This window comes from Helianthus annuus, chromosome 5 (assembly GCF_002127325.2).
Source record: "Helianthus annuus cultivar XRQ/B chromosome 5, HanXRQr2.0-SUNRISE, whole genome shotgun sequence".
Classification (NCBI taxonomy): Eukaryota; Viridiplantae; Streptophyta; class Magnoliopsida; order Asterales; family Asteraceae; genus Helianthus; species Helianthus annuus.
In genome coordinates, this window is record NC_035437.2 from 167,765,830 (window position 1) to 167,836,595 (window position 70,766).

A 70,766-nucleotide genomic window follows, 5' to 3' on the forward strand; every position below is an offset into this window, starting at 1 on the left:
GGCTATACTCTGTCATTCGTTGTGAATCCGCTGAATTGTTAAGTATTGCACTTATAAATCGTTGTGAGGGTTTTTATCTCGTGATTATCGTTAAAGTGGAATTGAGTTAATACACTAATACGAGTTCTTGTGTCTAGAAATTAGAACTCATAATCAGGAAGCTGTTAAACTAGTATATTAAACTTAGCTATTAAGATAATTTAATGGGTTAGAAAACTTACTAGCTACGACAACTTAACAGGAAAGGAATCTTAAGTAAGCTAAGTAAGTGAATTAATCAGCTGGTTATGTTATTTAATTAATCGGCTAAATAAATTACTTGATTAAACCATTAGGATTAATTAATCGGTCATGTAAGATTAATTAATCAGTTAATCAATATTAATTAAGCTAAGCAAGATTAATTAAGCTAAGTAAGTTATTTAGTTAAATGGATAAGCAAACTTAATAGTTAAGAAAACTTAATAATTAAGGAAACTTAATAATTAAGGAAACTTAATAGTTAAGGAAAGTTAATGGTTAAGGAAACTTAATAGTTAAGGAAACTTAATGGTTAAGGAAACTTCCTAGCTAAGGAATAAATCTACCTATAAATAGGAAGCTTAGGATTCATTTTCCTTTGTTCATTTCTTATATTCTTCTCTCTATACGTTGGTGTTCTAACCAATAATCACCAAAGGGATGTCCTGTCCGATCGATTCAGGAACCAACTAATGGATGCCAAAGTGCTATACTTTGAGAGTTCGTTAAACGGATGCCAAAGTACTATACTTTGAGAGTTCGTTAAACGGATGCCAAAGTACTATACTTTGTGATTTCGGTAAACGGAATCCAAAGTGTTACACTTTGTGAAATTCATTAAGGTTCGAATCTCGTGACTACCGTTAAGGTTTGATTTGAGTTTTACACAAATACGTATTCCATTCTGTTAAACTATATGTTTAACTACCGAAAATACTTCCCACTACACACTCATAATCAAACAAACTATTAAATCATCAGAAGATCCAGAATAATAAAGTGCATGCTTAATTATCGGAAGAAGTAGAATCAAGAAGCTTGTTAACTCAATCTTGCATGCTTATAAAGTGAGTCATTCTCTTTTTTATCAACTGTTTTACAAAACTCCAAATTATTTTCAAAGTTATAGTTACAGTGATTAAGTCTATGTAATCACCAAGTTACAACCGGTATGTGGGGTTTTGTATACATTACTTATTTCCCGTCACACTTGGACAACGAGTTAGCTAAGGGGTGATCTGACCACAGTCACAGACACCATTTGGACAACGAGATAGCCAATGGGTAGTCGAGTGACAAGTACTGTGGGTAGTTGGTTTGATATCAGAAACATTGTAATTCCCCTTAATACTGTGAATTATAACAAATCTGTTTTATATAAAACCTGAATGAACTCACTCAGTATTTCCCGCTGACAAAACCTTTTTAAAACGCGTTTCAGGTAATTACAGTATATTGGAGTAAGAATTGGATCCGGCACCGAAGGCATCAAGAAGTGGCTTATTTTATTAATTAAATCAAATTAAGAAATATTGTTTTTATTAAAAGCTACCTTTGTAAAACATGGAATTTATTCCATCTATTTAAATAAAATCCGGTGTTTCTAAACTCTGATATTTTTCCTAACTCACGGTCCTGATGAAATTTCCGCTGCAATGTTTTTCAAAATAATCACCGGTACCACTGGACTGCTCACGACTTCCGATTCCGGCCAGGATGGGGTCGGGGGTCGTGACATCACAGTCGTAGTCATCGAGGATTTTCCTTTTCCTCATGTTTAATTCTTGTTGCTTGAATATGTATCTTAAATTCTTATGACCCATACGGATAGTAAACTTGCTTAGATAATGTTTCCTAATCTTAAGGGTAACTTGTGGCTTCTAATTTTTAAGCTTACAAGTGGTATGGCTTTCTTCGTGCTTTTGCAATTGCCTTGATGCATACACAATTACCTTTTTGTGTTGCATTACCATACATCCAAATTCTAACTTTGAAGCATTACCGTATACTTTAAAATCTTCTGTTCCTTTTTGGTAAGGCTAGGATTGGAATATTTGTTAATTTATGCTAGAGGCTTTTTTTTTTGTTTGGGTTCTTATTTAGAATTAGCTGTTTTACCTTAGTTAAGGATATATCTATCTAAGAGAATTCTTAATAAACTGCCTATAGTATCTGGCTAAACTTACAAAATTTCTAATTTCCATTTAGAGATTGTGAAATCTTCCATTTTAGTAATTTGCTGCTATCTTAGCAGGATCTAAGTGAATACCTTCATGATTCATCATGTGACCTTACGTGGTTTATTTCCTGTAATCATAAATACTTCTCCGGCGGGTGCCTGGATTTTCTATAAAGTTCTTATCATAGAGAATTCGAGCAGGGTTGGCTACTAACCAATCTATTTTTAACACAACATCAAACTCGGCTAATTTCATAGGAATTAGATTGGCGAAGAATTCTATGACCTGAGAGTTCTATATTTTCCTTTTAGCCTGTTTCGAATGTAAAGATTTGCCTAAGTTCGATTAATGATAAGTTAAGAGTTTGACAGAATGAAGTATCATAAAACTTTGGTTTGCACCAGAGTCAGATAATACTTTTTGTGTAAACGTTGTAACCTAGGACGTACCGGTTATCACATCTGGAATGAGCTCTGCTTCCTGAGCAGTCAATTGAAAGGCTCTTGCATTCCTTTTTGCTTCTTCTGCAGGTTTGGTTTTAGTGTCAGATGGTTTGTTTAGTTTTGGACAATTTGTCCTAAGATGTCCAGTTTCTCCACAGTTGTAACAAACTGAAAATTTCTTCCTCCTGCAGTCTTCTTCCTGATGCCCCGGAATTTTGCAAAAATTGCAGTATCCTTTGCATTTTCCAAAATGCTTTCTTTTGCAAAAATTGCAAAATGGACTAGTGGAAGATTGCCCATTCCATCCTTTCTTGAAATCGTTATGGTTATCCGAACGGATTACCTGGGTAATCTTTTGGGCTACTTCCTTCCTTCTATTTTCTTCTCTTGTCCGTACTAGTTCGTCAGTCAAAGTATTGGCTAAATCTACCGCATCATCAATCGTGTGAGGTTTCGCAGCCTTGACGATGTTATGAATTTCAGAAATCAATCCCCAAATATATCGAGAAATAAGTACCGGCTCTGGCGAAGCCAGGGTTGGTACTACTCGAGCATACTCGAAGAATGTTGTAGTATACTTTCGACAATCTACATCCACCATCCGGTGGGTTAGAAATTTGTTTGTCATTTGTTCCTTTTCATATTCGGGACAGAATTTTCTTTCGACAAGACTCTTAAATTCTTCCCAATTCATCGCATAGGCCACTCTTCTTCCTTTTGCTTGTAGCACTGTGTTCCACCATTCTAGCGCTCCTTCTTTGAAAAGATTTGAAGCATACATGACCTGATCATCCTGAGCACATTTACTTATGGCAATTACTGCCTCAGTTTTCTCTAACCAACGTAGTGCCGCAGTCGCTCCTTCATTGCCTGCAAACTCAGATGGTTTACAAGCAAGAAATTCCTTGTAAGTGCAACCAGGCGTTGCAACTTTCATTTTCTTAGGAAGCGGCGCTTGTTGGGGTTTATTGTCATGATTAACATGATTATTGCCTCCGTTTACGCTATTACTGAAGTTATCTTCAGAAATACGTTTGCTAAGAACGAGTTGTTGTGGTTCTATTGGATTTTTAACATCAGCAATGATTGCTGGAATAGCGTTGGCTATCCCTTGAGCTATCATTGTTGGAATAGTGTTGGCTATCCCTTGAGCAACGATATTTTCTATATCCTACCTAGTCATATATTGATCCCCTGATTGGTGTTCAGATTGATTAATCTCGTTAACTGGTTCGTTATTCGCGTTTTCCATCTGATAATTAATGTATATATATAAATATATAATCTATTAGTATCAATAATTATACCTAAAATCATCATATAAATTTCACAATATACATATAACCAGATTATCGATTTCTTGATTCCTATTTTTATATTTTATAGGAGACATCAATACACACTTTTACCTTATAGTGATTTTACAGGTTGATTTTTGCTATTACTATTATACAAGCACAGTTCTATAGATCCCCTATCCTGTGGTCAGATGATATTCTAGTAATGGTGTTCCCTCTCATCGTATTTCCAGGAGATCTGTCCCCCAATCTCTTGGATCCTATTTTCATTGTCCATTAGTTCTTCACCAAGGCGAAGTTTAGCTATATTCTCGTTACTTATTGGTGAATTTGGTAAAGCTTTTGAATTGAACTGAGGAAAAAGCTTATAGGGATGGTTTTGTAACTGTATTTCGTTTATCAACCATTCGTCTATTTGCGAGTGGATTGAAGGGTTTGGAATAGCTGGTTCTAAGTTCATTGGTAGTTGTGTTTCAAGAGAGTGATTAAAAATATTTTCATTAACAGACTTAATAGTATTATAGCTTGTCATTATAAAATCTAACTCTTCCTGAGATGGTAACTTTTCAATTTGCCTAGAACTTTCCCCAATTTCTATTTCCTTAGGCTTGGGTTTCTCGAGAGGTAAAGCATCAAATTCTATAGGTTCTTCTATGTCGGGTATATATCTATTGAAATCTTTGGAAACTTTTATTCTTACTGGATAGAGATTTAAATTCTGAAGGGCCTCAGACAAGTTACTCATGCTGTTTAGCAAAATAGACATAGTCAGAATTTATAAAATTTATAGAAAACTGTTTAAATATCAGTTCCTACTGGGTACTATTAAAATAACTGAAATTTACATCACACGAGGTTTTATTTATAAATTTTATGATTTTCTTGATAAGACTCCTACACTGTAGATAATAAAGGTACTCATACTTGAGTCAAATTATTTAAGAATTTGCATTACTTGCTATATTGACTAGCATATAAAGATCTGCTCATACTGTACACAATTAGTCAGATAACTAGACAATCACAAAATAGCAATTAATGGAAATTAAGTATTTTCTAAATACTTAATTGGCTTAAATAAGTGGCTTGAGAAGTGGCTCTGATACCACCTTATTTCTGTCACGGCCCCCGACCCGGTTTGACCCGTTTCAGGAGCCGCGGGACAGAAATCCTGCGGTATTTAAGTTTTAGGCGACAGCGGAAGTCTTTTTAAAACAGGATCTTTTAATAATTTAAACTACACGTTACATATTTTAGGGATAAAACCCTATAATTTACAATACGGTGATTTCAATGGAAATCTTTATTTTTCAAAACATGTTTCTTTATTTATTTATACTGAGCCACTTTTCTAAGCTGGTAGTGCTTCCTGGCACTTTTCTTTGCTCACAACAGATCACCTGAAACATGTTTAAAAAAGGTTTTGTCAGCGGGGAAATACTGAGTGAGTTCATTCAGGTTTTATGAAATGACCCATAGTTATAAATTACAGCATAAGAGCGATTACAATGGTTCATATCTTATTTTTATCTGGCTTCCTGTCACAATGGTGACAAGTCACAATGGTGACGATGGTCATACCACTATTAGGTCAATGAACTCTAATAGTGACGTTCCTCCCTAGTAGGTCAATGAACCTAACTGGGAGAAATAGTAATGTGCACAATACCCCACTAACCAATAAATCAAGATATCCACGACTTAGTCCCTGTAATTATAACACTTTGAAAATAATTTGGAGTATTGTAAAACAGTTGATAAAAAGAGAATGACTCACATTGCAGATTTAACGAGCAGTGTATAAGCCTACTGATTAGCCTTGATTATTCCTAATTTAACAATAATGCACACACACAAACGGGTTAGTAACTAATTCAGCAGTTACGTCAATTCATGAGATTAAACCCTCACATCGATTAACAAGTGCAATACTTAATAATTCAATCGGATTCACAACGAATAACAGAGCATAGTCCGAATTCGAACAGTACTCAAATATTCAAGTCGAAATCACGACGAATAATCAAAGTACAAGCTCAATTTGAGCAGCACTCGGACAATCGTTGGATAGTTATAATCGATCGGACGTTGAATCGTAATAGCGATCGAGTTATTACCCTGATTGCGGCAGCACTTCGTGAATCGTGTGTGTTAATTGCAGTGTTTTAGTTCTATCTCGACATACACAGTGAAATTGTGCGTCGTTTTAACTTCCCAGATCAAGTCCCAAGGTCCTCTATTTATACCCGAAAAATAGCCTCTCTTACGGACCGTATGACTATACCCTTACGGTCCGTAAGGGACACCTATTTATCATAGGTCGGCCACGGTTGGGACTAGCTATGCTGAATCAATGAAATCAACCAATCAGGACTAAACAACGTTTTATTTAGATAAACGTCCAACTAGGGTTTGCCCCCCTTGAGTTTTAGGGGCCCTGATCCTGATTCCGATTGTTCTGAAAATTCTAGAGCCAATGCAGAATTACTTGGGTGTCTTAATTAGGGTTTTCTTATTGACTAATTATCGTCCTAATTATTGATTTTACTGACAGTTGTTACACCTAGGATGACCTGAGCTTCTGTCCTCCGCGCGACGTATGGGTGAGACCCATGTAGCCGGCGCAAGGTCCAGGAAGTGAAGGCTATCATCCAAGAAGCTAAGTGTGGAATCTTGGCCTGACCTTTGCTTGGCCTCGCGTGCGACCTAGGTTTCACCTGATTAGTCGGCGCGAGGTCTAGAAAGTAGACAAATTAATGTAGTAGGAGAAGGGTCCTACGCGCGACCTGATTGGTTGGCGCGGGTTCTTGGGACCATACCCCTTCAAGTATTTTACTTTCATATGTTAGAATTCACACTTGTGTATTTCCATGATGTCTTTTAATGAAATATGACGACGTATATCGTATTTGTATACTTCATCTCAATACACTCACCATATTCTTTCATGTCTCTCTCATGATGTGGATACATATTAATTTCACGACTTCGACTTTTAGTCAATGCAACAACTCTCAAGTTATTTGCATCAAAGACCTAGTATTCTTTTTAAACAATGTACATTTGATGTTATTTTTTTTTAGAAAAACCAATTTATACGTCACACATACTGATTTATTATCTTTGAAAAAATTGCATGTGTTACCCGATATTGAACACAAAACAACAAAATACTCTCAAAAGTAAATCATAAAGTGAAAAACACTTTTAAAAAAATTAAATGGATACAAAGATGATACCGAGATATAAAATCTCAAAGTGCTATTATATTCAACACTTTTATTATCCGACCGAGATCATCGCAATGATATCCTTTGGAAATGGTCACATGAAAGGCTCATTGAAGTGCACACATGGAAGTCTCCCGTATACTTTTTCAATAAAGTGTATACATCGAAGTCGTGCACTATTTCTCTAAAGTGCACAAATGGAATTCCCATGTCCTCGTTTCATTTTTTGGAACTCTAGTCTTGAACAAACAACAACAACAACGACGACAATCGTACCCAGTAAATCCCATACATAGCAAAACTATTAGTAGGGTCTGGGGAGGGTAGGAGTAGGCAAACCTTACCTTTATTCCTAGGAATAAAGAGGCTGCTTCCAGAGAGACCCACAGTTTAAGGACAAACAAACAATACTAAAAGAACATAGGTAAGAATGTACCAAATAACACAAGAAGCGATCAAAGATTACCATTATGCGACATAGACATATGTAGAATAAAGAAAACATATATAGGCAGGAAATCACATGCATAGTTTCCTTAAAGTGTAAGATAATCTAAACCTCTAAGACCCAACTAGAGCACTACTATACTCTCCCCTTAAAGTCCTTAACCTTAATCCTACGTCTCCACGAGCTCCTATCCTGGACCATGTCCTTGGAGAGGTGCAACTCTAGTAAATCATGTCTAATTCGCTCATCCCAAGTCAATTTGGGTCTACCTCTACTCCTTCCCTCCGTGATGAGGATTTCCATTGCTCTAACTCTAGTCTGGAACAAATATGTTCAAAACAACACCAAGTTGAACGTTACTTTGGTTCAACACAACCTACTTATAGCTAGAGGGACGAACCGTTAGAATTGTCAAAACTATGCACAACTTTGTTTTAAAATCCTTCTAAAACATTTCATTTGTTTTGAAATGTTTTATTAATAATATCAATAAGGGTTTATGAAATCATAGATTAAAACCCAAAATATCATACGGTTTAATATAGTGTAGGTATAATACTCATGTACTAAAACGGTTTCTAACACGTATGTTAGAAAACAACTTGTTATAACGCGCACACTATAAAATTGAACGTTTACATAAAACGTTTTTAAGGATATAATTATATAAGAAATGATTTCAAATCGTTTCAACCGAACGCACTAGAAAATTTAAATGTTTATATAAAATATTTCCGGTCATTATGATTTATAATATAAATTGTATCTAAGCTCATATTAGTTATATACGTTTTCTAACTAACATGTTAGAAAATTAAAACCATTCCAATGCACGTGTTTAAATATATAAAATTAATGAGCAACAACACATGTGTTTCTTTTGGTTTTCAAAATTTCACAATATCACCATCTTATACATATATATATATATATATATATATATATATATATATATATAGAGAGAGAGAGAGAGAGAGAGAGAGTAGGGTTCGCACGGAAAGTGTGTTTTTCCTAGAAAGTCTAGGAAGCGATCTGGTCCATCCGATTGGTGTGTTTAAGGGTTGAGATTAAATCAATGGCAATCTTGTAATATTTGAGTTTAATTAATTGATTGTTTTAAATGAGTAGGGGCAATTTTGTCAATGGCCGTGTTTTAAATCAATTAGATAACCGCCCAGTTCCTATATTCAAGCGATTTTCTCTCTCTCTCTCTCTCTCTCTCTCCAAACCCATCTTGGAAACCCCAATCCCTACCAAAAATAACTACAATCATGGAAGAAGATAACTTTAGAAACAATGGAGAGCACCGGATCAAATTAAAACACTTCTCCATCTCCGAGTTCATCGTCACCATTCAAATATTGTTCTTATCATCTCCGTTTTCTTGACGATGTGTTTTAACAACAAGCAAATTAATACAGTTGTGTTTTAGCAGCAAGCAGATTCATACAGTTGTGGTTTAGCATCCAGATTCATACAGATGTGTTTTAACAGCAAGCAGATTCATACAGTTGTGTTTTAACAGCAAGCAGATTCATACAGATGTGTTTTAACAGCAAGCAGATTCATACAGTTGTGTTTTAGCATTCAGATTAATACAGATGTGTTTTAACAGCAAGCAGATTCATACAGTTGTGTTTTAGCATTCAGATTCATACAGATGTGTTTTAACAGCAAACAGATTCATACAGTTGTGTTTTAACAGCAAGCAGATTCATACAGATGTGTTTTAACAGCAAGCAGATTCATACAGTTGTGGTTTAGCATTCAGATTCATACAGATGTGTTTTAGCATCCAGATTCATACAGATGTGTTTTAACAGCAAGCAGATTCATACAGATGTGTTTTAACAGCAAGCACATTCATACAATTGTGTTTTAGCATTCAGATTCATACAGTTGTGTTTTAACAGCAAACAGATTCATACAGTTGTGTTTTAACAGCAAGCAGATTCATACACTTGTGTTTTATCATTCAGATTCATACAGTTGTGTTTTAACAGCAATCAGATTCATATAGTTGTGTTTTAGCATTTAGATTCATGCAGTTGTGTATTAACAGCAATCAGATTCATACCCTGTGTTTTACCATCTTTATATTGTGGGATCTATAAAAAAATTGGCTTTAGCCCTGTAAACTGTTAAAACACAGCACCGAGAACATGCTGATAAATTCCAGTAATCTTCTGAACAATGGAATATGCGATGTAATGTGACATGGAATTTTAGTTAATGAACACATTGACTTCCAGATTTGAATTCGAAAATAATAAAAATTCCGAAAATCATGGAATTTTAGTTAATGAAGATACATTCCAAAAATAAAATTAAAATGTGAAATTACATGATAGCTCTTCTACTTAAAATCCCTCAATGACACATGTCCAATTCTTATTCCTTCCTAGACTTTCTAGGAAAAATAGACTTTCCACCCAACTCCTACTCTATATATATATATAAATACATGACCATTATATCACAAAATAATGGTAGAGATAAACTTCACAACCAAAACTGTCATTTAATAGTGACTTAATTCTTGAAGAAACCAATCATTTAACTTCCAAAAGAATAAAATTATCATTTAAATATTTTCATAAAATGGACTTACTATTCAATCTATTATATATAGAACATTTTGAATGAATTTAATCTTAATCAATACAATTACCTTCCAATCTTTAACTTCAACTAACTTATGCCTCAAACTGGCGTAAAATACAGACAAACTCACTACATGACAAAAATAATTAAAAAAGACCACTACAATACAAAAACCATAAAAGACAAAAAAAGCACTATTCATAAAAGGGTTCAATATTAACCTTTTTATTATTTTATTTTTATTTCTAAACCATACTAATCATTATTCATAATATATTTATATTCTTATTAAATATTAAAATCAATGCTACCATAACGTGTTTATATTCATAAATATTAAAATTAATGCTACAAGAATTCAATTATATAAAATTTTTACATAAAACATTTATATTGTAATTATTCTTAACAATAATGTTAAAATGAAAAAAATTCTAACGCACACGTGAGAAATTTTAACGTTTCCATAAAATGTTAATGCAAATTGTCATATACACGTATATGGTTCATAGAAATAAACCACTTCTAACACATAAATTAGAAAATAAATAATTATAAATCGTATTCAAACTGAGGACTTTTATGAATTGTTTCTAGCACGCTCGTTAGAAATCAACGATTACAAAAATCATTATAAAGCTTATCAATTTGTATTAAATAAATTGATTCTATCACACTCATTAGAAATAAATGATTACAAAAATTATCATAAAAATTGGTTTATATGTAAAATAAAGCGGTCCTAACAAGCTCATTAGAACTAAATGATTTCAAAATCATTATAAGGCTTATCGATCTATACAAAATAGATTGTTTCCATTATATTTTATATAATATAATCATTTTGACACACATGTTAGGAAATGAAACGTTTACAAAAAACGTATTGTTTATAAAAATAACCCGGTCTAACGTACACGTTAGAGAATTTAACATTTCCAAGAAACGTATGGTTTACACCAATAAATCCAGTCTAATACACATGTTAGAAAAATTAACAATTACAAAATCGTTTTCAAAACAAACAGTTAAACCATTTGTTTTGTATCACGGTATGAGATTTAAGATAGTACCACAATCTCAATAAATCTTAAATCTAAACTCAAGTTGTACTACATACATATTTCTATCAAAACAAATATTTATGAGATTATATTTCTAAAATATTTTTTTAAACCATTTCGTGAACCCAAATCCTTATAAATAAGGTTTTAAGATTGTAACAACAATCTCACGAACTCTATTTTAAGTTTGTAGGAGATGGGTCACGATTTTATTAAAATTATATTTACAAATCAGTAAGGATACTCTCTTTATATATTTGGGAAATTGTAGTACATGAACCATGTGGAGATCCAAATGAAAAATAAACATAAATATAGTTTATGTAAATAACGTGATTCAAACGTTGTCTTCGATAAGAACTTGTGTCGTGTCTTCTTGTACGATTTTCGCTTCGTCAACTTGAACCGCGTCTTTTTATGCGATCCTTTTCAGCTGCAAGAATGAACAAATTAATGTTGACGGTTGTGGCCGAGGAGTCGTGTTCAACATGGGTCCCTTGAAATAGATTTATCGTCTCATTTAGACAACATGCGTCTCTCACAGTACAACAGCCGAAACAGTCTGTATTACCAGAGATGACTCACGTACTCAAGGTTACACCAGATAAAATTGTAAAGTTAGAATTTGTGGAACGGATAAGAATGAGAATATGATGAAATTGAGCAAAGATTACTCCTCTTTATAATTCCCCAATATAAGAGCCTTCAAATATTCATTCTACTTTAAGAATTCATCTAGTAGTATTCTTTTTCTTGTGTTTTTCACATGTTTTTTTCTAGTGTTTTTAAAATAAGAACACATTAGTTACTATGTTTACAAGAGTTGATGGAGAGAGTCTCAACTTTTTTTAACGATAAATTTGGATCATTGATGGATCATTGGAGTATCATCGTGTCATCAGCGGAACCACCTGATCATATCCTTCTCCACTAGGCATAATGTATATACACCAATTCAGAAAGAAACCCAATAAATATGGGAAACCCCCTTGTGGAAATCGAACCCAGGAGCTATTGGCCCCAAAGCCTTATCTCACCCCTAAGATGTCACTAGGCTAAAAAGCCATGAGCGAGAGAGTCTCAATAAATTAGAGACTTAACACTCTAATAAAATCTAATTTGTTATTAACATAAAACTCTACTAAAGAGTTTCACCATGTGAAGAGTTCAATATTAATAATTTTAATAAATTAATTTCCATTTACTCCATTCTAATTTTCCAACAAAGCTTATGATGGTTCGGATTGATGATAACACATTTTGTGACAGGTTTACTCTTTGTTCTTCCACCAAGAATTATTATTCTCTAACTTATCGATTAATTGAAAGAGATAACCATATTCCAAATTGTTTCTCTAACATGGCATATATTACCAATACTTCTGCCTAATTTACATTTATAGGGATATTATTAAGAATTTCCCACTATTCTAGCTATAGTAAGTGATCTATTTAATATGTATACAAAGAACCAAGATTGAAAGTTTACAAATTCTCATCACTAGCTGAAGGGGTATGGTCCCAAAACGACCATTACCCGCATCAAACAAACCCCTACCAGTAAGCAAACCGCACCCATGCGGTCACATCCTTCGAACCCATTCGGTTCGAAGAGGAATAGCTTGACCCAAGTACGAAAGAAGATGAACATATCGATGCGGCTGGCACCGCATCATATGGCCATTTTCGTCACGACAAGGGAAGCGAGCAAATAGTCTCCACATACGATGATGCGGCCAACACCGCATCTCGCGTATTTCTTGATCACAAGTAGGAGACGCGGTAACTTCAGACGTTACCGCATGCAGCGATGCGGCTTGCACCGCACCCTGCATATCCAGCAAGTGGACTGACACGCCAGGCAAGTGGCTGACACCACGAGGCAAGTGGCGCCGGCGACAGTCCCCTGTCAGAGCTATTAAAGCAATGGGCTGATGTGGCGTAACCCCCACGGCCGGCGAGACTGACACACCTGCAACGGTGCAGCTCGTCGTCAGCCCATCCATCAATCTCCTCCTTCACTCCTCGGCTATAAATACCGACCCCAAACCAGGTTTGAGGTATCTCTACACAACTCTCTCACTACTACTATTATCTTGCTTTGCTTCCCAAGCAAACTACTGATTCTCACGCCGGAGAGTGGTAACAAGGAGCACCCCCCACTCCATCCTCCTTGTTACGAGTCACGGCTTGTTTCCTTGTGCAGGAGATCATCCACCGGTGACCCAGCCAGCGATCTCCGAGAGGAAGGGATTAACCCTTCTTGACGAGACCAGTGTGTTAACCCTGCCCGGTTAACCATTGTTTCATCATTGGCGCCCACCGCTACTCTTAGCACTTTTTAATCCATCCCTCTCCCTCTCAAGATCATGACTGATAACCAAAACACCAATGCGGATAGCCCAAATCCCCCGGTCCCAACAGGGGTCCACCCTTCGACCCCCCAACCCGGACACATTGGCACGTCCACCCAAAGGATCCCATCCTTTGCGTTCGGACACGACTTATCACAGGCCCCAACTGTGCTCCCACCAGGCGTGGACTTACACTCCTGGTACCAACAGCAGACTGACCTGCTGATAGCGGCTTACAACCGCGCTTGTACGGAAGCAAACGTACAAGCTGGGCCTACTCCAATACAACACACACCTGCCAACCGTATACTCCAATATGATGGCAGGTTACACTCACGTCCGGCTTCCAGAAGCCGACATGACGACCGTGGATCATCTTACTGTTCGGTCCATACACTCAATGAGGGTACTTCCTCATATGAGTCCCGCTCCAGAGGCCCAGTGCATACCCGCCTGGGCCCCTATGGAGAAGATAGGAGGCGGTCAGCCTCCAGGCGCGGCCCAGGCATCCAGAGCCGATTGGGCCCGCAACCTTACACGGAAGGGTACGGTCATACCGACCCTGACGATCAAACCTACCGCGGGGAGTCTCACGACACCAACAGCAGACCGGGGGGACGCAACTATGTTCCCCCAGTCACCCCCGCACTACATACCTCAGGGCGGCAAAGCGCCCTGTGCACGAACCATACAGGCCAAGGGACGCGGCCGAAAATTCAAAATTCGTCCCGCACATCGCCAACGCCGATATCACAACGACAAAATTCCCAGTCAACATTGGGAAATACAGTGGCTCGACCGACCCGGACGACCACATGAACATCTTCACAGGTGCAGGCGTCAATGGCAGGTGGGACGAACCCACCTGGTGCAATTTTTTCCTCCAGACCCTTATCGGTCTGGCCAGGGCATGGTTTGATTCTTTGCCAGTGGGATCACTGGATTCTTTCGAGGACTTGCGCGCCAAGTTCCTCGCCCACTTTAGCCAACAGCGACGCCACGAACGCGATTCGTTGGACGTCATGAACATCTGGCGAAGGGATGACGAATCGCTCGAGGCATTCGTCATCCGTTACAATAAAGAATGCCTAGAAATAGGCGACGTGGCGGACCAAATGGCGCGAAACCATTTTATCCGGGCCGTCAAAGACAGAGAGATGGTCATGACCATCTCTGGCAAGGAGGGTTTGCCTAAAAAATGGGAGGATGTCATGACCGCAGTCAAGACATACGCCCAGACACAGCGGTCGCTCGAACCACACGTCAAAAAGGCAAAGCCCCAAGCCGAAACATCCCACCAAGGGTCCAAACGTAACAACAAACGAAACCGGGATGCAGGAAATCGGGATATTACTAAACCGTATTTCCCGCAACCCAACACGTTTGACCCGCAATCCTACAACCCTGCCCGAGACACTCGGGCACCAAGAAAAGAATCTCGGGACCGCAAATGGACCGAGATCAACCAGTCGCCAAGGGAGGTCCTCCTCGCGGACCCACAATTCTTGCGACCGGCCCAACCAATGAAGTCCAAGAAAAGTCAGGACCTCACACTATACTGTGAGTACCACAAGGACTCGGGCCACACCACCAACAACTGCATCAGTCTCCGGCTGGAGATTGAGCGGGCGTTGAAAGAGGGGAAACTGCAACACCTTTTACCAGGTGGACAAAAGCCCACCAAGCATATCACCCCTCACAACGAAGGTACCTCCTCCGGAAAGAAAGCCATGTACGTGGCTTCCACCCACATGATCTACGGAGGCAAGGGTAGGCCGCGCAAAGCGGCACGAAGACCGGACAATGATTGGAAAGACGAACAAGTCGTCTTCCCAAAAGTCCGAGGCGGACCGCGTGACAGACGCGCCGTCGTCATTTCAGGCCAGCTGGCCCATTACTACACCGAGCGTCTGTTCATCGACCCGGGCAGTACATCCGATATAATCTACGAGCAATGCTTCAATCAATTTGACCAAGAGGACAAAGATCGGTTGCAAGCCGTAGATTACCCGCTGGCCGGATTCGCAGGGGAAACAGTCTTCCCCCTAGGTCAAATTACATTTCCCGTGCGTCTTACCAATGGTAAACACACGCGGACAGAGGAGGTTAACTTCATGGTTTTACCCCACACCTCCAACTATGACGTCCTCCTTGGGAGAGAATCCCAAGGAGATTTCAATATGATCACATCCGTCCCCCACTCCGCGGTTGGTTTCCCAACCGCATCGGGAGTTGCAATCATCTACGCCCGCAAGGACGTCATGATGACGGACGAAGCACGTCCGACGAAGGTCGCAAGGCCCACCCCCGTCGACCAACCGGAGAAATGGGTTCTCAACCCAACGCATCCGGAACAGAAGGTCACATTGGGTCACGCCTTATCCTCGACCACCAGAGCGCACCTGAAGGAGCTCCTCTTCAGGAACCAAGACATTTTCGCGTGGACCCCCGCAGACATGACAGGGGTCCCACGTGAAATAGCGCAGCACTTTTTGAATACCAAACCAGGTATCAAACCAGTGATCCAAGGCCAACGCCACCTTGGATCAGCTAAAAATCAGGCGATGCAAGAGCAGATCGAAGAACTGCTCTCCGCAGGTATACTGCGGGAAGTCAAGTACCAGACCTGGTTATCCAACCCTGTCATGGTAGAAAAACCATCCGGGGGCTGGCGCATGTGCGTCGATTATAAGGACCTCAACAAGGCCTGCCCCAAGGATTGTTACGCGCTTCCAGAAATCGACGAAAAGGTCGATAACCTCGCACCATTTAGGTGGAAGTGTTTCCTCGATTGCTACAAAGGGTACCACCAGGTACAAATGGCACTTGAGGATGAAGACAAAACGGCATTCCGGACCCCAACCGGAAATTACTGCTATACAAAAATGCCGTTCGGGTTGCGCAACGCGGGCTCAACCTACCAGAAACTGATGAACGACACTTTCCGCGGTCAAATAAGCAAAAGTGTCGAAATCTATATGGACGACCTGGTCGTCATGAGCATGGAGGAAGATACCATGCTCACTGATATAGAAAGAACATTCCAAACTCTGCGAGGCGTCAACATGAAGCTCAATCCAGGGAAATGCTCGTTTGGAATGGAAGAAGGCAAATTCCTTGGGTTCATCGTCACCAAAGATGGATTCAAGGTAAACCCGGAAAAAGTGCAGGCGATCGAGCGCATGCCATCGCCTGCATCGATGAAAGATATGCAACGCCTGGCCGGAAGGCTGGCAGCACTCAACAGGTTCTTGGCTAACCACGCAGCCAAGTCATACCCTTTCATCAAGACCCTGCGAAGCTGTTCAAAGAAAGAACAATTCCAGTGGACCACAGAGGCCGAAATGGCCTTCCAGGAAATGAAGGAGTGTTTGATACAACTCCCAACACTAACCGCACCATGCAAAGATGAGCCACTCATCTTATATCTATCCGCTGCAGACAACGCAGTGGGCGCGGTGTTAATAGTGGAGCGAGCGGGGGTTCAAACACCCATCTATTATATCAGCAAAATGCTCAACGACCCGGAGACGAGATACTCGATAATGGAAAAATTGGTACTAGCACTGGTACATGCTTCAAGACGGTTACGACGCTACTTCGTAAACCACATCATCACCGTGCTAACCAATTACAGGATCGGCCCGATCCTGTCCAAACCCGACATCTCTGGGAGATTAGCAAAATGGGCAATTGAGCTGGGCGCACATACAATACATTACAAACCGCGCCCTGCCATCAAAGGCCAAATCTTAGCTGATTTCGCCGCTGAAGTACCAGCGGATCGCATCCAAGAATGCGAAGAATCCCAAAATCCTGCGCCCCCACCACCCTCCTCAGAAGTATGGGCACTATTTACCGATGGTGCGTCCAACGAGGACGGCGCGGGCGCAGGTCTGCGACTCGTCAGCCCTGACGGCCAAGAACTTACATATGCCATCCGCCTCGATTTTAAGAGCACCAACAACGAGGCAGAATATGAAGCACTATTAGCCGGGCTACGTTTAGCAGTCAAAATCGGCGTGCAACATCTAACAGCGCACGTCGATTCCTTGTTAGTTGCGGGCCAGGTACGCGGCGACTACGCCGCCAAAGGGGATATCATGATCCTCTACCTCGAGCAAGCCCTGCAGCTAAAATCCAAATTCGCTTCATTCAACATTCGACACATTAATCGAAGCGAAAACAAATCTGCGGATGCACTATCAAAACTTGCATCCACCAGCTTCCAACACTTGGCAAAGGAGGTACGGATCGAGATTCTGCAAAATCCTTCGGTTCCTCTACGCCAGGTCAGTGTCATCCAATACGGAACAACGTCATGGATGACACCAATTATCGCATACCTTCAGTCAGGTGTGACTCCCGAGAGCAAAACAGAGGCACGTAAGTTGCAATACAAAGCGTGCCACTATCAAATGGGAGACGGTATCTTATACCGAAAGTCATACCTCGGACCGCTCCTCCGATGCGTTAATCCACAAGATGCCACATACCTTATCCGAGAGATACATGAGGGCATATGCGGCATACATGCCGGACCACGCATGGTCGTGGCAAAAATCATGAATGCCGGGTATTACTGGCCCGGCATGCACCTGGACGCCGTCAAAGAATTACGCAAATGCATGGACTGCCAGCGCCATGCACCAAAAACTTTGCGGCCAAAAAACAATCTGGTCCCCGTCACTACTGCATGGCCTTTTCAAAAATGGGCGATCGACGTAGTGGGACCATTCCCGGACGCACCAGGTGCAGTTAAATTTATCATAGTAGCGGTTGATTACTTCACAAAATGGGTAGAGGCGAAACCACTCGCTTCAACCACTGCTATGATAACAAGAAAGTTCATTTGGGAACACATCATCTGCCGTTTCGGTTTACCAATGTACATTGTTACCGATAACGGCACCAACTTCGCTGCCGACGAATTCCAACAATGGCTAGAAGAGCTGAACATCAAACACATATTCTCGTCAGTCGCACACCCACAAGGGAACGGCCAAGTCGAGAGTATAAATAAAGGCTTAGTCGAAGGAATCAAAGCACGATTGGGAACAGCCAGGCGTGGCTGGGTCGATGAACTCCCAAGCATCTTATGGGCTCACCGCACTAGCCCAAAAACAAGCAATGGGGAAACACCTTTCAGCCTCGTCTACGGGTCTGAAGCGGTGATACCCGCAGAAATGGGCCTCCCATCTCCTCGAATGTTGGCTATCGAAAAACTAGACAACAACAGGGAACGTAGGATCGATTTGGACCTCCTAGAAGAAAGGCGCGAGAACGCCGCCATCAACGAGGCCAAATACAAATCCAAACTGGAAAAATATTACAACGCGCGAGTCCGCGTTTGTACTTTCACTCCAGGAGACTACGTCCTACGTGACAACGAGGCATCTAACGCCGAGCGCCCAGGAAAACTTGCCCCCAAGTGGGAAGGACCCTACCTCATCAGCGAGGTCTTAGGGAAGGGCGCATACAGGTTACAAACACTAGAGGGCGAACATATCGCCAGAACATGGAACGCACAACAGCTTAGACGCTGCTATATGTAAGCTATGTTCCTACACTCTCTATGTAACCTATTGGGCCGCAGGCCATTTGCAAATAAATAAATAAGCAATTTTCTACATTATTGTTTGTTATTACTATTACAAATGCGTGTTCCACTTTGCGGTATCCCAAAAACAGATTGGCAAAATCTTCATTCATGATACCCATACAAAGTGGTAACCACACACAAATATTGTAATAGGCCAGCAAAAGACAAACAGACTTGCATGTTTTATCCGGCCGGATACACAAGTTTTTGTTAAAACACAATTCCTGAGCCCCAAAAAGGCAAACAATGGAATTGACGCGGACTCATACGACAAAGGTATGGAGTACACTCGACCCCATTCACAAATGGGTAGAGTTCCGGTAATATAAGCTTTTACAAAGCTTAAAGCAATTCTAAAACCCTGACACGGTAATTAACAGAATTGATGCATACACATACAACAAAAGTATGGAGCATACTTGACCCCGTTCATAAATGGGTAAAGTTACGCATACATATGTTCAGACATGCAAGAATTAAAAACACTTGTACAAACTGAACAAAGAAACTTTATATTCAAAAAATTCAAGTATCTACATGATGCATGCGGAATTTACATAAAGTTCCTATTCTATACAAGAGGAATACAAAAAGGAGGCACACTCGCCAACCTAAACCCTATTTTGTACCGCTGGTCCCCGCATCTTCTCCGGCACCACCAGCGGGTTCTTCCTCTTCCACATCAGGGTAGAGCATCCGTAAGCGGTCAACATAGTCCGCAACCTCCAAGCACTCGTCCAGCTCCCCTACACAGGCAAGGGGCGTGTCATAAAAGGAGGCTACGGCCGCTTTCAGACGACCCTCGGTATCTACATCCCGGAACCCGGATGCCTGATCGGTATAACCGCCTGCGGATAGTACATTGATGTGCCCAATGCAGCGGTTAAAACCAGCCTTGAAGCCCGCATCACGCGCACGTTCCTTAACCAGGTCCAAACCTGATGAGGTCTCAGGGGCATTCATGATAGCCTCGACAATCTGCAATAAAAAAATCATAAGTCTTGCAATACTAATCCACGCCAATATAAAGGCAAGGGATACTTACACGCGCAATGCCGTGAGTCCGCAACCACTCACGGTCAGCTTCCAGTTGGTTAAAAGAGGACACCAAGGCATCCTTGGCCTCAACAGCAGCGTCAGCCCGCTGCTCCGCAGCAGACACGCGGGTAGTAAGGTCCGTAACTGCGACCTCCCGGGCCTGAACCTCAACCTGTTACAAGAACAGCAAACAGTTCACTCAATGAATATTTTCAAAACAATAAAGGAAATATAAAACAGAGGCAACGAAACATACCTGAAGGCTGGAAACAACCTTATCCAAACGAATGCGCTCCGCATTCAGCTCTTCCAGAGCCTTGGAAGAACGGCTCTCTTTCTCCGCGGCCTCTTCAAGGGCCTTTGAGGCACGAGCCCCGGCCACTTTGGCCTCTTCCAGCGCCTTCAAGGCCTCATCCTTTGCCTGTAGCGCTTTAGCTGATGCGGCCTCAGCCGCAGCTTTTTCATTGCCCAAGGCAACATTTGCCGCCTTGGCATTTGCTAGCTCCTGCCGAGTATGAAACAGAAGATTGTTCTGCTTAGCCCAAGACTCGTTCCACTTCTTGCGCTCGTTGGATGAAATTTCCTCCCAACGCTTACGCTCATCAGCAAGGAGTTTAGCAAGGGAACGCACCTGTTTTAGCTGGGCAGCGGCAGCCCATTCCGAAGTCTGCTTCTGCTTCTCAAAAGCAGCTTTATCCTTCTCGAGCTGCTCCGCACCCGCGCGGGCAGCCTGGACCAGCTTTTCCGCTTCTGCCCGCATGCGAGCAGCATCTTCCTCGCGGCGGCCCAGCACCTTATAATCTTCCAAAATGGCATTAGCCACAATGGAAGTCCCTACCAACATGGTCGAGAGCTGGTTTATACGCAGCTCCCGCGGTGCGGCACTAGCCCGCTCAACTTCAAAGGGGGTCCCAAGACCGCCCAGGATCTCCCTGCAGGCCGCAGGGTCGTTAGCAATGTCATCCCCCTGCAATACAGTCCAGGGGGGTCGATGGTATAGCGTACCGCGATCCTGGGAGTAGGTGCGGTAGTAATACTCCAATTCAGACTCCCCAGGCTGAATTGGAGGCCCGTCATACCCCGCACCATCGGCCGACGAACTGGTACCCTTATCAACCGCAGACTTCTGCGGCCCAGCATCATGCTGCCGCGCTTCATCGCCAGTTTTTTGCGGTTCAGCATCAGAATGTTGCCTCCCGGTAGCAGTGAACCGCAAACTCAAATCGTCTCCCTCATTGGGAGAGATCAGGTTGTTGGACGAGTCGACAGTATCAAATATCTGGGCCGCAGCATTCTCTGCGGTACCCTCCTTCTGCACGGTTGACTCAGGTACCACCTTGACGGGAGGAGTCGATGGCACCTCCGCTCCACCCGCATCCATGGCACGCGGAGGAGACTCCGGAGCATCGAAGATAGAAAAATCTTCATCTTGACGCTCTGCAGAAAAGTGAAATAGCTATCAAAATCAGTTACACAACAGTTAACACTAGATAGCCTACACTTACCAACGACAACCGCAGGTCTCTTCTGCGCCGGAGCAGACCTTTTGGTTACTAGCCTCCGACGTTTGGTTTCAACACCACCAGCAGCTTTCTGCTCTAGATTCCTCTTTTCACCAATCACAGGGGGACCCGCAGCTGTCCCCCCCGCAGCCACTTCTTCTGCCTGCTTCTTCGCAGCACCAGAACGTGACTCCGCGGCTATACTCAAACCCTCAAGGGTATCAGACACTATCACATAATCCTTGTGTCGACGAAAAGAGGAATGAGAGATACCTGCTGCCTGCGGCACCAGATGAGGCACAGTAGTGACCTCCTTTATCTTCTTTTGGCGAAAGCGCACGCCCTTCACAGTTTGCCTCTTAGGCACACCTTTCGCTTCAGGGTCCCCCAAGGCCCCAAGATCACCTGCATGGAATCAATACGTCAATAACACAACATGATCAACACAAGTAGCAAGCTTCGATAGTATACCTTTGCCTACTGGCAACTCAACTGCCAGTGCAGCCGCAGTAGGCACCCGGAAGTTACTACGGATGATAGTGTTGTGATCCTGTTCACCATCCGCACAAACTACGGTCTCAACCGTACCCTCGAAATCCGGAGCAAACATCCTCCATGCGGGAGCATCTTCTGATAGTAGACAAAGGTCAGCAACACATGTAAGGATAAAGAACGTAACGAAACAAAAAGTACGTACCACCGCTCTTTTCCCGCACCACGGGTTTCGAGTTCTTGCCCCTCCTCAACATCATACGCAACAGCCATAGTTGCGTGTTGGTCAACTTCACAGACTCAATAGTCTGCAGTTGCGGGAACCATTGCACTGACTTCAAACTGGGCATCGCAATGGTCTCTGCTATGATCGTCTCGGTCACATTCCGAAACGTCATATCCACAGCAAGGGCAGCAGACTTGATGTAGAAGAACTTCTTCTTCCACATCGTCATCCCCTTAGGGGGAGTCATCAGCTTTGGGGTACCGTCTCGTAGACGGAAAGAAAAGAACCCCATGGACACTGTCATCTGATAAAACCGTCGGAAGTCTCCAACGGTAGGCTCTATGCCAAGAGCACGGAAGGTAAACTCAAAATTACGAATCCGAATCATCCCAAACGGACTCACTTGAGAAATGTGGACCTTGTACCACTCCAAGATTTCCACAACAAACACGGTCAACGGTAATCGGAGGTTACAATCTCCGAAGAAATCGGACCACATGGTCACATAACCGGCCGGAGCGTCGGCACCAGTATCACCCTCTGATGGGTACCGAGCCCCATATTCCGAGGGCATTTGGACCTCCAGCATAAGGCGATCAAAGCTTTTTCTGGTCCACTTTAACACCGGTAACCCACCACCGGGAACATTAACATCATCATCCTCTTCTTCCTCCTCAGCCACGATCGGCTGTTCAGGGTTTTCACCCTCCACATTGTGAGGATTCGATGGTTCAGCCATCAAAAATATCAAAGAAACGGAAGACGGTGAACAGAAACACTAGAAACCTCACCAGAAATTCAGAAAAAATCGTCGGAGAAGACAGATGACAACTTTCTCTCAAACGGCAAATTTTTTGAATTTTTGACAAAGTAAGAGGAAACCACAAACGGTTATCCCTTTATATACCCATCGCAATTAATGCGGAGGGAGAAAGCAAATCATCACGTTCAAAAAGAGCGTATCTTGCAACAACACGTGTCGAGCGCCGTTTCAGATGACGGTTATCACGCGCGCGTGGCCGCCCACGCGCCTGACAAAGAAGACGTTTACACTCCCTGCTACAGTGCATTTAATACCTCGGGCAGTGCAAATGTCCTTTCATTTCAGCACATGCAGAAACGTCTCACCAACTTCTACCAACTCACACGTGCGATCAAGCCACGTAGGCAAGAAAAAGCGACAACATTATCCAAAAAACATAAGCGGCATGCGGTTTTTTCTGGTTTACCGAACCATAACCCATACCGCATGTCGTTTTTTTATATACCCTAAAAAATAGGTAGAAATATATCTATCTATACTATAAGGGATATATTACCTTTTCCGCATCACTCACGAGCACACGTGGAATATGCGGAAGCGACACACATGAACCCATTCAGATGTGTCAGATGCTCAGAACCAGTGTTGTTCTTTGGACTGAACCGCATCTCAGGAACAGACAAAGCGCATTGCCTTCCTTTTCTTCAAGCTTCAAATCCCTCCTGTCCGGTTCACAACCACAAAGGGTGCATGAACAACTTCTTCAGGAAAACGAAGGAACGGCATCTACGCGCCCGCACATCAGCAGCCCTGACTCCTGAACCTTCAAGAGTTACATCCGTGCAACAAGCACACTTTGAACGAATACGGGACTGCAACATCGCAGACACCCATAAAGAGCTACAGACATAACCATAGCTTCCGCAGAGTGGTTGCTACGGAAACGCAAAGCTCACTCCACATCACCGAACGAGGCTACCTCGTTGTAAACTCGGTATTGGAGCGTGAAGGTAAGTGGCTCCAGAAAGAACGCAGATACGTGCTCTAAACAAGCACTTATCAAGCAGCAAGCGTCCGAACAGCGGTAACAAGTCTGCCTATGACTTTGTTCACCTGCCAACGGACCGCGGTAACAAGTCTGCCTATGACTTTGTTTACCTACCAACGGATCGCATGGAATAAACAACGGTGGGCATCCCCTTGCCTATGACCATGTTTATTTACCCATAGGTTAGATCCACATTGTTCGACCAAACACGGCCAACAATGACGCAACGAAGTAACCGCAAAGAACGTACGGTTACTTGAGAGCTATCAAGACAAAGATGAACACCCCACCAAAAAGGGATGGTCATCTCATCAGAGGATGCTGAACATAGAACTTGAGCAAAGTTCTAACACAACATCCAAAACTTTCAAACCCGACCGCAAAGGTCGGTTTCCAAGTCTTTCTTTTCTTCTTCGTGCACCATTCTGGCAAATGGTTCGAAGAAGAAACCACCTCCAAGAGGTCCAAAATATGTGCAAACCTTCGAACCACCATCAAAGAGGTTGGTTCGAAGTTTGTGCAGCATTACTATGAAGGTCCCTAACAGGCCTCCAACACAGCAACAGGTGGCAACCCACCTGATGACATGCAACGGCTGAGAATTTCGCATCAAGCGAAACCCCTTCACCGGTACGGAAGAGGCATAGCCGGATTTTTTACCAGATCACCAGGTTGATCTGGCCTAAAATTTTCTCCAGACTGCCACACTACCTTCCTACACTATAAGTCCAGTACTCCTCCCACGTGCAACTTGCACAAGGGAGCAACACTAGACTGGGGGGACTTGAAGGGGTATGGTCCCAAAACGACCATTACCCGCATCAAACAAACCCCTACCAGTAAGCAAACCGCACCCATGCGGTCACATCCTTCGAACCCATTCGGTTCGAAGAGGAATAGCTTGACCCAAGTACGAAAGAAGATGAACATATCGATGCGGCTGGCACCGCATCATATGGCCATTTTCGTCACGACAAGGGAAGCGAGCAAATAGTCTCCACATACGATGATGCGGCCAACACCGCATCTCGCGTATTTCTTGATCACAAGTAGGAGACGCGGTAACTTCAGACGTTACCGCATGCAGCGATGCGGCTTGCACCGCACCCTGCATATCCAGCAAGTGGACTGACACGCCAGGCAAGTGGCTGACACCACGAGGCAAGTGGCGCCGGCGACAGTCCCCTGTCAGAGCTATTAAAGCAATGGGCTGATGTGGCGTAACCCCCACGGCCGGCGAGACTGACACACCTGCAACGGTGCAGCTCGTCGTCAGCCCATCCATCAATCTCCTCCTTCACTCCTCGGCTATAAATACCGACCCCAAACCAGGTTTGAGGTATCTCTACACAACTCTCTCACTACTACTATTATCTTGCTTTGCTTCCCAAGCAAACTACTGATTCTCACGCCGGAGAGTGGTAACAAGGAGCACCCCCCACTCCATCCTCCTTGTTACGAGTCACGGCTTGTTTCCTTGTGCAGGAGATCATCCACCGGTGACCCAGCCAGCGATCTCCGAGAGGAAGGGATTAACCCTTCTTGACGAGACCAGTGTGTTAACCCTGCCCGGTTAACCATTGTTTCATCACTAGCTTTTTTTCTTTTCATGATCTTTCTTGCATAAATACCTTGAGAATTGATTTAAAGGTGTTTTGGAATAAATGGGGACTAAATGATGTATGAAAGCTCTGTGTTTTTAGAATACAAGAGATGAGCCAATGTGTGGACATGGATTGTTTGTATACTTTTAAAAAGTTAGGTTTTACGGTTTATCCGCGGTAGTCATCAGTCATGCATCCATCGTTCTCCTGACTATAGTAATTTTCTCTCACGAACATTTAGTCATTACCATAAGTAAATATTAGATTTTTAGCTTAGTGGGATTACTGAACCAAAAATCCTTTTATTTACTAAATCTAATGGACAATATGGCTTGTTGGTTTCTAAAACTCTTGGATACGATTAAACTACGTCTGGACGATTTGTATGCGAGTCAATCGTGTCCCAGTGGACTCATATCTCTTGTATGTTCTTGATCTGGTGGGCTCACATATTCATAGTTTTATCATCATCAAAAAATGTGAATTTTGGTGTGTATTCAGGGGAGGAGCTTAGAGGAGGCCGGACCGGGTCTCGGCCCGTGCGGTTTTTTCGCCCAGTAGTGTTAAATTTTAGGTTTTCGAGAATTTTTTTAAATGTGTATTGGTTCGGCACAGGCTGATTTTATCTCAAAAAAACATCGCCCATGCTGAGTTTTAGGTCAAGATCCGCCACTGTGTGTATTCATAGTTTTTATTCACTCCCACCATATTATATACTATCAGTTTATAACAATTCTTGGCATTATGGTTTGTACTTTATGTATTGAAGTTTGTATGATGCTTTTAAGAAACCTTATTAAATCATAATTGGCATTGTTGTTTGTACTCTATGTATTGAAGTTTGTATGATGATTTTAAGAAACCTTATTAAATCATAAATAAACAACAATTATGTTTTTTATAGAGTTGTGCCCTTAGTATAAAGAGTTTTTTTTTTTTTAATGATTTTTCACTTTGATGCCCCATATTTTTCATCTTTTTGCAAGTTTTTCGTTTTACGTTTCGTTCTATATTTTGCAAGTTAACACGCCGTAACGTACGTGTGAGGTTCAACGTTTTTTCGTCAGTTTTTTCTCGTTTGACAGGCCCGTAACAACACGTCTATTTTTCCCTGTTTGGCAAGTTCGTCGCAACGCGCGGGTCCTAGACCATCTTAGTTATTTTTTTCTATGTTTTACGTTTCAGTCTAATTTATTCACATTAACACGCCGCAACGGGCGTACGTGGTTCAAAGATTTTACTTTGCTTTTCGTTCGGTGTTATTTATTTTCTTTTTAATTTATTTTGATTTTACGAGCTTTTCTGGTGTCAGTGGTCACCGACAGTGGTATAGCATTAGTGTAACTTGGCATGTTTTTACGCCCCCGCCACAACGCGGGGATGGTTTAATACTAGTTGTTGTCAATATTCAAGGCGTTGTGTGTCACCTTAAACCAAATACAAAAAATAATAAATTATAATGATCATTTCTAGTGTATTTTATACTAGACCACTTTTTTAGAAATTACGAGTTTTGTCCTCTCTGTTGTATAACTAAACAGAGTCCTTACTTTGAAACTTGTAACACAAACTGTCCTTTATTTGGATGGTTGTTAAATGCCTTGTATTTTGCACAAGTACATTAGAACAAAATGCTCATTTTACTCACTCACACACATACAAGAACCAACCCCCTTTTTTACTAGCTAGACCTCATATCTCTTTCTCACACATATCTCACTAATCTTATAAACCACCCCTCTTTTAAAATGATTTTAAAGTTATCGAGTTATGAATTTACATCGAGATAGTTGGTAAACGGACAAAAAGCTGTGCCGCTATCCCTTTTTGAATAGCAAAACTAAGTCTTTTAAAAACTATGTCCATAGATCTTGCTGTCATAACATTACTATACATAGAGTTTGTGTAAACCTTAAGTACTAATCTTATAAACATTAATATCACTCATCACGTGAAATACTTTCAAAATTTTAAGACCAAAATTTCTAAAATATTACAAGTGTTCTAGAATTTCAAGTGTTACAATGATTGAGATTGGATTTAAATTGCATATACATGGGTTTTGTTTTCTTCAAGTGAAATGACTATCTTGTTCCCACACACACACACATATATATATATGATATTATTTATTGTTTATGTTACAAGTTCAAAAGTAAATACTATTACAGTATTACTATATTTTTAAAATAGAAGATGAAATTTTCAACTTTAATAGAATTAAAAAAAACCATGCATATGATATTACTCTTATGGAGTTATGGTTATCAACTTTATTATCATATTTTTCTTAAACTTGATCCTAGCATTCCTGCCATAATTTAACGATAAAGTCATAAAACCTTTCAATTGTGTGTTAAAGGTGCAATGATAGATGGGGGCGATGATTGAGTAGCAATGTAGTGAGGATGACACAAACCATTTCCCTGCAACTTTTGTTGAGTCAAAAACACATTTATACATTGGTTTTCTGGTTGGGGAGCAATCATTGTTTAATGACAATGATATTAAATAAATGGCAAATTGAGTAAAGGGTTAGACAGGTGGATTTAGTAAACATAAAAAAAGAATTAGGCTTTCAAGTAGGATTTAAAGTGACTCATATCGAGTAAACTAATATAGTTTTCTCTTATTTTCTTTTAGATTAGATAAGAATACGTAATGTATTATATATGATTATAAAAGTTATATATATATATAGGATTCGGTTCAAATGAAAACCACTACGAGTTGTGAAAACTTTTTTATCCGGCGCGAGTTGGTCCAATTTTTTTTTTTTTTTTTTTTTTTTTTTTTTTTTTTGCAAAACCTAGATGAAAACATTACAAACACATCTGTAAAAAAAGTAAAAATAAATTGTCGAGGTGTTAGTTTTGCCTGACGCAAGTTTTTTTACGCGCTGGCGTAAAATTTTACAGTTGATAACTACTTTTTTTTATCAGGGCGTAAAAAAATTTGGATCAGTCAAAACTAACAACTCGACAATTTTTTTTACTTTTTTTTTTACAGATGTGTTTATAATGTTTTCATTTACGTTTGTGTAAAAAAAAAATTGGCCAAACTCACGTCAGATCAAAAAGTTCTCACGGTTCTCACAACTCGTAATGATTCTCATTTTAACTCATCCCTATATATATATTATTAAAAGTCAATAAATTTGGAAGGTTATAACTAGGTAATTAAGTTGCATACAATTTAGATGGCTTTGTGTTCAAGTGACTAATCTAATCTATAAATTCGTCCTACATGTATACTATCCGATCCATTTTTGATAATTTACAACTCAAACAGACTTAGGGGTTGTTTGTTTACCTCTTAATGAGGCTCTTAATGGTTCAGACATCTTACTGGGTCAGCACTTAATGGTTCAGACTGTTTGTTTCAGGAGTAGATGTCTGAATGGTTCAGACATTTGCCTCTGAATGGTTAAGATTTATACAGAGTCTGAATGGTTAAGACCTCTAATCTGAATTGGTCAGACATTTGCCTCTGAACGGATAAACATTATACATGCTCTTAATGGTTCAGACCTCTTACTGGTTTAGCACTTAATGGTTCAGACCTCTTACTGGTTCAGCACTTAACCATTCAGATGTTGCCAAACAGCCCCTTATTTTCATATTAATAATTAATAAACGACTTGAAATTGTCACAGTTAGTTCACATGCTCATTTACTAACATTTAATTCTATAACATAATAAATTCTTATATGAAGATATAGATAGTTTTTGTACAAGATTCAAAAGGACAAACATAATGGTGTCATTCCAACTATCATCATTGGACTCAAACATGTGAGATGCCATGAATGGGCAAAGAAGGAATGATTGAAGCATTAAGCTCAATGCTTCCACTTGCTTGAAAGGAATAGAATTTTAAAATGGTATAAAAGTTTTCTTTTTGAAGTATCAAATTTGCTTGAGTAAAAGGGTATATAATAACAACTAATATCATATAATCTTTATATTTATATATTTATATTAGTGTCTTTCATGCGGGGTTCACAGTTGACGGGTTAAATGATTGTTGGCTGGTGGGTTGGACACTTTAAATCACGTCATGTTAACAGGTTAACTCGTTTATTAAACACATTGTTTTTTAATTAATTCATTTATTAACCAATATTTATATGCACTTAACTATTAGTTAAATATTTTGTTAAATAATATGGTCAAATTAAATGACATAAAGTTAAAATGGTCAAAGCATATGTGCAGATGATGCTAAGGTGCTACCATGATTGCTTAAGGTATGCAAGTGGTACCATGATGTAGGAATCCAATCATTATATGTACCATGATGTTTTATTAAACTATCTATGGACAAAACCTCAAATATTTGCTTTATTTATTATAGTTGATATTTAAAAGATTTTAAGTTTCTTATATACATAGTTGTCTACAACAAATATGGGTAAATAAGATAACTAAAAGTAAAACGCTTCTTATGACTTCAATATATTCATATTGTACTCAATCTATTCATACTCAGTAAGTGTGTCAAACAATGCTCCCGGTCTTACAAGCCAAGATTGATGATTGTGTTTAAGAAGATAGGTAGGTCGGAAACGAAAACACTGAAGCGAAAAATGTAATTTTCTCTAAGCCGGAAGGTGTATTTTTGCAAAAGCCTTTTACTTTGTCATCATTGAACATAATCTCATGACCTTGTGGTGGTGGATGTGTACTCAATATAGCCTCGGGATGGAGGGTGGTGCGAGATGAGCGATGTGGCAGAGAGAGATTGCGGCATGAAGATGATGCCAAATTTTTAGAACCAACAAAGAAGAAAATGAGAGAAGCGGAATAGAAGGCGATGTGGCACTTTGGGAAGAGCGGAAACACTGCCTCGCCTTCGGAATCACTTGCATGATGGGTGGTATGATGCTCTTTGTGGTATGACCCCATGGCTTTATTGTGTGTTGCATTCATGATTCATGGTGTAAAATAGATTGGTTTAGTAGTAAGTGATTCTAAAACAAAATAAACATGTTAACTAATAAAACCATAGAATGAATTTAACTTCTATATTATTATTGTTATTATTATTATTATAAACACAACTAGTAATAAATAAAATTGAGTTGCAACCAAAAAAAAAAAAAAGATGAATTATATTCGAAGGCTGTTGATGATAAAACTTATGCCACAAGTCGTTTTCCTTTTTAAATATTGCATCCACCTATCATAGAGTATAATTGAGTCTACCTACTTAGTGGCTTACTTAATCCATTCATTGAAGTTGTTATTAACTATCTCGTTTGACTAGGTTTACGAGTCTAAGACCATGTGTAATGGTTAACATCTCACTCTTAGGCGTTTTACGTCATGTGACAACCCAGTCAGCAATGAGACATTATGGGACGTTTTCTATAATGGGTGTAGTGGGGATGTGGGCATTATGTTAAAAGGGGTGTAAAATAGAATTTAAATAAAATAAACCATTAAAATTTGTTATTGGCCCAACAAAGAACAAGGAACCCAGTCATTGGTCAAATTATCAAACACTCCAGCAACTTCAGCGTGATTCAAAACACGCTGCCGGTGATATTTTGAACGAACACGCCCAAACACGCCGGCGGGGGCGGTGGCGTTTATCGGCGTGATTGGGGGGAGATACCGCCCAGTACGCTTGGTCTAAGTGTGATCATTAAACAAAAAAGATGATTCAAATATTAACATATTATTTTCGTTTAATTTTTTTATATAATTTTTTTTTATTTCCCTATTTTTCAATAATTTGATACTTACCAAACTTGACGCAGCTTCTGTTTTTACTTTTTAGCATATTAACTTCTCTTTATTTGTGGTGCATCTCCACTTGATTTAGCATTATTTGTGGTATGCATCTCCACTTGATTTAGCAGGTACATTTATAATTTGGGAGATACTAACTAGGCTAGATGATATAGGATGACATCACCTTCACCTCACTCAAAAAAACATTCACTAGCCTCCCTCACCCCCACTTCTCATTTTAGAAGCGTCATTAGGGGGCGCTATTGATCCATCACGAGGACAATAACGATGATCATCGAGGAAGAATGGTGGGGCCATATATAATATGATCTTGGGAACGATCATATCTTTAAAAAAATAATTCAGTCTCTTTTTCTTTTCTATATATAACACACATACACTTATTTTTTCCCCAACTCACTCATCATTCTTTACTCTAAAAAAATATTGAATTTTAAAATGGCACGACAATGGACCGAGTAAGAGGATATCGCTTTGGCCACGAGTTTGGTGAATGTTGTCGAGCCAGTAATGCTTTCAGATTGGCAACAATTTTGGAACACAGTTATGACTACATTCCATCATGTGGGTGAAAACCATCGTAATATTAATCAAATATTAGGAAGATTTTCGCTTCTACAAGCAAAGTATACAAGATTTGAGATGTGTTTTATCAATGTGTTGAACAGCGAGAAGGGTTTACTTGAGGATGAAGCGATTGCCGCAGCCCGTAGAGAGTACCAGAACATCCACAACACCTAGTTTACTAACGTTGCGGCTTGGAGAATTTTGAGAAACCGGCTTGTAGAAATTTGAGAACGATGTGTTGTCATTTTTATTTTAGTTTCGTACCTTTAATTTTAATATTTTAAATTTCAGCTGTTTATGCTTTATTGCAATCCACTATGTATTTTTAATTTGAAAAGTTGTAACTAATACATGTAATAAAACATGCGTATTACAATCCACACATGTTTAGGTAATTAAACATACGCATGTGTAAGTAATAAAACATGCGTAAGTGTAAAAATAATACAACCTACACCGTGTATAGGAATATAACCTCACATTTGTAACTAAACGGTACAAATACAAGATAAAGTAAAATGCTAAAATGGTCCTTGAGTTTAGGCTACTCTTACCACTTCAGCCCAAAAATAAAACTTCTTGTATCAAGGTCCTTAAGGTTTCATTTTTGTTGTCATTTTCATTCAATTGGCACACTGGGTTAGAATTTTTCTGTTAACTTCTCCCTTTTTTTGTCGGTTTCCCCATTTAAATGAATGGTATAATCATCATTTTATGCCATAATATATTTTAATTAAATAAGGAAAACAACAAAAAAAGAGAAGTTAATAGAAACTTCCAACCTAGTTTGCCAATCGGATGAAAATGACAACAAAAGTGAAACCTCCGGGACCCAGATACAAAAAGTTTCATTTTGGACTGAAGTGACAAAAGTGGCCTAAACTCGGAGACCATTTTGGCATTTTACTCGGATAAGATATATTGCCTAAGGATTTGCACATAAGAAGTACAAAATTTAGAAAATATGAAATATTATTTAAACACAAATCGAAAGTGATATATAAAGAAAAAGATGCTTAAATTTTAAATTTAATTTTTAATACAATTGCTCAACTATATATGGAAATTGGATATAGCCTGCAGTGTTAACCATGAAGTTGAAACAAAGAATGAATATTCACTTCAGACTTTGAAGATTTTGAAAGAATCAACCACCATGCTCAGTTTGTCTTTCATCTTGCCCCATCGTCTCTCATTCGCGCCCGTTGTCAAGGTGTAGAACTTCCCTAAAAGATAGAAACAAAAGCAGACCAGACTGCATAGTTAGAATATACAGAGGTCGCGATCTTGACCCGTTTGACTTGGGTTGTATTTTATTTCCATCATGACAAATGGGTAAACTCTTAAAACTCGGTTAAAATGGAGACCGTTTAAACACTACAGTAACTATTCATTAAATTCTAAAGGACATATGGCCCGGCCCAGTAAGACCCGACTGGGTTGAGTATGGATTATACCGTTGCCAATGGCGATTGTGCTGAGAGCGTGGCGAGTGAAGTTTGGAGCTTGAGCAACAAATTCGAAAGTGTAATAAGCTTTCCCATCCACTTCATGCTGTGAAATAGAAAGGGTGATAAATGTTTAGTTGTATAAATACGCCCGACCCCCCGAACTTTTCGGCCAGTAGTGTTATATATGTAGTTTTCATATAGAAATTTTTGGGTATATATGTTTTCGACCCCCCAGTTCTATAGAAATTTTTGGGTATATACGTTTTCGAAGCCCCCCCCCCCCCCCGGGCGTAAAAAATTTCAAGCTTCGCCACTGATCATACTTTAAGTTTTATCAAGTAAATAAAGAGAAACAAAAGAAAAGATTATACCTTTTGCGTAGAAAAAACGATAACTATGTTGGACTATGTAAAACGACTAAAACATAAATGTATGGTATATAAAAAGCTAAAGAAATTTGGGAAGTCGTCAAGTCGGTTATGAAACAATGTTGTATATGTAGATGTATTTAAGAATCTAACCTCGGCTGCAGTAAGTAGTTTCGTCTTCTGAGTTGGGGCAGAAAGAACCTTTTTAATTAACGCTTCGGCAACCTGAGAATAGTAAACATATTATTCTAGCATTTCTGAGGATAATAACTAGGGCTGCAAACGAACCAAACGTTCGGCGAACAGTTGCGGAAAGTTCGTTTGTGTTCGTTTGTTTATTAAACAAACGAACACGAACAAGAATTTTCGTTCATTTAGTTAAATGAACAAACACGAACAGAGGTCTCGTTCGTTCGTTTATGTTCGTGAACGTTCAGTAACGTGTTCGATAGTTCATTAGTGTTATTATTTTTACATTTATTTAAATACTTCAAAATTCCAACAAATTAAATATCTAATAAGTGCCCGTGTATTATATATTATGTTCATGAACGATTGTTTGTGTACGCTTGTTTCCATTTGTGTTCATGAACATTAATTTGTGCTCATTTGTGTTTGTCAACGTTCGTTTTTGTTCGTTGCCTAAAATTAACAAACGAACACGAACAAGTTCATTTCCTTAACAAACGAACACGAACATAAAATCCCGTTCGATAAGTGGTCATGAACGGTTCGTGAACACATATATTTTTTAACAAACGAACACAAACATTTTATATAAGCAAACCTCTTGTGGGGAACCAAGGTCTCGAATGTCCTCTTTGTTTGTAGGGAACACGTTAACGCTCACATTTTCTAGAGGTTCGATAACATCTTTAAAAACCTTGTCTTGTCCTTCAACAGCAACTTCCTGGCTCAAGAAAAAGAATAATTAAAAAAAAAAACAAATTATTTTTACTGTTCAAGAAAATTGCAAGATGGTCCAAGAAAAAGAATAAAATAAAAGCATAAAATATACCTGCCATCCAAAGGGATACAAAAACGAGTATCCATCTGTCTTATCTGTGACCGGTAAAAATCCCTTCACGTTTTCTGCAGCAACTGAGTCATATCAAAAGTTTACTCTTAGAAAGCCATGATTATTAATGAGTTAATCTAACAGACAGCATGGAAGTCAAATTTTATCAAGGCGATAAAGGAAATGTAAACCCTAAAAAACTAAACAGGTAAAAATTAATTATATGATATCTTTAACTTATAAATAAAGGGTTGATTTTGTTTTTGTTTAATCTCCAACTAGCTAAAAAGAATGCGGGTCAAACATGTTGAAAGTCACCCAAATTGTAATTTTAATGAATAAACCTCCTAAATAATACTAAGAAATTGCATATTTGTGATCAGCACGCTTCCGTAAAAAAATAAATTCTTGCAAAATAAGTGTTCAGGTTAATCTAACTCGTTATCCTGTGTACAAAACATGGTTTTAAAAAACGTTTGAGGCGTGCGCTTCAAGGCGCGCCTCGAGGCGAAACGACCAAAAAACATGTCTGAGGCGCGCCTCACGGTGTTTCTAATGTATATGCGCCTCAGAGGGGCTGAGGCGCTAAGAAAGTTGCGCCTCAGGTGCGCCTCAGGGGATTTTGGTAGTTGTTTTTGATGTTTTTGACTTTTTGTGTCAATTTCAAGCATTTCATGTCTTTTTTAAGTGTGTTTTTGATGATTTTGATGAATCTGATGATCAAACTAGTTGGTATTATTATGTTTAATATATATAATTTTTATATATATTTATTAATTAATACCGCCTTGGCCTTACGCCTCGTGAGGCGAAGGGAAAACGCCTCGAAACTCGTTTCCGTTCTTTTAAACCTTGGTACAAAATACTCGTTTAGACCCCGAACTTTTTGACAAATCTACCTTCTGACCCACCCGCCCATTTTGCCACAAGTAGCTTTAGGTGAAATAATCATTAATCAGCAGGGAAAAGTACATACACGCTGTTGATTTTTGGCGTGACAAAAGCAACCAAGGAGCAATTGTTACACCGGTGGCAAGCATTTGACGCCTCCCAACTTTATCTGTAAAGCAAAATCTCTGATTGTAACGTATTTCAATAAAAAAGAAAGTAATAAACGTATAATAGCGTTTTTGTTAGTCAAATTCTAAGATCTTATAAACTACAAATGTCTAGCAGACACAATTGTATATAAGGATGCAACCAACAAAAGTTTACATAAAGTGTGGTTAAATCAAGGAAAAATTACAAGTTTTGTCCTTTATCTTAATACCACTTATCAAGCGGTGTCCTTTTTAACGAATTTTCACAAGTTTTGCCCTTCACAAGGAATTTTGTTGCACGTTTTGTCCTTTAGGCTTAACCCAGTTAGATTTTCTTGTTAAATCTTGTCACCCAAGGGTATTTTAGTCTTTTTACCCACTTATTTTAAGAGTCAACCCTAAAATATTTTGTTTTGTTCTTTTAAATAATATTAAATAAATGGGTAAAAAGACTAAAATACCCTTAGGTGACAAGATTTAACAAGAAAATCTAACTGAGTTAAGCCTAAAGGACAAAACGTGCAACAAAATTCCTTGTAAAGGGCAAAACTTGTCAAAATTCGTTAAAAAGGACACTGCCTGATAAGTGGTATTAAGATAAAGGACAAAACTTGTAATTTTTCCTTAAATCAATGTCATTTAATAATAAAGTTCTTTCTTCAATACTAAAACGAAAAATCATCTATTAACTGTACTTGTAATATTTTATATCAAAACAACATAAACTACATAACATGAGTTACAAACTATATTCCAAATGATAATTAAGATGTTTACCTTGTAGAGTGGTAGAAGGTGCAGTTGATACTTGCTCTGCTCTAACAACAAAAGGCACGCCTTTTTTAAACTGACCATTGGTACACAGCCCTAACTGACATAAACGGGCCAAAAAGACATGATGTTGACTTTTGTTTTCCGAAAACGGGCCAAAAGCAAAGAAAAGAGATTAACCTGAGTACAAGGTAACTGTTGCAAAGACAACATCTCTTTGGTTTGCTCTGATTATGCAACGCCTAATAGCAATCACTCTGACAAAATTGTTGTAAAATTCATAGCAATACAGTTAGAATGTAAAACGACAAGTTTTAACAAAATATCGTTCCGCTCGCCATGTGAGGAACAAGTGAGTTAAAAACACCAATTTCATTTCTAGTTCAACAAGATGACACACACGCATTGCCTGTTCATATCCTATGTAGTTAATATCCCGATATATCAACCGATATATCATTGATATATCGGTTATCGGTCCTCTGCCGAGATAGCGGTACAAAATATTGGTCAGAATATCGGTACCGATAATATCAGCGATATTGTCCGATATTTGACCGATATAGAACCGATATTTGATCGATAAATCACCGATTTTCCCGATATCAGTACCATTCTTCTTATTTCTACCGTTCATTTTTCTTCTTATTGCTGCTATTAGTGTTTTAAGTCTTAATTGTTAGTTGTTACTGTTAAATGTTAGTGTTTTAAGTCTTAGTCAGTTCTTACTTGTAACAATTGTTAGTGTTAAATTGCTATATATATAAATTTAGCATGATATTAAAATTACCGATATCCCATCGATATCCCACCCTGATAACCGATATCCGATATTTTACCGCATTAACTGCTTAGTTCATATCTAAGAAACAATTCTACCAAATTCTCTAAATTGTTCAAAAAGCAAACAATGATCAGATTGTTAAAATATACTAAACATGGGTTTCTAAAATGTAAAACAGCATGTTTATCATAAAGTTAATTTCATTGAGGACTTTCATCAAACAACTGGTGGGCACTTAATTACACCATTAAAAATTTAGAATACAATAAACTTAACTCCCATTGAATTGATTCATACACATTAATTGAAAATAGCATTCCCCCCAAATCACATAACCCACAATCGTTAGCAAATTTGGAGTGAAATTAACTAATTTAAAACACCCTGTTGCATGAATAACATTTGAATACAAGAACACATACATACATGAAGCAAAAAACCCAAAAAGATAAGATGAAAACTGTACCTTGTTGGATTTCTCGGCCTATAGAAGCAAGAACTGTGGCCAAAATATGAACAGCAGTTGGATTTTTCAGTTTTATTTTGATTTTATGGCAACCACATCATCACACATACATTATATATCTCATTCTATCCACTTCCTTACATGCCTCCTCTCATATTCCTTTTCCCCCAAAAGACCGTTATACCCTCATAAAACATGGGCACAAAGCCACAAAATCAAACAAGTTGGGGTAAAGTAGTCTTTTTAACAACCGAGACCCAAATTTCCCAATCCGGGTCTAATCCGGATCCAATCCGGGTCAAGTCATTTTAGGTTTTCTTGAAATCTAAGCTCTCATCTTGTCTACTTTCAATTTCTGAAACAATACAACGATGCACAGGTCATCTCCGCCGTTGATGGCGGCACATCTCCGGACCCTCCTCCGCCGCCGCCACTTCTCCTCACCACCACCACCACCGTCGCCGGCGCCACCGTTGCAATCAATCCACCCCCATAAACCCTACTTTTTTTCCACACCCTCTTCACTTTCATTCCCCAAATTCTTCTCTTCACAAACCCACATCCAAGATTCACAACACATTGCTCAATCAATCTCACATGAACTTTTAAAAGACCCAAATGACCAATCTACCCCTCTACCCAGCCGCCTTGATTTAAGCTTCTCTCACATAACCCTAAACCCTAATATCATTCTCACTGCACTTAATCTCTCCCCAGATGCTGGACGCACGGCTCTTGATTTCCACAAATGGGTTTCAACAAGATCTGATTTTGAGCTTACAGACGAATCTTTAGCTTATTTTGTTGAGTATTTTGGCCGGAGGAAAGATTTCAAGGCGACCCATGAAGTTCTTGTTGCAAGTAAAGAAATTTCAGGTGCGAAAACTTTTGAAGCGGTTGTTGATAGGTTGGTTAGGGCTGGTAGACCCACACAAGTGGTTGCATTGTTTGAAAAAATGGAAATTGATTATGGGTTTGTGAGGAATATGGATTCTTTGAAGGTTGTTGTGTCTAAGCTGTGTGATCATGGGTTTGCTAGTTATGCTGAAAAGTTGGTTACTAGTGTGGCTAATGAGTTTTTCCCAGATGAGTTTATTTGTGATACTTTAGTTAAAGGTTGGTGTGTTGATGAGAAACTTGATGAGGCTAGGAGGTTGTCACAGGAAATGTATAGGGGTGGGTTTGAAATCGGGTCGGTTGCGTACAATGCGATTCTTGATTGTGTTTGTAAGCTTTGTAGGAAAAAGGATCCGTTTCGGCTTCAATCTGAAGCAGAGAAAGTTTTGATTGATATGGATGTTGCCGGGGTTCCGAGAAATGTGGAGACTTTTAATATCTTGATTAATAATTTATGCAAGATTCGTAAGACCGAAGAGGCGATGAATTTGTTTGATCGGATGGGGGAATGGGGGTGTCATCCGAATGAGGAAACGTTTCTTGGTTTGATCAAGAGTTTGTATCAAGCTGCGAGAATCGGTGAGGGAGATGAAATGATTGATAAAATGAAATCAGCTGGATTTGGTGATAAACTCGATAAGAAAGCGTACTTTGAGTTTCTCAAGATTTTATGCGGAATTGAAAGGATTGATCACGCGTTAGCTGTTTTTACAAAGATGAAGAAAGATTGTGAGCCCGGGGTCAAGACTTATGATCTTTTGATGGGGAAGTTATGCGCTCATGGGCGTGTAGAAAAGGCGAATGCTCTTTTCAAAGAAGCTGAAAGTAAGGGGCTGCCGGTAGAAGTAAAAGCTTATAAATTGGATCCAAGATTCATGAAGAAACCTAAAGTGGTGAAAGCAAAGAAGCGAGAGACGTTGCCAGAAAAGATGGCGAGAAAGAGGAGAACGCTGAAGAAGATCAGGTTGAGTTTTGTGAAGAAGCCGAAGAAAACGCAAAGACGGGCTTATTAAGCGTTTTAAAAGAGTCTTTATCGGTATGGTGATCTTGTTATCATTGAACTTATTATGTTTGGCTTCTTGTTTCCGTTTTTGCTGTTTGGTAAAACGTTAGACAAAACCTAGAGTTGTTACAAATAAACTTCGAAATAGGTTTGAGATGTTATAAACTCAAGATAGATTTTCTAAGTTGCTTTTTAAACATTGTTCTTTAAAGAACTTTTGACCATTTAAAACAACTTATGACATGTCTGGACTCTGGATATTGGTCATCGTAACTTCTGAAGTATAAACAATGTTGCAACTAGGATTGTAGGTGAGCTAAGCCAAGCTTGAGCTCGACTCAAGTATCTTAGGCTAGTGGGTATGGAGAGCCTCATCCCCAAGGGGATGGGCCGCCACGTCAGCGCCACGTAGGCTCGGCTTGGAGGGGATGGACCTAGGGGGGTGGGGGATGAACCCTTTTATATATATATATATGTATGTATGTATGTATAGATGTGAGTGTGTTAGGAGAGAGGAGAGAGGCACGGCTCATCCGGCTGTGGGGAGTCGGTCTTGCCGAGCCGAGCCCAGGGGGGCGGTGTGGGGGACCGGCGCCGGGCCTCAGCCGGCCCCCATACCCTTTAGTCTTAGGCTAAGCTAAAACTTGACTGGATGGTTTGACGGTTTGATGAAACTCAAGTTTGGGTTATGAATGTTCACGATAACATCGAACTCAAATTGCGCGAATTATATATCAAGCTTGTAGCTTTTTTCCTGACCAATTTTAAATAGAGATTTGCTAGAACCCTTGTTATAAAAAAGTGTGATACGTGAGGCAACCAGAAAAACGCGTCAGAGGTCTTGAAGCGAAGTGATCCCCTGAAGCGTGCAAATTTGTCTAAGGCTGCTGCTTGCTTTTGCTGGCGATTCTTCTATATTATGTTAACCCTTATAAGCTGAAAACACACCTTTGCTACTACTAGCCTGCAAAGGCGGATCAACAATGCGCCTGAAATTATCCCACAAATCCAAGAAACCGTGTCGAACCAGCAACGCATCTCTCATCGTCTCCTCAAACTCCTTCACCATCCCCACCGGCAACCTCTCCGGTAACACCTCTTCCAGTTTCTTCCTGCTGTACACCACAACAGACCAACAATCAACTTCTAAAATCCTAATGTTAAATTTCAAAAAATAAGATGTAACAACTTTAAAAAATCAAATGTATCAACTTTGAAAAATCAACTGTAAATACTTAAAAAAATCAACTTATAGTGTATAATTCATAAAAAAAAAAAAAAAAACAGACATTATTAAGAAACCAAATATCAGAACTACATATCATTAAAAAAAATTACAGACATTATTATACCTAAACTTCATGTAACTACAGGCATCTTTCCGGTTAAGTTCCGATAACGAACCGGCGTTAGTAAATAACGTCCGTCCGTTAGGTCCGATGTCAAGCGTCTTATTACGCTCATCTTCATCTAACAGACGCCTACGGTTTCTTTCATTGGAGATGACGTCATGAACGGCGTCATCAACGGACGATGATGCAACAATATCAAGAAGAGGGAGGGGGAGGTTGAGTCGACTTGAAAATAAGTAATACATACACTGGAGTTATAATTGTACTCGCGGCTGAATTTTTTTAGTTGTAAATAGAACTTCTTTAGTTGTATATGGGGCTTTTTTTCATGCATTTCTTTTATCATCTTACTTATAAGTGTTTTTTTTTTTTTTTAACATAGTTCACTTTGTGTACGTGAGGCCTTGCGCTTTGGTGCGCCTCACGCTTTCTAAAACCAAGCAGGAACATCAACAGTTAATTGCGTGCCAATGAGAGAGATTAGTAAAACATCAATGGTTCTTGACTTTGTTGACCAAACCTGGACTCTGTTCCTACTCGATTCCAGAGTATAAAAAAACATGTTTTGTGCATCTATAAGCACCACTAGCGGCCAAACATTATCCTCATGCTTCACTTCATCTCCTATGTCGTTATCTCGAACGTGTTAATAGTCTTTGATATTACAAACTATGATTGCTCATCTATATGAACCATGTCCTCCTATTGTTCTCGATACCAAATTGTCTTTTGGATGACCCGAATTATCTATTAGACTCACCATTAGTGACTTTATCCAGGACCGCCAAATAACTTAGAAAAAAGGGAAAAAAAGCAATTATCACAACAGCCAAGTCGAGTCGATGGAACGACCTAGGTTCTGACCTTTCTGTGCTCACTTTTCTTGGCACATGTCAATGAAGGATTGGATGGTATTTTCATTTTTATTTACTTTTCTTTTCTCTAAAACAATTACTTATATGTTATATGTATTAGATTATCTCTAGTAACTTATAAAATTTAATTGTTTTTAAAAAACTAAAATCACAGTCGTAGGTGTTTTTTTTTTTTTTTAAGATTCGGATATAAATTCTATAAAAACGATAGATTTTTTTTCAAATTGTTTTTTTTATCTAACATTATCTTATTTGCTAGATGTCAACATTCTACTGGTTTGTTATATATTTTCAATAAAATTTATTATCTAAAAATCTAACATTATTCTAATTTAAAAGGAATTTATAAAAATATCAAAATTCATGAGATTTTTAGATGTATTATAAATAATGTATAATTCTCATTCTATCTCTAATCTCTTTTTGATTTCGTATTTGATTTGACAGAGCATATATGGAAAAAAATTTCCATTAATATTATTTTATATTTAAATAATTTAGTTTAAAAAAAATAAACATTTTTGTTATTTATAATACAATTTTATAGAATAAACTAAAACTTAAGTCATATTTATTTAGTAAAAAAAAAAAAAAAACTAGTCTAGATTGTGGGATGCTAATGAATGTGAAAGGTTGGGTTGGCTTAAGTTGTGTAGATAGAAGAGAGGGAGATTAGTTTTTTTATTATTATTATTATTATTATTAAAAGTTCGGTTGACTTGAGTTGTGAATGCGACTAGTGTTAATGACATGAGTGAATAATAATCCATAACTTATAGTAAATCGGTATTTGTGAAGATGAAAAGTAAATGATATGAAAAATAGGATAACTTGTGCACCAAAGCCTAATTGAAAAGCCCAGTGAATAATAATCCATAACTTTGGTCCAGTTGTTTGGTTTATCATCACTACACATCTCAGGTAAGTTTCCAAACATCTATTTACAACCTCTGCCCATCCGTTTGTGGATGATGAGCAGTGGACATAGACAACTGAATTCCCTGCAACGCAGTGAATTCTTTCCAGAAATGACTGATGAAAATAGGATCTCTGTTAGGCACAATTAGGGATGTGCACGGTTCGGTTCGGTTCGGTTTTTGTGTAAAACCAAAACCGTAACCGAAAGTTCGGTATTTGGTTTTTAAAAACCGTTCGGTTTCGGTTTTTTCGGTTTCAGTTATTTTGGTTTTAGCAACGGTTCGGTTCGGTTTTTCGGTTTTTTCGGTTTTTGAAACAAATTATGTAAGATTCAAAACTTAAAAGTATAATTCAAAGTTTAAGAATCTTTGTTAAATGTTTACATTTAAGTTAATATTTAGTCTTTTAAATTAATATTATTCAGATAAACCTAACCTTCTAATCTATTTTAATGTTTCTCCAAAGTTTTTGTTAAGACGTTTTCTTTTATAATACTTTGAAAACCATTTAATTTTTATATTAAACTTTGTTAGTTCTTGTAAGCAATGGATAATTTTAATGATAAATAAACATGGTAATGTTCTTATTATAAATATTTAACAAACAAGAATAAAATTAATAATTCTTAGTAGCATGGGTAAACACTTAAACAACTTAAACATAAAAATATATAGATTTGGTATACTATTAAAACTTATCGGTTCGGTTCGGTTATTTTCGGTTATTGAAGAAAACCGAACCGAAATTTTCGGTTATTAAAAATCCGAAAACCGAACCGTCGGTTTTTGTTTCGGTTCGGTTTTTTCGGTCCGGATTTTTCGGTTATTTCGGTTACGGTTCGGTTATTTCGGTTTTCTGCTCACCCCTAAGCACAATTGTGGCATGCTAACCATGTAGCTTGAATACATGATCTAGAAATAACTGAGCAACTTGCAGGGCATAATAAGGGTGAGATAGTGCTATGAAATGACTGTATTTAGTAAGTCTATCCACAACAACAAAGATAAGAGTCTTTACCCTGAGATTTAGGTGATCCACCGATAAAATCATAAAATCCATGGAAATATCTAAAAACACATGTTAAGGAATGGGTAAAGGTAACAAAGACTTGATGTTTTGAATGGTAGCTGTGAGATTAAATATATTAATATTATAATATTTAATCTTGTAGCCATTATAATCATTTATATTATATAGATCAAAATATATTAATAACCTATTAATAATTAGTTGGTAATTGTTGATGGACCATATTACCCTTATTAACTAATTAGGTTTCCTCTTGGGTGTATATATAAGGAGATTATTAGAGAGTTTAAGGGTTACACAAGTTAGACAATTTCTCAACCCTCATAACATCATTCTCGGCTCTCTCTCCTAACCGAAACCATCCCTTGTTTCGGTTTCATCACCATCATAACCTTACACTCTAAGGAGGAACCAGATCATCCTGACAAGTATGTCGAACTCAATGGCTGCATCTCTGACTAGATTCTCTGCTGGCCTGTCTGCTGTAACAGGTATGTAATTCATGTTTTCCATAATGTTTAAACAGAACTGATCAACATGTGGTATCAGAGCATATGTTGATAAATCAGTTCTGTTTTCGTATCCATCATTCTGGGATCATAATCTGGAAAACAGAAAATTTTAAAGCCTTAAAAATCTCGGCTGTTTTCGGTTTTTATTTGAGCCAAAATCATTGTTTGAGTAAAGGGTGGTTTATTATGTCACTCGAAATCATTATGGGTAATTTGATATCCGAAATCTGTTAATAAAAGTCATAAAATTCAGGTTTCGGATCCCAGAATTATGTTTTATTTTTTTAGGGTTCATCATATTGTTCTAAGAAAACTCGAAAATTCATTAAGTATTGGAATATAATCCGGATTAGTGGATGTTTTTACTGTTTTGATCTGAATTGCATCTATTAAAATTTTCGAAAACTGTTAAAGAGATAATCAGTTATAATTTTCGAAATCCTTGATAAATTTAGATCAGCAACAAAACAGGAAACACTATCCCACAATCCCTAAAATTTCGAGTTTTCAGTTATCATCACAAAACAGTTGTTAACAGTGACTCGAGACCATCAGATCTCGACTCGAGACCATCAGATTACGACTCGAGACCATCAGACCTCGACTCGAAACCACAAGGTCTCGACTCGAAATCATAAGGGTCATCAAATGTATACAACTCGAGACAAAGGTCTCGACTCGAAACCATAAAGTCACAACTCGAGACCATTGAGATTTCGACAAAGGGCTTCAATCTTCACAACTCGAGACCGTGGTTGCGACTCGAGACCTCATTATGACTCGAGATCTCATAAAATACAGTAGTCGAGACCATGGTTCCGACTCGAGACAAAGGTTGCGACTCGAGACCTCATAACTGACTCGAGATCTCATCATTCAGTCGAGACCTAACTCGAGACCTCACTCGAGACCTCACTCGAAACCTCATTACCTTAGGCTGTTTCATTCGATCCGCGCTAACAGGTGGTTTGCTATTAAATATTTGGTTTTGTTAACACTTAATTAACTAATCAGAATCAGATAATTTTTACAAAACCAAAATAGCTTAACTTGAATGAGCTTCTGATGTATCATTTCTGGCCAAAGCTGATTTAATACATCTATTTATTGTTCAAGTATTATAAAAGTTATGTTGAGTATGCATTACAAACGTGAAATGTCTTAATTCTGGCCAAAGCTGATTTAATTCATTTATGTTTAGCATGCTTGACAAGTGCATAACTAAAGTGATTGTCTCATTTCTGGCCAAAGCTGATTTGTCACGATTACTTTGCACACATACTTAAATGATTACACTTCTGGACAAAGCTGATTTGTTTAAGTAGAATTTTAACTAAGTCTATTATTTTGATGTTAGTAATAGACAATATCACAGCTTCATAATTAAAATGGTCATTTTTTCATGCCTGCCTTAGTATAACATGCCCTTAGATCACATTAGGACTTCTTTCTTAGTATCATAACTTGCTCATCTTATTTCCACTATCAGCACCCAATTGCGGGATTCCACCTTTGACTGGTGATAACTTTGCTGAATGGAAGGATGCCCTCATGCTTACACTAGGATTACTAGACTTCGATTATGCTCTTAGAGAGAATAAGCCAGCGGACCTTACCACTCAAAGTACTACTGCTGAGCAGATAGTTCATGAAAAATGGACTAGGTGTAACCGCATGTCTCTCATGTTCATGAAGCAATTCATTCACAATGCAATTAGAGGCGCTATTCCTGATTCTGAAGATGCTAAAACCTATATGTCTTCTGTGGAGGCTCAATTCAAAGGAATATCAAAAGCACACGCTAGCACTCTTATCCTCAAGCTGGTGATGACTAAGTATGATGGGAGGAGCGGCATTCGCGAACACATCATGATGATGCATGACATGGCCAATAAGCTGAAAGGGCTAGAGATGGAAATCAGTGATGGTTTTCTTGTTCACTTCATCATCACTTCGCTTCCTTCGTCCTATGAAGCGTTCAAGATCAATTACAACACTCAGAAGGATAAATGGACGATGAGTGAGCTGGTCGCTATGTGCGTACAGGAGGAAGAGCGTATGAAGATGGATCGCACAACTGATGTTGCTAACTTCTCAAATTCAAAGTGGATGTTCTCGCGCGAATCTCAGCAATGACTTGTTCTGATTCTACATATTGATCACCACCTCCAGCTCTAAGAAGAGGAAGAACAATTATCAAAGAAAGGATGCTTCAAAAGTCCAAAAGCCAAATCCTAACACAAGTGCACCTTCCAGCTCTAAGAGCTCCTTAGGCAAACCCTATTGCAAGTTCTGTAAGAAAACATGACATAAGCAAAAGGAATGCTCTGACTTCAAGGAGTGGCTGGCTAAGAAAGGTAACGATTTTTTCATGATACTTGAGTCCTTTAATTTAAATGTTCCTGCTAATTCTTGGCGGTTTGATTCTGGTTCTATGGTTCATGTAACTAACTCTACTCAGGGATTCCTTTCAATCCGGAAGCTGGGAAGAAACCAAAGAACACTTAAAGTTGGGGATGATCGGGAATTAGAAGTGAAGGCCATAGGAACATTACAATTATTTTTGAAAACTGGTTTATGTATTAAACTTTATGATACCTTATATGTTCCTGAGGTAACTCGGAACCTTGTATCAGGACCAAAGTTAGACATGGACGGTTTTGTCGTTTCTCATGGTCATCGCAAACTCTCTATTCTCTATGATTCCGTTGTTTATGGTACTGGCATTCTGGATGGTGGTCTCTATAGATTAGAACTAGATGATAATTTTTCCAAATCTTTGTTGTCATATAATATTAATGAATCACTCACAAAGATGGAAAAGAAACGAGACTTAGAGACTTCATCTATGTTATGGCATCAACGTTTAGGCCACATCTCAAGAGAACGATTAAATCGTCTAGTAAAGGATGAAGTCTTACCTCCTCTCGATTTCACTGATTTTGGAACATGTATCAAATGTCTTAAAGGCAAAATGACATCAGCGAATAAGAAAGGTGCCACTAGGAGTTCTAATTTATTAGAACTCATTCACACTGACATTAGTGGTCCTTACCAAATCGCTGGCATAACAGGACATACTTCATTTATCACTTTCATTGATGATTATTCTCGTTACATGTACTTGTATCTTATTAAGGAAAAGTCTAAATCTCTTACAACTTTTAAAGATTATAAAGCTGAAGTTGAAAAGCAATTAGATCGTCAGATTAAAGTTGTGAGATCAGATAGAGGCGGTGAATATTATGGAAGACATACTGATGTGGGTCAAGCTCCTGGTCCATTTTATGAGTTTTGTAAGGGCCAGGGGATCGTGAACCAGTACATCATGCCTGGTACACCTCAGCAGAATGGAGTCGCTGAACGAAGAAATCGTACCCTTATGAACATGGTGTGCAGTATGTTAGCCAACACTAATTTACCATTATTCCTCTGGACTGAAGTGTTAAAAGCAGCTGTTCATATACTCAATAGAGTTCCTTCTAAGTATGTCCCTAAAACTCCTTATGAACTTTGGACAGGAAGGAAACCGAGTCTTAAATATATGAAAGTATGGGGCTGCATTGCTGAAGCAAAACTCTATAATCCTTTCCTAAAGAAACTTGACCCTAAAACAGTTACCTGTTTCTTTATCGGGTATCCTGATCATTCAAAGGGTTATCGTTTCTATTGTCCTTCCCATGTCACCCGCATTGTTGAAACCAAGCGTGCTGCGTTCCTGGAGGATTTCAAGGTCAGTGGGAGCAGTACCAACCCTTACGAAGAATTGCAAGAAGTACAAGACGCGGGGGGGGGGGGGAGACTCGTCGCTTACCATTACTCCGTTTACTCCTCTAGTACCCCATGCAATAACTACACCTGAAGCCACTGCACAAACTCCATCTCCACAATCAGAACCCATTATACCTCATAACGAAGGCACATCAAACGCTCAAAACCAAGACAACGTTGAACCCGATAATCAACTCAGGAGGTCATCTAGGCAAAGAAGGCCTACTAATTGGGATGATTATGTTACCTACCTGACTGAAATGGATGCTGGAAAGCTCAATGATCCTATCTTTTATAATGAAGCCATTAGCAGTGATCAGTCTTCTGAATGGAATAAAGCAATGATTGATGAGCTTGAATCCATGAAGAAAAATGACGTTTGGGATTTGGTAGAATTACCCAACGGTGTCAAACCTGTAGGTTGTAAATGGGTGTTCAAAACAAAACTAGATCCGAATGGGAACGTTGAACGCTATAAAGCGAGATTGGTTGCAAAAGGCTACACTCAGAAAGAGGGAATTGATTATCAAGAGACGTTTTCACCTGTCTCTCGTAAAGATTCATTAAGGATCGTTATGGCCCTCGTAGCTCATTTTGATTTGGAGCTGCATCAGATGGACGTCAAAACCGCTTTCCTTAATGGAGACTTAGACGAAGATGTTTACATGAAACAACCTGAAGGCTTTAAACCTGAAGGTCAGGAGCATCTAGTCTGTAAGTTAAAGAAATCCATTTATGGGTTAAAACAAGCATCACGTCAATGGTACCTCAAGTTTGATGAAGTCATGAAGAGGCAAGGTTTTATGAAGAATCAAGTGGATCAATGCACCTACCTCAAAATGAGTGGGAGTAACTTTACTATACTTGCCCTTTACGTAGATGATATTCTATTGGCAAGCAATAGTTTAGACATGTTGCATGAGTCGAAGCGGTTACTCTCGCATAACTTCGACATGAAGGATCTTGGAGATGCTTCTTACGTCATTGGCATCGAAATTCACCGAGATAGACACAAAGGGATCTTAGGATTGTCTCAAAAGACTTACATAGATCGTGTCCTTACACGTTACAACATGCAACAGTGCAAACCCTCCGTCGCTCCAGTAGTTAAGGGAGATGTTTTCGGTTCATTCCAGTGTCCGACAACAGAGGCTGAAAAGGAGCAAATGAGCCAGATACCTTACGCGTCAGTAGTCGGGAGCCTGATGTATGCTCAAGTCTGTACTCGCCCAGATATCGCTTATATTGCTGGAATGCTAGGCCGTTATCAGACTAATCCTGGCCTAGATCACTGGAAAAGCAGCTAAGAAGGTCCTTAGATATCTGCAAGGGACGAAAGACTATAAACTGACTTATAGAATAAGTGATCACTTAGAAGTGGTAGGTTATTCTGATTCTGACTTTGCCAAATGCAAAGATGACAAGAAATCCACTTTGGGCTACATTTTTATGTTAGCAGGCGGACCTATCTCATGGAAGAGTCATAAACAACAGTTAACTACAACTTCCACAATGATGGCAGAATACATTGTTGTTTACAACGCAACCTGTCATGGAATGTTGCTTAGAAATCTGATCACTGGACTCAAAATCGTTAATTCCATTTCTAGACCATTGAAGCTTTATTGTGATAACTCAGCTGCCGTTAGTTTCTCGAACAGTAACAGTTCGACTGGAGCTGGTTTATATCTCGAAACAAAATATTTGTTCGTACGTGAACGAGTTGAGGAAAACAATCTTTGTATCGAGTATATTAGTACTAAAGATATGCTTGCGGATCCGATGACTAAAGGTCTCCCACCTAAAGTTTTCGAAGAACATGTATTGAATATGGGACTTACTAAAGACCTTATTTAATGGCATATTGTACTAGCTTATGTTTTAATTAATAAAATTTCCTTAGTTTGATTTTGTATGTCTCTAACATATGTTCTGCTGGTGTAATGACATATAGACAAATATAGATACAAATCAGACGCTAAAGGGCTTATAAGTATTTTGATCATAACTATTAGGTTTTAAATTGAGCTATAGTATGACTAATGGGGGTCCTGAGTCGAATGATGATTCAACGGCTGTATTTCTCTGCTATAGTTCTTGGTTTAAAGCTAAAATGAGTGTTAACTCCTGGCCAGGCTCATCTAATACTCATGATAAATGATTACTCGGCTAAGTGGGAGAATGTGAGATTAAATATATTAATATTATAATATTTAATCTTGTAGCCATTATAATCATTTATATTATATAGATCAAAATATATTAATAACCTATTAATAATTAGTTGGTAATTGTTGATGGACCATATTACCCTTATTAACTAATTAGGTTTCCTCTTGGGTGTATATATAAGGAGATTATTAGAGAGTTTAAGGGTTACACAAGTTAGACAATTTCTCAACCCTCATAACATCATTCTCGGCTCTCTCTCCTAACCGAAACCATCCCTTGTTTCGTTTTTATCACCATCATAACCTTACACCCTAAGGAGGAACCAGATCATCCTGACAAGTATGTCGAACTCAATGGCTGCATCTCTGACTGGATTCTCTGCTGGCCTGTCTGCTGTAACAGGTATGTAATTCATGTTTTCCATAATGTTTAAACAGAACTGATCAACAGTAGCATGTAACCCGAATGCCCAGCTTCTTTATGACAGATAGAAATAATATCCATTTGGAGAATTTCATCATGTCCCACTATAATCTTTTCGTTTTTAAACAAGGCCTGATTATTCCAAGTGAACTTGGAATTGCTTCCACCAGCTTTCAATTCTTGCAACACAGACTACAACTTAGGATAACTGGACCAAGAAGATTGAATTCTGGTCTATAGGGCAGGATCAAAAGTGATTAGAGTGAGAGTCATTAAAGATGGAGAGTGAACTCTAGATAAAGCATTAGCAACATTGTTCTCACAGCCCTTCTTGTACACTATATAAAAATCAATGCAAAATATCCAGGAGCTATCTTTTTTCTTAACAATAACTAATGGAGCAGGAAACAGACTAGTACTGCCCATAATTACCCCTGTGTCTAACATTTCTTTAGTCAGCTTTTCAATGATATCCTTTTGAGTAGCTTGGTACCTATAAGGCTTAAGGTTGACCCCTTTAGATTCATCTTTTAACTATATCCTATGGTCACATTCTCTTTTAGGTGGTAGGGCAGTAGGTATTTAGAACACATCTTCAAATTCTGTTGGTAGTGACTGTAGTTGATCATCATAGTTCATGTTTGTTACGTTTGTATAGTGTTGAAATTTCAGTTCAGTGTATAGTTGTAAGCTAAACAGATTGGCCTCTACCATTATCTGGTTGATTTAGCAGTGTATGCATGAATTAGCTGAATAGATAAACATTTTATTATCATCCATTCCCTTGAGCTTACACTTAAACTATGATCATGAGATCCATAAAATTCCACATAACAGACCCTATGGTCATCAACCACTACACTCCTAAGACCATGGCATAGTTATCTAAGACTTATTAGTTGTGTTCTGGATCTTGGCCAAATAAAAAGCTTCTTTCATCGTCTTTGGCTGGAACATTCTCACTGCTTTGAGCAATTTACTAATAGCATATGGTTCTGGTATGGTGACCTTAAGCAAACACGCATCAAATGCATCACCTAGTTTGGGTCAATGAATAAATTGTTCCCATTGCATCTTCAAATAGAATCGGTGAAAATCGAGACACAATAGCTTGTGAGTACTCTTTACATGTAATTTCTGAAATCAGCACTGACTTTGTCTTCAAGGAGGCTTGATGTCACTTAACTGTCGTCCCTTCAACGTGAATCGCAGCATATCGTACCTTGAAATTACATTGAAGAAGTGTTCACACTTATAAACCCAATCATCCACTTCATTACCATCAAACTTTGGGAAATCAATCTTCCCAATCCTGTGCGATCTTTCATTTCTGTTAATAGGACCAATTATGGAGTTATTAACCTCATCGTTGCTTGTTGGTCCATTAAACTTGGATAATAATGCTTGAACATTCACATTAAGATTTGCAATTGTTTGCTCAGATTTCTGCATAAATGCATCCACCTTAAGCAGAGTAACAACATGATCTTCCACTGTTTTTCAAGACTCGATTTCTCTAAATCCGATCTGTTGTGAGTTGTCATTGTTCACAATTTACGGTCAATTTTCTAGGGTTCTGGTGAAATTGAAGGGTTTTTGATGAAAATGAAGGTTGAATTGATCGAATCAATGATCAATGACAGATTTGAAATGAATTACGGGTGAATTTGACCGATTCAAAGATCAAATTCGATGAAATGAATGGAACGTTTTATCAAAATCACACAAAAAGTTGTTGATTATGACGAATCAAGAGCTTTGCCAAGGTTGATACCAATGATAGATGGAAGATGAAGAAGAAGAAACACAAAAGACGAATTAGGTCACAACGGTCTAACTGTCTTATTAACGAACCCAACAGTTTATACATCAACCTATCCAACTAACGACAATGACTACCCTTGACTTATAACTATCGTACATATTGGTCCCTGTCACTGGAACTATTACCATTGTACACTTTTAACCCGTCTACTTATTACAACGTATCATATAGGTTAGTGGCGTAGTTTGCACAAAAGTTCAGCGAGGGGCATGGGACCCAATTTTTTCTTCTGTATCGTTATGTTTTGGGTTATATGTTTGGGCCAACTTTTCAATTTGTGTCAGATCAAACAACAATAACTCCAAACATCTAATGATTCTTAATTCATTCAAAGGACCGCTTTTATCTTGGTCCACCAAAATAAATTTAGAAGCAAGACCTAAATTAATTTATATTGTTCCAAAAAATATCTTGTAAGATCCTGGTCCAAAATTATAATTCCAACGATCCAAACTCAATTTCTAAGCCTAAGTTGATGTACTAATCTAGCAGCCCAACAATCATTTAATTTGAACTTCAAACATGGACATCACCAGCCCAACATGAATTTACTAAAACTTACTGCCCACTTGAAATGTTGAACAGCTTCTGCCCACAGAAATAGTTTTTTGGCCGCCCAATATCAACAAAAATATGTCGGTCACATTTTAATAAAATCTCAGCCACACATTAAAACATAACCCTACATTTTTAAAAATCTCAGCCACACATTAAAACATAACCATAATGCATTTTCTTTTTGTTCAACCAACCCTTAGAGCTTCACAACGGTTGGGGGTGGTCCCTCTAATAGCCCGTCTAACCAGTATATTACATCATTCCAAACTATCATCACTTCAAACTCTCACTTTTCCCTCAAACAATAAACTATTCCAAACCTCCTCAACACACCTCACTTTTTACTCTTTTTACACTATTTTTTTTTTCGAACGGCTCATTTTTAAACTAATAAACAAAAAAAAGAGAGAGAAAACATAAAAAAGTGGGTGGTCCTCACTCCTTCCAAACCAAACCGGTCCGCTCCACCAGACTCGCTCTCTAGGATCACTCTCCTCCAACGGTTTTGGTCCACCTTCCTTGGTCCGATTGAGCAGACCGCCCCAACAGACCACCCGTTAGGTGTGCATTTATTTCTAACACCTTCTTTCTTTACAACATCAAAAAAAAAAAAAACTCTCATAAGTAGTACACTCTCAAATTCCTCTTTCTTTACAACATCAAAAAACCAAAGTAATAAACTCTCAAATTCCACAGCCACCACACATATAACCACCTTTCTTCTACTAATAGTTCCAATCGCATACAGTCAACAGAAACACTACAACCTCGATTCAAAACTGGTCACTAGTAAAACATATAACGAAGAAGCATTAAACTCACAAGAAATTCGTTGGAATTTTAGATCTAATATTCTTCTATATTTCTTTTGTTATTTTTTTAACCAGAATCCTAAATCCGCTAAATTCTGGATTGTTTTGAAGGATATCGTTGAATAGAACTAAATTTATGATTTTTTATAACTCAATAGATATGACTACGTATAAAAAAATTTTGACAAGAAAATTGGCGGGGGCCGTGATTTTTTAGACAAAATAATTGATGGGAGCCGGAGTCAATACTTACAAATTTTTGGACGGAATACCAGAAAATTAACGCTACTGAGGTCGGAGCACCCCTGGCCCCAACAAAGTTGCGGCCTTACCATAGGTAATCACACAATTCGTGCATGTATCAAACCTAGACAACCTGGATATGTTGTTATAGTGATAGACACACCGTTTTAAATAAGTTATATGTAGCATTGTGTAAATGTTGGACGTACTAAACTTTTTTTACACAAAAGCCATTTTCCTAGTTTAAAAAAAAGTAGTATCATACGCAAAATCTATCTATACTATGTAATAAAAGAAACATGTTTTGGGACACTTGTCATGCTCTCATTTAATTGATTAAAATTATTAATAATACTAAAAATAATAATATTTTTATCTAAATTAATACAAATTCTTGTTATTAATAATATTTAATCAAATCTAAAATCTAATCTAATACAAAATTTTATCATCAATAGTGGTTTGGTATTTTGCAAATTGATACTACGTACATGATAAGTGTTTAAATTATATGTGTTTAGTATGTTTTATTGACGAAAATTAATTATTATTGTAAGCTCAGAGACTATATGGCATTAGTAGAAGGTAAAACATAAATTTAAAAAACCAAAACTTAAAACTTCTCAAAACTCATGTTGAAAATGGTTTTCTTGAAACATTTAAAAGCTGCTATATACGCTCACGCCGCTAGAGTTTCGTCGATTAACACATGTCTTCGCCGAAACCGCTTATGCACGGTGCGTTTTGGTGAAAAATCTATACTATATAATAAAAGAAACTATTTTATGGACACTTGTCATCATATTAGGCAATGCCATATGGATAATTATTATTTATTTTAATATCTTCTAATTAGTAATAGATAACCCTCTTACTAAATATTATTTAGTTTAATCTCTTAGGGCATGTGTAGTCATAAAGCCCTCAAAGGGGCGTTATGCGACATGTGGCATGCCACGTCAGCAAGTGGCTTTATGGGGCGTTATGCAATTTGAGGCCGTAGTCATAAAGCCCCTGTGTAATCATTACTCAATTAATTTAATTTTCAATTTTTTAAATAATTTATAAGTTTTATAAAATAAAAAAACATTTCATTAAATAAAAAACACTACATTAAAATTAAAAAAAAGTTACACTAAAAAAAAAATTACACCTAAAAAATAAATTTATTCTTCGGTGTCATCTTCGTTCTCTCCTTCTTCCTCTTCGTTTTCTCCAGCATCTAAACCTACGTCTTCAAAGTTCCCGTCTTCGAATTCCTCAACCACTTCTTCCTCGGAATCTTCGTCGTGATCATTGTTTAATCGAATTGGGCGAATCGCCCAAGCATGCTCAACCAAATCCGCCTTCAACGTGTTATGTATTTCTCTAGATCGCAGTAGTTGAGCATTTGCGAGTCTCTCTTCCGTTGTCGCTTGGGCTACTTCGACCAAATCTTCGGGAATATAGTTTTGGCATATCGCTTTTCCATCATCCTCAATGATCATATTATGCAAAATGATGCAAGCATACATGGCCATTCGTATTTTATCCTTATGCCACATGCGATAAGGATTTCTGATAAAATGCCATCGTTGCTGTAGAACCCCAAAACACCTCTCGATGTCCTTTCTCGAAGACTCTTGTAATTTTTTAAAATACTTTCTTTTTTCATCGAAAGTTTCAGAAAACGTTTTAACAATAATCGAATACTCAGGGTAGATACCATCGGCCAAGTAGTAGCCATGCTCGTAATCGTTCCCGTTTGCATGGAAACCGGCCTTTGGTATAGTTCCAGAAATGTAGCCCTCTATTAATGGTGAAGCCTCTAACGTATTAATATCTTCAAATACTCGTCGTTGATGTCGTACGTGTTTCCGTATGATAATACGCGTAAGGCGGATGTGACCTTTTGAATTGAGGTGAAGCCTAGATATCCTCGTGCGTCCATTCTTTGCTTAAAGAAATCATACCTATTTTCCAAGTCATTATTAATGCGCAAAAATAACCTTTGGCTCATCCGAAAACGTCGTCTAAAAACATTCGGTCCGTGGACCGGTGCCGCATCAAAATAGTCTTTCATCAAACGCTCGTTCGCGGCTTCACGATCTCGCAAGATATAGGTGCGTCGCAAGATGGGTCGTGGAGGGGGAGTAGGCCGAATGTGCTCAAATGCTTGTACCACAAAAGTACATGCACTCGTAACCGCTTCTTCCTCGGCCGCGTCTTCGTCGGGCGAAAAATATCTTTGGTAAATTTCGGTGAAAGAGTCTTCCGACGGGGAACCCATTTTTTTTATAAGGTGACACTAGGTTTTTTAAAAATATATAGAGAATGAGAATGAAAATGTATTGAGTTGTAAAAAAAATGGAAGAATATGAGGGTATTTATAGTGTGAAAAGTATAAAAAATTGATTTTTTTTTATATATGACCGTTATTCAACGGTCAAAAAATTAAAAAATTCTCCTTCTCGCGCCGCGATAAATTTCACGCCGTTCTTTTTTTTTTGGTCATGGCGCCGGGGGGGGGGGGGGGCGGTGTGGGCAGCGCTATATTGGCGCTATGGCCCATGCTCGCGCCCCACTACGTTTAACCTTATGAATAATTATTATTTAGTTTAATGTATTTTAATTAATTATAGAAACTCTCCTACTAAATATTATTTAGTTTAAATTTAATGTATACTTCTCATTATAATATTATATTTATTACGGGTTTTTTTAAATATAATTTATATTTTTATTATTTATTTTAATCTTTTCTAATTAATTATATATAACCCTCCTACTAAATTTTATTTAGTTTAATCTCCTATAGATAATTATTATTTAGTTTAATGTATTTTAATTAATTATAGATAACTCTCCTACTAAATATTATGTAGTTTAAATTTAATGTATACTTCTCATTATAATATTATATTTATTACAGGGTTTTTTAAATATAATTTATATTTTATCACTCAAATATCTGCTTATTTGCTTCTTGAATAACATGTTTGACCATTGTATCTTCTTTTCAATAATCATCTCCGTAATCACCATATCTATGGCGTACCGAGTATATCCATTAGTTTTTTTTAAATATAATTTTCTTATTATTTGGTATATAAAATAATATTTATTCAACCCGTATAATACATATGGTTATAAAGATACGACTTTTTTTATTTGGTATATAAAATTACATTTATTCAACCGGTACAATACGTATGGTTCTTATAGATATAAATTTTTAATATTTAATATATAAAATTACATTTGTATAAACCATGCAATAAAAGAGGTTTTTAAAGATATATTTTCATATTATTTAGTATATAAAATTCGTTTATTCAACCCGCGTAATACACGGGATTATAACCTAGTAAATATCATAAACTATCGAATTTACTTATGGTATGAATTTCTTTTAAGATAATTATTAAAATACATAAAAATTATTTGAGTTTGAAAAAGGTGGTGGAACTAAGTTTAAATAGAAAAAATTAAAATTTACATTTGATTTCTTTTCTTTCTTTCTTTTTTTTTTTTTTTTTTTTTTGTGTGTGTATTTAAGTTTATATTAACTACAATATTCAATATTGTCATTGTACGTATCTTATTTATTGAATTAATATAAGGGAAATTGGTTTGTAATAATCTCATCTAGATTTTATTGGCCATTAATAATCTTACCTCAGAATATTTCCCCCACCAGTCCCACCTTTCACCTATTTTTACTACAATGGTTCCCCGTTAAAAAAACTTAACGGAGTTAAGCTTTTTTTCCAAATTACAAACAGATTTTTAGGGTTTTTGATTAGAACAACGATACGATTCCATTGATGTAAAACTTGCCTCAAAAAGGTGCTCCAAACGATGAAAACGGCGCTTCAATTAAGGTGTTTAAATTTCCAATTAACCAAAATCAAGTCACTTGGAGCACCATTTCGAAGTAAGTTTTACATCAATGGACTCGTATCATCGTTCTGATCAAAATCCGTAAAAAATATGGTTGTAATTTGGAAAAAAAAAGTTTAACTCCGTTAAGTTTTTTTAACAGGAGACCATTGTAGGAAAAAATAGGTGAAAGGTGGGACTGATGGGAGAAATATTCTGATTTGGAGTTATTAATGGCCAATAAAGTCTAGGTGAGATTATTACAGGGCAATTCCCCTTAAAATTATCACATAATGCATAAAAAAAAAACCTTCACATTTGATCCCTCAGCTAGGTAAGAAAAGGTCCCTATTAATTTGGAAAAATATAAATAAAAATTCAATAAATGCAAAAGAAGAGAAATTAATAAATATACAAGCAAATTAAGTTAGGCAGGTTGATGGATTGTGTACTTTATTTTTTGTATATTTATAAGGAAAAAAAAAACTTATAATGCTAACCACAAATTGCTTACTTGATGTAGTTTTCTAAAGCTAAATGCAATGAACTTGACATAAGTTGTAACATCATCATCATACTCAATAAATCTCATCAATAACAAAGCTAAGGTAGGGTCTAAGGAGGGTATGATGTAGACAACATTACCTCTACCCCGTAGGAATAGAGAGACTGCTTACAGTGAGACCCCCTGGCTCGATAGTAGCTTTGCATCAAGCCTTAGACATAAGGCACATGACACTCAAATTGAGACAATTGTCAATTAGTGCATGTACCCCTTTGACATAAGTTGTAACGAAATATCAAAATCAAAACTATAAACTAAGACAGGTTGATAGCAGGGCTTTTGTACATTATTTTTTGTATGTCTATAAGAAAAAACTTAGAGTAAATTGCCATTTTAGTCCCTGTGGTTTGGCCCATTTTGCCAGTATAGTCCAAAGGTTTCATTTTTAACATCTGGATCCAAAAAGGTTTCATCGTTGCCATTTTGGTCCAACTGACTTAACTCCATCCATATATGTTAAAACTGCCAAGGGCATTTTTGTCATTTCATTATTCCTTTTATTAACCCTTTTTTCTTATTTCTTTTTCTTTTAATTAAAGTCTTTATAAAAGCTCTTTAATTGACATATCTGCTTCATTCCTCGATCACAACACACACAGTTCCCCCAATTTAAAAACCCTAACAACGAAACGAAGACGAAGACGATCAATCAAAGGCAACTGAGCTGTGAACGAGCATTGTGCGGTGGTTTCTGAACGATGAATGAACCTTGGTGTGTTCGTGATCCTAATGAAGTATTCAATCCAGAAGAGGCATATGGTAAGTTCTGTTTAATACTCAACATTTTGTTTAAATTTTGCCTTTTTAAAGTGGATTGATCACTTATTTGAAGTTTATATGTTCATTGATGCAATAAACTACCCTGAAAACTTTTCAATCGAAATACACCATGGGGGTGAATTTACAGAGTATCCTGGAATGACATATGCAAAGGGTAAGGTTTCTTATGTTGACAAGGTTAACTCAGACTACTTTTCAGTCATTGTACTGAAGGATATGATGCTGGATATTTGTAACACCTCGAAATTTTACGTCCAATAATGTATTGACACGTGTCATAAGTTTACACGTGGTATTAAATACTAAATAAAGGACTAAAGTTGACAAACATTGAAAGTATGTGAATTCGAGGGTTTAAAATGTCAACAAGGGATAAATATACTGTACAGTAGCCCTAAATGATGCTCGTACCTTCAAACGAATAAATCATGGATCGTACGGAACGAAATGTGGAAGAAAGTGAGAGATTACAAACTACAGGCATTAAATGTGTCATCATGTTTAAGTTATACCTCTGAGTGACCCTTTAACAAACCCGAGGCTTTGTAACAGTAAATTACGCTCACTAGAATATACGATATAAATTTCGCGAAGTTCCGTTTTAAAACGAGAAAGTTATGATCAAATTCGTATGCGAGGGGTTAAAAGCGTCAACATTGAAAGTTAGGACTTTTTGGGTAGTTGTAAACTAACCGGGGACTTAACGGCGCGGGTAAAAGTCACGGGGCCCTTGTACGTAATTAAACGAGGCCCAAAGTGCAAAGTTACCCCTTCGAAACGCCAAAGGCCAGTGCAATAATTATAAAGATTTGAAAATCTTGAAAAACAGGTCTCAGGCGGGCCGTGTAAAAGTAACAAGGGATTTAACGCGGGCCGCGAGGACAGGAAAGATATGGGCTTTGACAATAGGATTCAGGCGGGCCGCGTAAAAGTAGACTGATCTTTTACGCGGGCCGCGTCAATGCCCCAGATGCAGAAAAGTCGGACAGAAGCACTGTTGAGTGTTTTAACCAACCTTAGAGCCATTATTGAGAGCATGGGCGCCCCCTAAACGTCCCCTAGCACTCAGGGACAGTTGTTGATCATCCAAGAACATTTGTAGGCCTTGTTGTGATGATCTTATGCATCCTAAACTACTATAAAAGGCCATGATGTGCATCAATGTTCTTCACACCTCAAACTGCTTTCTTGATCACTTCTGGAGCTCAAGAACTCTCACTAATCATCCCTGGTCGTGCATAGGACTCTTGTAAGTGTGCTCCACCTTTCTTGGTTAAGTTTTTACTTAGATTTAGCTTAAAAGTCAATCCGTCGTAACTAACGGTTGACTTAACAGTTAATCACAAATGGTCCAGTGATTAGCCGAATCAAAGGTAGTTATATGTTGGTAATTATGTGGGCTTTAAACCCTTAAAAGGGCACCCTCTGATTCCCACTTTAACTAGTCCAAATGTCGGGTCAAAGTTGCTTATAAAAAGTCAACAGAATGCTAACTTTCGATTTTATGCATAATCAGTAATGTAGATGGCGTGTAACCTGTTTTAACACTCATATAACATGATAATAAGTATATTAACTAGTCTAAGCTTGATTGATCCGACCATTTACTGTTTTGACCCGGTTCGGAACCGAAAGTCGCAAAACTTTGACTTTTGCTTTGACTTCAGTTCTGACCCGTTATGGTATGACTTAGATATGCCTTAGGACTCTCTTAGGACCAGGTTACATGAGGATATAACCCTCTGTGACCGGTTCGTTGTTTGTCCGAGTCTTTTGCACATTTCCGTTAAAAGCTCAAAAGTTGACCATAACGCCCTTTTTACTTTAAAACGAGAATTTTGGACATGTGAAAGGGCAATAACCTTAGTTACTGATTTCTAAGCATGTTCCTAAAATTTCATGTCAATCCGAGGTCTAGAATAGGAGTTATGCTAAATAGCGCAATTACGGAAACTTTAGTAATTAAACGGCGCAATTAGCATAAAACCTATCTAAACCCAAATTTCGACACCAAACCTTTTACACACTGATGTAAAATAATATTTTGAGATTTTTAAAATTTTTAATTATTTTAACCTGCTCATAACCTGCGGTTATGGCATTGATTCGGTAAATACCGAATATACCTTTTCGGACATAACTTGAGTTCTACATGGTATTTTGACCCGAATCCAGTTGCTACTAATTTTAAATAATAAATAAAGTATTTTGAACTTTATAACCTGTTCGGGAAACTCAGATTTCCTGTAGAACTCGAAAACCTCTTTTATAAGCTTTAAAATGACCGAAATACCCCTACGGGGCGTATATTGGAACTAAACTCGTTATGGGCATATGGGAAGGTATCCTACTGATACCACAACCTTTTTAGATCATATTAACTTAGGAAACCTGTGTAGGACACTTACGGCTACCCGTTACGCATTTTTACGCGCACGGTTCGGTTTATGTAACTAGTTTACATAAAGTAGCCGAAACGGGTCAAACCTTATCATTTTTTACCTCAAAATTCAGAGTGTGTTTATATTACCCATATAAAACAAGTCTTCAAACTTTTTGGGTCCAAATCACATTCCATTCCCGGTTTTCGCCTTTCACGCGATTAAACCGTAATTATCCTTTGAAACTGACCGGTCTAAGCTAAGGCTAAATTAAAGACCCGTTAGGATTCTAATAGGTTGTTATAAACCTTCGTTCCAGAATAGGAGACCAGTAAAAGATACTTGCATTTGTTTGATTGAGGTTATTACTTGCTAAGGTAAATACTTTTAACTTATTTTCCGTTATACGGGCTTGGGTTACGGTATATAAAATACCGCTTGGTCGGGCAATTGACCCTAAGTCATTAGTAGTTGGGTATTATCAATGTGACCCGTTTAAAAATTGGTTTTGTTGGCTTTATGCCTTTGGGAGCTTAATGACCATGTCCCGGATATCCTTGGCATCATTTTACGAAATGGCCACGATCTTGACACGCGGGTGTAGGCGTACACCCGACAATGTTTCCATAATTATAAAGGTGTAACCGTTGGTTTTCCCGCCACAGCTTTATGCTATGTGGCGTGTCTATTAACCTTAAACCCGGCACGACCCGGGCGACTGAACGCATAGTGAACATGTAATTATTTTATAAGATTTGATTGATAAATTATCCCAAGTTATAAAGAGTTTATGCCTTGTGCATTCAAATCAATTTTATTAAACCTTTTACAAAAGTGTCAGTTGAATGTATTTACCAGTGTAAACTGACGTATTTTCCCCAAAAAGATTAAATGCAGGTTCTACACGAAATAGGCTGGCCACTCCTTAGCATCGTTAGAGTCTCGCAAGCTTGGGATGCCACTATCTGTTGAACAATATTTCTATTTTATTTTGATCCCCTGTGGATTTATTTCGACTACTTGTGATACTTGGATATTACATTCAATGGTTGAAATATAATCTATCTTTATGCTTCCGCTGTGCATTTACATATTGTGTGGTTTGACTATATTGTTGCCAACTACGTCACGGTAATCCCCCACCGGGCCCACCGGTGAAATGTGTGGAAATCGGGGCGTGACAGGTTGGTATCAGAGCCAACATTGAGTGAATTAAACACTAGTCTTTTGTGTTTAATCTCAATGACACAATTGCACATAATCGAGTCTAGACAAGAACCTAGGACAATCTCGAATTGTTTCTTTAATTGTCCTTTGTTGTATATTGTTGATTTAAAACTGTGAAAGCAGGAAATATGCCACCAGCAATTAGAAGAGGAGGAAGAGGCAAAGGGCCGATCACTACCCACAATGATCACGAGTTCGGACCTTCAAACATGCGAGCTCCTTCCAGCACAAGGAGTGAGGAACCTCAGAGGCATAGAAGGAACCTCTTTGAGCCCGCTAGACGGTCTACCTCACATAGTTCGACGCCTTCATACCGTCATTCTTTTGGACCGAACTCAGAAAATGAACCCGATAACCCTCAACCTTCATTTATACCTCTCCAGCGTTCCGCTTCACACCGTTCTTTTGGTGACCCTACTCCTGTCTTTCAGGGCCGATTCAACCCGGCAAACTATATTCAGGAACCAATAGGTTATAACCCTTTAGGACCAGAAGATCACTTTTCCGAAGACAACGTGATGGATATGGACGAGGACACAGATCCCGTCGAGCCTGCAAGAGGTACTCCCAACCATCCAATCGAGATCTCTGATGGGTCATCCTTCCACGGAACACCCTATCAAGGTCCAGACAGTTTTCAGGCGAGGTTTAACCAGTGCGAGTGGTACTTTACACCCTCTCACCATTCTTCACCTCACCACCACCAGCAGCAGCAGGATCTCTCTGAGGATTCGCGTTTTGTGGCAGTTACGCCACCGCCTCCACCGCCACCAGTTCATCAAGCACTTCCAGATCCGCCAAGGCATAGGAGATCAGGCGTGCGGATGTCCACACGAGGAGGGGAATTTCACTTTAGCACCCCTCGCCACTCGAGTGCAAGTCATTTTCCGCCACTGCCTGAAGAACCACAAATGGGTGAACCTTCGAACCACCCTGCAGAGGTGAATTCTGCACCAGTTGCACCACCTCCGCCACCATTCGGCTACGATAACCCAATACCTACATACGCCGGTTCCACAGCGTATAACCCGTTTGAGTTGCCGACTCACACTCACTATAATTATGCAGATGCCGACCCATACGTGGTAGCGGCCAATTACAACGCCCTCCATCCCGAAGGACCTTATGGGAATCCTTGGGGATTAGGATACGCAGCTCATGGGTATCCAGCACCTGCGAGACCTCCGGTTCAGCAACCGTCGCAGCAGCCACATTTTTCCCCACCGGAGCAGGAAGAAATCCTCCACCATTTAAATAGGGTAGAACGAGACTTTGAGCAAGAACGTAAGAACAATCGTGGATTCCTCAAGGGCTTAGCTAACCTGATAAAGGGGAAGAAGAAACGAGATCATTAGTCTTTATATGTTCTATTGTATTTCCTATTTCAATCAAGTCCCTGTGTGGACATTTATTTGTTTTAGTCCCTGCGTGGACTTATCTTTCGTCCTTATGTGGACATCTATCCTTGTATTTGGTCCCTGCGAGGACTTGTTTTCTGTAAAACCTCTGCGTAGGTGTTTTGTCTATTTCAAAGTCCCGTTTAGGGCAGTATGTAATCTTTTTATATGTATTGGAATGTTAAGTTTATAAATTTCATCTCTATCATAATATGCATAATTATATGAAATAAATAAATCAAAAAAACATTCCTTTTAAATAAATCTGCCTAAATAAAGAATCTTAATGGTGAAACCTAGCATGGTGTCATTATAAGACCCGACCAAGAAGGTAAGACCTGATTTAAAAGATTCAGATTCCTGTTAACCTCTGTAAACATGTTAACATTCTTGGCAGACGTGATTCGTTAAAATCACACGTGTCATTCCTATATAAAGAATCCTTCAAGGGATTCCAAAAACCTAAATTAATGATTTATAAATCATGTGTTTAAATCATCAATTAAGATGATCACTTATCAAACATCCATTAGTGATGTAATGCCTACGGGCCATACTTATTGTCATATAAGACAAGAGACAGTTGTAGTCTATGACTCCCTGTCAGAGAAGGTAAAAAGAACTATGTTCAAACCTTCATGCCTTGATTCTCTGAAATCCTGGCTGATAATATAAAACGTCCTTGTGACTAGGCTTTTGTGCCACTAAGAATATTGTTTGTAAATAGGATAAGTTGTATTCGGATCCTAAATAAAAGTGACTAACAAATTAACCAAATATGGTCTATGTTTACCATGGTTAATGAATTGCCATAAAAGACAATTCCATAATAAACTCCTAAATAAAATTTTGTCATTTTCTTCTGTAGCAGATCAAGATTACAATGGCTGCCCCAGATGGAGATAATAGTCATCCGAAGGAAAATGACAATGATAACGCCCAAATTAATATAACGGGCGTTGAATGAAAAGCTTTGGTGGACGACGCTGTTAAGACGGCCTTAGATCGGCAGTACGAAGAATATAGCGAGTCTCGAAGCAGGACCCGATCTGCACCACACTCTAAGTCAAGAACCCATCCTGAATCTCACATCAAACCACCCTCGACCCTGTCTAAACCTAAGAAGGATGACGATTGACACTCATCCAATGAGAATAGTGTCCGTCCTAAGAATACAGTGTTCGATTATGCACCTCGCGCCAAGGGTTGCACGTATAAGTATTTCGTTTCCTGCAAACCCTAAGATTTTACTGGGGAAAAAGGCGCGGTGGATTGTATGACTTGGCTAGACGAAATGGACACAGTTGTGGACATTAGTGGTTGTGCTGAGAGGGATGTGGTGAAGTTTGTATCCCAGTCGTTTAAGGGCGAAGCCCTAGCATGGTGGAGATCTTTGGTTCAAGCCTCAGGGAAGGTTGCTTTGTATAGCATGACATGGGAGCAATTTATTGCTCTCATCAAGGAAAACTACTGCCCTCAGCATGAGGTTGAGAAGATAGAGTCTGATTTCCTATCACTGGTCATGAAGAACCTGGATTGCCAGGCTTATCTCACAAGTTTCAACACCCTGTCAAGATTGGTTCCGTACCTTGTGACCCCGGAACCCAAACGGATCGCACGTTTCATTGGGGGTTTGGCCCCCGAGATAAAAGTTAGCGTGAAGGCTTCTAGGCCTGCTACATTTAGATCCGTGGCAGATATATCTCTGTCTCTCACACTGGATGCAGTGAGACATAGATCTCTGAGAAATGCTGACACTGAAAAGAGGAAACGTGAAGATGATGATTCTCGTAGGTCAAGCAAGAAGTATCGGGGGAATCGTGACCACAAGAAAGGATCAGAGACCAAGAAGAATGACCGACAGTCGGGCGATAAGCCCAAGTGCAAGGTTTGCCAGAAGCACCATTTCGGAAGGTGCAGGTTTGAGCAGAAATCCCAGCCGAAAGCATGTGGGATTTGCAAGTCCTCTGAACATAGGACACTTGAGTGCAAGAAACTCAAAGATGCAACTTGTTATAGTTGCAATGAAAAAGGGCACATCAAGACTAACTGCCCAAAGATAGTGAAGAAGTCTGAAGAAGGGAAAAAGACCAATGCCAGGGTCTTTCAGATGAATGTTCAAGAGGCTATCCAGAACGACAACGTCATAACCGGTACGTTTCTCAGTAATGATGTATTCGCAAGAGTATTGTTTGATTTCGGAGCAGATAAGTCCTTTGTGGACAGTAAGTTCTGTGAGTTATTATAATTGCCTGTTAAAGCCTTGAATGTGAATTTTGAGGTAGAGTTAGCTGATGGGACTATGGAAACAGTCTCAACCGTGTTAGATGGATGTGTCATATCCATTAGGAACCATTCATTTCCTTTATCCCTGTTACCCTTTAAACTAGCTGGTTTCGACATAGTGTTGGGTATGGATTGGTTATCGCATAACCAAGCCCAGATCGTGTGCAATAAGAAACAAGTGGTAATCAAGACTCCGTCTGGAGAACCACTTACCATTCAGGGAGATACTCGGCATGGATTGCCTGCGCAAGTGTCTATGCTAAAGGCATCCAGATGTCTGAAGAAGGGATGTGTCATATATATGGCACAGGTGACTATTGGTGAGGAGAAACCCAAGATTGAAGACATCCCAGTCATCTCTGACTATCCTGAAGTTTTCCCGAAAGAACTGCCTGGTTTGCCACCGGATAGGCAAGTGGAATTCAGTATCGACATCATTCCAGGCGCAACGCCTATCGCAAGAGCACCTTATAGATTGGCACCCACGGAAATGAAAGAATTGAGAACGCAGTTAAGATGATCTGCTAGCCAAAGGTTTTGTTAGACCTAGTTCGTCTCCTTGGGGAGCACCAATCTTGTTTGTTAAAAAGAAAGATGGTTCGATGCGCCTATGCATCGATTACCGTGAGCTTAATAAAGTTACAATCAAGAATAAGTATCCTTTGCCCAGGATCGACGATCTGTTCGATCAGTTGCAAGGAGCAAGCTACTTTTCCAAGATTGATCTAAGGTCAGGCTACCATCAATTGAAGGTCAAGGATGAAGATATGCACAAGACTGCATTTAGAACTCGTTATGGTCACTTCGAGTTTCTAGTGATGCCTTTTGGGCTCACTAATGCACCTGCCGCATTCATGGATCTCATGAATCGCGTTTGCAAACCTTATTTGGATAAATTTGTCATTGTCTTCATCGATGATATCCTCATATACTCAAAAAGTCAAGCTGACCACGAGAAGCATCTTCGATGCATTCTTAAACTGCTTCGTCAAGAAAAGCTTTATGCCAAATTCTCTAAATGTGAATTTTGGCTACGAGAAGTCCAATTCCTTGGACATGTAGTCAGCGAGCGTGGTATCCAAGTGGATCCTGCCAAGGTTGAAGCCGTCATGAATTGGCAGGAGCCAAAGATGCCTACGGAGATTCGCAGTTTCCTAGGTCTAGCAGGATACTACAGACGCTTCATCGAAAACTTCTCAAGGATTGCTGCACCCCTAACCTCTTTAACTAGAAAGAATATAAAGTTTAATTGGGGACCTAAGCAGCAAGAAGCTTTTGATATTCTTAAGCAAAAGCTGAGCAATGCACCTGTGTTGACATTGCCAGACGGAATGGAAGAATTTGTAGTATATTGTGATGCATCGCACACCGGGATGGGTTGTGTGCTTATGCAGAGGGGCAAGGTGATTGCCTATGCTTCACGACAATTAAAAGTGCATGAAAAGAATTACACCACCCATGACTTGGAGTTGGGTGCCGTTGTATTTGCACTAAAGCTATGGAGGCACTATTTGTATGGTATTAAGTTTGTGATCTATTCTGATCACAAAAGCCTCCAACACCTGTTCAATCAGAAAGATTTGAATATGAGGCAGCGACGTTGGATGGAAACTCTGAACGATTATGACTGTGAAATAAGATACCATCCAGGCAACGCCAACGTAGTCGCAGATGCCTTGAGCAGGAAAGAAAGAGTGAAACCAATAAGGATCAATGCCAAGAGCATTGAAATCAAGAACAGTCTGAATGAAAGATTGTTAGCTGCACAGAAAGAAGCTGTGTCAGGAGCTAACTATCCTAACGAAAAGCTAGGAGTAACTGAAGAACAGTTATCCTATGGCAAAGACGGAATTGTGAGATTAAATGGAAGGATCTGGGTTCCTGTTTATGGAGGTCTTCGGGACGTTATCCTTCAGGAAGCCCACAGTTCCCGATATTCCGTTCATCCTGGAGCTGATAAAATGTACCAGGATTTGAAGGCAAACTTTTGGTGGATAGGTTTGAAAAAGTCTATAGCCACCTATGTAGCGAAGTGCTTGACTTGTGCGCAAGTAAAAGCCGAGCATCAAAAGCCGTCGGGCTTGCTACAACAGCCAGAACTTCCCGAGTGGAAGTGGGAAATGGTGACGATGGATTTCATCACCAAGTTACCAAAGACAAAGAAGGGAAACGATACAATATGGGTAATAGTTGATAGACTGTCTAAGTCAGCACATTTCCTACCCATAAAGGAGACTCATAGCTCCGATATGTTAGCCCAGTTGTTTGTAGATAAGATTGTAGCCCTTCATGGCGTGCCTGTGTCTATTATCTCTGATAGAGATACCAGGTACACATCACACTTTTGGAAAAGTTTCCTACAATCTTTGGGCACACGTTTGAACTTCAGTACGGCTTACCACCCGCAGACAGATGGACAGAGTGAGCGTACAATCCAAACGTTGGAAGACATGCTTCGTGCATGTGCGATCGACTTAGGTGGTAGTTGGGATAACCACCTACCATTGGTCGAGTTCTCCTATAACAACAGCTACCATACAAGCATTAAGGCTGCACCTTTTGAAGCCTTATATGGTAGAAAGTGTAGAACGCCCGTTTGTTGGGCAGAAGTTGGAGATGTCCAGATGACAGGACCCGATATAATATTCGAAACAACGGACAAGATTGTCCAAATTCGCGATCGATTGAAAGCTGCCCGAGATAGGCAGAAAAGCTACGCAGATTTGAAGCGTAAGCCTTTCAATTTCGAAGTAGGCGACATAGTATTGCTTAAGGTATCACCCTGGAAGGGGGTGATGCGATTCGGTAAGAAAGGCAAGTTAAGCCCGAGATACATTGGACCCTTCGAGATAATCGAACGTGTCGGATCGGTTGCCTATAAGTTAAACTTACCGGAAGAGCTCAGTGGTATCCACAATGTGTTCCACATCTGTAATTTGAAGAAGTGTTTCGCTGATGAATCACTAGTTATACCGCATACAGATGTACACATCGATGAGAGCTTAAAGTTCGTTGAAAAACCTGTGTCGATCGAGGATCGACTGGTTAAGAAACTTCGCAGGAAGTATATACCGATTGTGAAGGTAAAATGGGATGCCCGTAGAGGTCCCGAGTACACGTGGGAAGTCGAATCCACGATGCAAGAAAAGTACCCTCATTTATTTCAATAAATCTCGAGGTCGAGATTTCTTTTAAGGGGGTGAGGATGTAACACCTCGACATTTTGCGTCCAGTAATGTATTGACACGTGTCATAAGTTTACACGTGGTATTAAATACTAAATAAAGGACTAAAGTTGACAAACATTGAAAGTATGTGAATTCGAGGGCTTAAAATGTCAACAAGGGATAAATATACTGTACAGTAACCCTAAATGATGCTCGTACCTTCAAACGAATAAATCATGGATCGTACGGAACGAAATGTGGAAGAAAGTGAGAGATTACAAACTACAGGGGTTAAATGTGTCAACATGTTTAAGTTATACCTCTGAGTGACCCTTTAACAAACCCGAGGCTTTGTAACAGCAAATTACGCTCACTAGAATATACGATATAAATTTCGCGAAGTTCCGTTTTAAAACGAGAAAGTTATGATCAAATTCGTATGCGAGGGGTTAAAAGCGTCAACATTGAAAGTTAGGACTTTTCGGGTAGTTGTAAACTAACCGGGGACTTAACGGCGTGGGTAAAAGTCACGGGGCCCTTGTACGTAATTAAACGAGGCCCAAAGTGCAA

General features: G+C 38.8%; 3 protein-coding genes across 3 annotated transcripts; 1 reads left to right on the top strand and 2 right to left on the bottom strand.

Annotated features, from left to right (window-relative positions):
* Positions 1-33,198: 33,198 nt before the first annotated feature.
* Positions 33,199-38,293, bottom strand: LOC110941650 (psbP-like protein 1, chloroplastic). The gene is made up of 9 exons (XM_022183316.2): positions 38,143-38,293; positions 37,073-37,149; positions 36,899-36,992; positions 36,058-36,141; positions 35,082-35,164; positions 34,851-34,973; positions 34,217-34,288; positions 33,702-33,798; positions 33,199-33,470 (listed from the first exon to the last, which is right to left on the bottom strand). The coding sequence occupies exons 2-9, from the start codon at positions 37,103-37,105 to the stop codon at positions 33,367-33,369; spliced, it is 690 nt and encodes a 229-aa protein (XP_022039008.1). The 5' UTR covers positions 37,106-37,149; positions 38,143-38,293; the 3' UTR covers positions 33,199-33,366.
* Positions 38,294-38,478: 185 nt separating this feature from the next.
* LOC110941649 (pentatricopeptide repeat-containing protein PNM1, mitochondrial) lies at positions 38,479-40,266 on the top strand. Its single transcript, XM_022183315.2, has one exon. The coding sequence runs from the start codon at positions 38,514-38,516 to the stop codon at positions 40,050-40,052; it is 1,539 nt and encodes a 512-aa protein (XP_022039007.1). The 5' UTR covers positions 38,479-38,513; the 3' UTR covers positions 40,053-40,266.
* Positions 40,267-40,964: 698 nt separating this feature from the next.
* LOC110939315 lies at positions 40,965-41,708 on the bottom strand. The gene is made up of 2 exons (XM_022181014.2): positions 41,395-41,708; positions 40,965-41,157 (listed from the first exon to the last, which is right to left on the bottom strand). The coding sequence occupies exons 1-2, from the start codon at positions 41,637-41,639 to the stop codon at positions 40,965-40,967; spliced, it is 438 nt and encodes a 145-aa protein (XP_022036706.1). The 5' UTR covers positions 41,640-41,708.
* Between the last annotated feature and the right edge of the window lie 29,058 nt (positions 41,709-70,766).

Coding starts and splice junctions, on each gene's coding strand:
- LOC110939315 (XM_022181014.2), bottom strand. CDS start 41,639: ATGTATTACTTATTTTCAAGTCGACTCAACCTCCCCCTCCCTCTTCTT. Junction 41,158..41,394: donor TGTAGTTACATGAAGTTTAG/GTATAATAATGT, acceptor TGTGGTGTACAG/CAGGAAGAAACTGGAAGAGG.
- LOC110941650 (XM_022183316.2), bottom strand. CDS start 37,105: ATGTTGTCTTTGCAACAGTTACCTTGTACTCAG. Junction 36,142..36,898: donor ACCTTCTACCACTCTACAAG/GTAAACATCTTA, acceptor TTTGCTTTACAG/ATAAAGTTGGGAGGCGTCAA. Junction 35,165..36,057: donor ACGCCAAAAATCAACAGCGT/GTATGTACTTTT, acceptor GATATGACTCAG/TTGCTGCAGAAAACGTGAAG.
- LOC110941649 (XM_022183315.2), top strand. CDS start 38,514: ATGCACAGGTCATCTCCGCCGTTGATGGCGGCACATCTCCGGACCCTC.